Source organism: Pseudorasbora parva, chromosome 2, assembly GCF_024679245.1.
Source record: "Pseudorasbora parva isolate DD20220531a chromosome 2, ASM2467924v1, whole genome shotgun sequence".
Classification (NCBI taxonomy): domain Eukaryota; kingdom Metazoa; phylum Chordata; class Actinopteri; order Cypriniformes; family Gobionidae; genus Pseudorasbora; species Pseudorasbora parva.
Genome location: NC_090173.1, coordinates 2,380,313 through 2,445,227, shown reverse-complemented (window position 1 = coordinate 2,445,227; position 64,915 = coordinate 2,380,313). Strand labels below are relative to the sequence as shown.

The window sequence follows — 64,915 nt, the reverse complement described above, 5'->3', positions numbered from 1 at the left end:
ACATCTCTTCAGGGGTCAGTTCATTTTCTGGTCTTGTGTTAATTGTAGCTATAGGTAATTAAGGGATTTTTTTCTAAATAAAACTTTAGATATGTTAAACTTCATTATTAGAAAACTGTAATTACACGTGTTCAGTTATATAATAGTGTACATGTAAGTTAGGTTAAAGTGTATTTTAGTTCACATGATTGCATTGATAGGTGTATGCCGGAGTCAGAACCAATGAACTGTGATCAGACAGTCCCAGACGTGGACAGGTGGTGTCTTAAACCCATGCTGGACGTTTCTACAGACATGGTCAGGTGTGTTTTTTCTTGTCGTTTCCTGTAGTTTTGGCAGTCTTTAGACGGGCTCTGTTGAAATGGCTTCCATCCATCTGGGTGGGCCGCTGTGGTTTACTGATAGCAGTTAGCACTAGGCTGAATGGGCTATCCGAATCGGCGGGAGACGGGACTCCGGAGCGACGAGTAGAACATCCAAGACACACAGGAACAGGAACACCACGCAGACAGGACCCAGACGAACTGCAGTAATCTGACAGCAAAGGAGAGTGAGAACCTCGTATAAATAGCCCCAGTGATGAGTGCAGCATGTGTCCGTGATCAGAGTGAGAGTAATCAGAAACCACACCTCCAACAAACCCACACACACAGAAAAGGTGAGACGATGCATTCACCCAACGTGACAGTACCCCTCCCTCTAGGAGTGCCTCCTGGCGCTCCCAGAAGGACCTTCCTGTCGATTGTAATCATCGATGAGAGTGATCCAGTATGTCCCTGGCAGGAACCCAACTTCTCTCCTCCGGACCGTAACCTTCCCAGTCCACCAAGTACTGAAATCCGCGTCCCCTCCGTCTTGAGTCCAGAATCCGATTTACCGAATAAGTAGGTTTACCATCTACGAGACGCAGTGGTGGGGGAACCGGGACAGGCGGGTTAATGCGGGAATAAAAAACGGGCTTTAATTTGGAAACATGAAATGCGGGATGTATCCTCCTATACGCAGGAGGCAGTTTTAGGCAAACAGTCACCGCTGTGAATGGGCCAATAAATTTGGGGGCTAATTTATTACTCACGGACCGCAAAGGAATGCTCTTAGTAGAAAGCCACACTTTTTGACCCACGACGTAAACGGGAGGTTTAGACCGGTGGCGACCGGCTTGGGCTCTACTCCAGGTCTGGCGACACCTCTGGATAATGCGTAAGGAGAGGGGACCACGACCTCGGATTCCAGACAGGGAAAAATGGGTGGCTGGTACCCTAAACTACACTTAAATGGAGATGGGCCCGTGGCCGACACTGGTAACGAGTTATGTGCGTACTCAACCCAAGAAATCTGTTGACTCCAGGAGGGAGGGTTCTTGGAGACCAAACATCGCAACACTCTCTCAAGATCCTGGTTGGCGCGCTCGGTCTGACCATTGCTTTGGGGATGGAAACCCGAAGAGAGACTCACAGTGGCCCCCAGTAGTCTACAAAACTCCCGCCAAAATTTGGACACAAATTGGGGCCCCCTGTCAGAAACCACGTCTGTCGGAAGGCCATGTAAACGAAAGACGTGATCTACGACAGCCACCACTGTCTCCTTGGCTGAAGGTAATTTGGTCAAGGGAATGAAATGAACCATTTTTGAAAACCGGTCCACGACGGTTAAAATCACCGTCTTGCCCTGGGAGGGCGGTAATAAAATCTAGAGCGATATGGGACCAGGGTCTCGAAGGAACAGACAGCGGCTGGAGTAACCCATCTGGAGAGCGATTGGAAGTCTTAACCATGGCATACACCGAGCACGTCAAAACAAATTCCCGAATATCGCGAGCCATCCCCGGCCACCAGAACCATTGCTTGACTAGAAATCTAGTTCTATTAACCCCTGGGTGACAAGCTACATTGGAAAAATGACCCCACCGAATAGCATCGGACCGGACCCCCTCAGGCATAAGCAAACGACTCGGTGGGCCACTGGGCGGAGGCGTTACCCCTTCTAAGGCCTTCTTGACCTTCGACTGGATCTCCCATGTGAGTGTTGAGATGATAAGTTTCTCTGGAAAAATACACTCCGGAGTAGACGGGCGTTCGGAACGATCAAAAACGTGCGATAAAGTATCTGGTTTGGTGTTCTTAGAACCAGGACCTTACGAAAGAGAAAAATCAAAATGTCTGAAAATAAGTGCCCACCAAGCCTGCCTAGAGTTAAGTCTTTTGGCAGATCTGATGTACTCCAGATTCTTATGATCGGTCAGCTACACTAGACCACCTGAACGCCGTCTTGGAGGAGGTCAACGCGGTCAGAGGTGCGGCTAGTTGGCTGTAATTACGAATAAAACGTCGGTAGAAATAGGCGAACCCCAGAAACCTCTGCAGGGCCTTAAAAAAGTGTAATAAATTAACACATCCCTTTTGAGAGTGTATCTAAAGAGTCTAAGGTCTGAATTAAATCGAATGAATAAATTAGTACATTGTGTTACATTCAAACTCATAATTGTTTGTAGATGAATATTTCCCAATAGTGAAGCAGCTGCTGAGATTTATCTCTGAAAGGTTATTGCTCACTGTCAATAAAGCACTGATCGTCTGTGATTTTAACATTCACTCTGTGACACTGCTATATTAGGTATACTTTATTATTCAAATGTGAAGAGGAATGAAATACTGTAAAAAACAAAAAACATATAGGTATGTTATATAGGTATTCGGCCCCTAATTGAAGTTCTCTGTCTATGGCATTTGGGATTTTTATGTTTGGTGCAGAAACATCTTGGATTTGGCCAAATGGACTTTTATTTTGACAGGAGAGCACCTTGGAACAGGAAAGCCTTCTGTATCAATCAATCAATCAAAATTGTATTTATATAGCATAATAAATACAACAGTAGTTGGCCATTGTGCTGAACAAGAGGATAAATACATAAAAATAATGCAATAATAAAAATGAGTTTACATCAGAGACACTAATTTAAAATCTTTAAAATAAAAAATACAAAGAAAATTTAAAAAAACAGTCAAATACAGTTATAAGCCTGAGAAAAAATGTAGATTTTCAATTTAGATTTAAACTCAGACTCTGTGGATACCAATCTTAATGAAAGAGGAAGACTATTCCACAATTTTGAACCAATAATAGAAAAAGCACGGTCACCTCTTGTCTTAAGTCTAGATCTCGGAACCATCAGCAGTCTTTGATTAGATGACCGTAACGATCTAGCAGGGTTTTTTAGTTTCAGTAGATCAGAGAGATATTTTGGAGCTGATCCATTTAGGACTTTAAAAACAAAAAGCATAATTTTAAAATCAATTCTATAGCAAACCGGCAGCCAGTGCAACGCTTGTAATATTGGGGAAATATGATTAAATTTCCGTGTTCCAGTTAACAGCCTAGCTGCCGCATTTTGGACCATCTGGAGACGACTGATATTGGATTGGCTCATCCCAACATAAAGAGAATTACAATAGTCAAGTCTCGATGAAATAAACAAATGTATCACTCTCAAACTCTGCAAATGTTAAAAAACTCGTAGCCTTAGCTAATAATCTTAATTGGAAAAAACTAGATTTGATTACAGCATTAATCTGCTTGTCAAATTTAAGGGCAGAATCAATAATAACACCCAGATTTTTCACAGTGTGTTTTACATTAGGGACCAAATCTCCCAGGTCACCATCAGCACTTGCTAAAACATCAGTGGGCCCAAAAACAATAACCTCACTTTTGCTCTCGTTTAGATGTAAAAAATGTAAAGAAAAAAAACAAGACCTAATATCAGACAAGCATGCTGATAAAGAGCTTAACGCTTTGTCATTTTTCTTTAAGGGCATATAAATGTGGGTGTCATCAGCATAAAACTGAAATGACACCCCATGTTTAGAAAGAATAGTCCCCAGAGGAAGCATATACAGTATTGTTCAAAATAATAGCAGTACAATGTGACAAACCAGAATAATCAAGGTTTTTCGTATATTTTTTTTATTGCTACGTGGCAAACAAGTTACCAGTAGGTTCAGTAGATTCTCAGAAAACAAACGAGACCCAGCATTCATGATATGCACGCTCTTAAGGCTGTGCAATTGGGCAATTAGTTGAAAGGGGTGTGTTCAAAAAAATAGCAGTGTGGCATTCAATCACTGAGGTCATCAATTTTGTGAAGAAACAGGTGTGAATCAGGTGGCCCCTATTTAAGGATGAAGCCAACACTTGTTGAACATGCATTTGAAAGCTGAGGAAAATGGGTCGTTCAAGACATTGTTCAGAAGAACAGCGTACTTTGATTAAAAAGTTGATTAGAGAGGGGAAAACCTATAAAGAGGTGCAAAAAATGATAGGCTGTTCAGCTAAAATGATCTCCAATGCCTTAAAATGGAGAGCAAAACCAGAGAGACGTGGAAGAAAACGGAAGACAACCATCAAAATGGATAGAAGAATAACCAGAATGGCAAAGGCTCAGCCAATGATCACCTCCAGGATGATCAAAGACAGTCTGGAGTTACCTGTAAGTACTGTGACAGTTAGAAGACGTCTGTGTGAAGCTAATCTATTTTCAAGAATCCCCCGCAAAGTCCCTCTGTTAAAAAAAAGGCATGTGCAGAAGAGGTTACAATTTGCCAAAGAACACATCAACTGGCCTAAAGAGAAATGGAGGAACATTTTGTGGACTGATGAGAGTAAAATTGTTCTTTTTGGGTCCAAGGGCCACAGGCAGTTTGTGAGACGACCCCCAAACTCTGAATTCAAGCCACAGTACACAGTGAAGACAGTGAAGCATGGAGGTGCAAGCATCATGATATGGGCATGTTTCTCCTACTATGGTGTTGGGCCTATTTATCGCATACCAGGGATCATGGATCAGTTTGCATATGTTAAAATACTTGAAGAGGTCATGTTGCCCTATGCTGAAGAGGACATGCCCTTGAAACGGTTGTTTCAACAAGACAATGACCCAAAACACACTAGTAAACGGGCAAAGTCTTGGTTCCAAACCAACAAAATTAATGTTATGGAGTGGCCAGCCCAATCTCCAGAACTTAATCCAATTGAGAACTTGTGGGGTGATATCAAAAATGCCGTTTCTGAAGCAAAACCAAGAAATGTGAATGAATTGTGGAATGTTGTTAAAGAATCATGGAGTGGAATAACAGCTGAGAGGTGCCACAAGTTGGTTGACTCCATGCCACACAGATGTCAAGCAGTTTTAAAAAACTGTGGTCATACAACTAAATATTAGTTTAGTGATTCACAGGATTGCTAAATCCCAGAAAAAAAAAATGTTTGTACAAAATAGTTTTGAGTTTGTACAGTCAAAGGTAGACACTGCTATTTTTTTTTAACACACCCCTTTCAACTAATTGCCCAATTGCACAGCCTTAAGAGCGTGCATATCATGAATGCTGGGTCTTGTTTGTTTTCTGACAATCTACTGAACCTACTGGTAACTTGTTTGCCACGTAGCAATAAAAAATATACTAAAAACCTTGATTATTCTGGTTAGTCACATTGTACTGCTATTATTTTGAACAAGACTGTATAACGAGAACAAAGCAGGGACCAGAATGGAGCCCTGAGGGACTCCATAATCCAAAGACGATACAGATGAGGAGAACCCATCAAGACAGACAGAAAATGTTCTAGCATTCAAATAGGACTTAAACCAATTTAAAGCACAACCTTCAATTCCCACACATTGTTCAAGTCGTGAGATCAAAATTTTGTGGTCCACAGTGTCGAAGGCAGCACTTAAATCTAACTGTAAGAGTATTACCGAATCCCCTGAGTCAACAGACAACAACATATCATTGAAGACTTTTAGTAAAGCTGACTCAGTGCTGTGATGTTTTCTAAACCCAGATTGAAATTCTTCACAAACACCATTTAACTCCAAATGCTTCTGCAATCGCTCCAAAACAACTTTTTCTAAAAAATTTGAAATAAAGGATAAATTAGAAATAGGTCTATAATTTGAAAGAATTATTGGATCAAGGCTAGGTTTTTTAAGCAAGGGTTTAACAATTGCATGTTTTAAGTATTTAGGAACAACACCTGTAAGAAGAGACTTTATTATAGCTAAAATGCTAGTCCCAACAACTTCAAAAACCTGCAGCAAAAAATGGGTCAGAAAAATGTTGTGTATACATGTGGTAGGTTTACGCTGCTTAATAATATCCTTAAGTGAATTAAAAGAAAGTGTCTGAAATTCCTTTAAAGGTAAAACACAGAGAGTGAAAACAGATGGACCGTAGCTTGTTTGTACAATGTTTTGTCTTATAGCAACAATTTTACCTGTGAAAAACTTTAAAAGCTTTGACAAACAGAAGCTGATGCATTAAAACAGACAGTACTCACAGAGCTCACAACTGAATTTAAAATAGTAAAAAGCATTTTAGGTTTATGGGAGTTTTTAGCTATAAAATCAGAAAAGTACTGGGATTTTGCAGCTTTAACTGATTTTTGATATCGAATAAATGACTCGCGTAATATTTCATAGGATACTTGTAATTTGTCTTTTTTCCACTTTCGTTCAGCTCTACGACAATCCCGTCTAAGTTCAAGTATAGTACTAGTTACCCAGGGTTCAGCTTTAAAAAATTTCAGTTTTTCTCTTAGTGGAGCCACAGAATTTATTATGTCACTACTGATGGAATTGAAGAACATTAAATGATCATCAACATTAGACAGATTCGAAAGGGTATCAAGACTATAACTTTGACAAGCCTCCTTGAAAAGAACCGAAAAATCATCACTAGAGGATGGAGTAAAGGTGTGAATCTGCTGCGAAAGCCTTATATTTTTTGAGGCTCCATTTAAAACAGAACAAGTAAATATAACAGGCATATGATCAGAAAAACTTAAATCAAGGATTTCAAGATCACAAATAGAGATACCATGCAGCAACACAAGGTCTAATGTGTGGCCTTGTTTGTGAGTTGGACTGTTTATCATTTGAATGAAATCAAAAGAGTCCATCAAATTAGTAAAATCCTTGGCTAATGAATTTAATTCACAACAAACTCGAATATTAAAATCCCCCACAATCAAAAGACGATCATACTGAAGGACAATATCTCCTAAAAAGTTTGCAAACTCATTTAAAAAATCCTTATTTGGTTTTGGTGGGCGGTAAATCACAGCGATGGTTAGCTGATCTGTATTTAGTTCAAATAAGAGGACTTCAAAACTTAAAAACAATTCAGTCTTTTTAGGTCGGCAACAAAAGCTGCTTTTAAAGACAGACGCAAGCCCACCGCCTCTGCCAGAGAGTCTGGGGCAGTTCAAAAAAGAACAATCTGAGGGCACAAGTTCAGAAAAAGGGCTAGTATCCCACAGACTCAACCAAGTCTCAGTCACTAATAGAAAATCCAATTTGTTTTGGGTGAAAAAATCTTGCAGAATAAATGTCTTATTTACAAGTGATCGTGCATTTACCAGAGCCATCCTGACACACACTGGATCGCAGTCCGGCTGTGCTGCACGGCGCAGCGAACGGAGATTGCAGAGATTCACACCGCCGCGACGAAGACGCGGTGTTCCACAGCGGGAAGGGCTTGAAAACATATCCTCTTGGGTCACAGGTAAAATCCATAGATAAGCCACCTCGAGCGAGCGCCGCATAACAAAACGGCTAGACCCAAGCCCGAGTTGAGTACGATCCAAGCCATGACGCGATTTTAACATTAAACTTAACTTAAGTTTAGCCGCAAAACCCCCTTGCTTTCCTCTTCTCCTGCGGCGTTTCCTTCCAGTAAAGATCCATGGCAACCGGCTTCCATAGGCCGAGTCAGACGAGTCAAACCTCAACAGAGTCCCTTATGTTCAAAAGCATTTGACGGTCGTAGACAATTTAACTAAAAACATTTTGAGTTAAGAAATAAATAAACAAAAACCAAATAAAGAGACCAAGCAGCAGACAGCTAGCCATGTACACCGGCGCCATCTTACTTTATGTGTAAGTGTAGAAAAGAAAAGGCCTGTAATAAAAAAGGCCAAGCCAGGTTTATTTCAGGAGCATATAATGAGGAAACCGGGTTGTGTGACCAGTGCCAGACAGCTGAGACTGTAGAACATGGGCTTATTTGTTCAAAATATGAATTACAGAGAATAGACATAATAAAAGACATGGAAAAAAATAGGACATGAGGTAAAGAGTATAATGGACAGCAGTAGAAGTGAAGAATGAATCAAATATTTGATTTGCTTTCTGACTAAAACAGGACTAATGACAAGAAGATGATGACTAAAGTATATGGGAAATAATTAGAACCAGAAGATGGCAGTAATGCAACGTCAAGGATGCAAGCTGCCGTTAAAACCCAAAGAAGAAGAAGAAGATTTCAGGAGCATGGATCTGAGGTGATCCTGTTTGTATACTCCAGCATGGAGGCAGTGGAGCGGGAACACAGACAGCAGGAGAGAGTGACGCAGGGACTCGACATATCTCCATAAAGTTCGATGAAGACAGAAACTGCTCACCAGAACACTACTGTGTTTGAACGCATCAGCGAAGCGCACTCCAGTGTGATGTTCTTTTCAGCCTCCTGGGCTTTGGCATCATTTCCAAAAGCAAAATTTTTAAACCTTGGGTCCAGCAGTGTGGCAAGTGCCAAGGCTCTGAAGGACTCAAACCCCCACATCTGGAGTGCAGACCTTCTTGCAGATGTGATCCTGACACGAGCAAAACATATGAATTATATTATTGACAACAATATGACATTTATAGCCAATTACATAGAATGGTCATTGTGGCCTACCTAATTGTATAGTTGATTCATGTGTTGCAAGTCCTTTTTTCTGTGCAAGCTTGTGCTGCAACATCCTGTATAAGTTTCGAAGCTGACACCCTCTGTTCCTCTGACAACTCTGTTGTTGCTAGTTTAAAGGGTTGCAGTAATGACAATGATTCTTCAATAATGTCATACTCAAAACTTGTCAGAGGAGCAATATCACTCTTTAAATTTGAAAGTGCAGCGCCCACTGGCTCTCGTTGCTCATGCAATCGTTGCATCATGTCAAATGTGCTGTTGCATCTGGTGTCCACCTCCTGTACCATCTTCAGAGTTGGTCTGCCCATCGAGCCCTGCATCTCCACAAGCTTGTCCTTTGCTTTGCAGCTGGATCGAAACAACCCCACAATCTTTCAGGCTTTCTGCCGTATTTCATTGATGACATGGGTTTGATCTAGGGCCTTCTTCACAATCATGTTCAAAGTATGGGCAAAACATGGGACACGTCGAAGATTGAGTAGCTCGGCACTTAGGATCATGTTGGATGCATTGTCCGTCACCATACACAGAACTTTGGAGGTGATTCCCCACTCAGCCATTAGCAATGATTTAGCCTCCATGAGTTGCTGGGCTGTGTAGGCTTGGTAAAACCTCCTTACACCCAGTACAACAGTTGGCAGCTTTGCCTCTGGTGTTATGTAGTGGCAAGTTACACCAAGGTATCCATCCATATTAATGGAGGACCACATGTCAGCAGTAAGGCTAACAAGTTCTGCCTTTTTTAGGTCCTCCATGGTCTTCTTCTTGGTGTCATTGTACCTTTCGGTGACCATGGTTTCAAGCGCCTTCCAGGATGGGAGAACATAGCTTGGATCAAGCTTGTTCACAAACGTCATGTAACCCTCATCCTCCACAACGGTGAAGGGCTGCAAAACCTTCACCACCATGTTTACAAGAGCCTCATCCAATTCCCTCTGTCTGCCTTTTAAAAGAAGATAAATATAAAAGATGAAACATACTTCAAGACAGATAAGTTGGGAAAAAATATAGAAATAGTGCACAGATATTACAAGCTATTACATTATTTGGAAACCTTTCTAGACAAACAAGTTTGCTAAAGTTTATGATCTGACAGACACAGATCAAACTGAATATAGAACTACAACAATTAGGGCTGGTTGGCTGTCAAATTGTTAATCATATGTAGGCCTATACATGTTTTTCAATGAATACAGTAGCTATGTTTGTGAAGTGATATATTTCAATATTCACAGTAAAGCTGTGTTTAACACATTTGGGAGTTGTGATTAGTACATTACTTTGTAGGGGTGGTTGACACAGGAATAGCCTAAGCCTTTTTAAAACTATAGACCTTCTACAGTCTGCCAACAACACTTTGTGACTTTATCTGAATTATATTTCAAACAATGCATACATTGCTTAGATGGCCCAGCAGTGTCAGTAGCAGGCCTAGGTACAGGGGGAATATTACCATCCTCTGCACCCTCCAAAATGGCAGGATGACTGCTCCTCAAATGGCGCATCATTGATGATGTATTATTGCAGTAGGCTAGCTGCCTATCACAAATCATACCTCACTTTATTTGGGGTTTCCAAATGGAAATGTTTCCATACCACAGATGTATGACATCTCTTATGTGGAGCCTCCATATCTATATCAACTATGAATCTCTCTCTATATATAATAATCTATATCTATATAATTCTATATCTATATAATTCCATATATTTGTGCTATCTGTGCTATCTGTCACTATCTAACTTTGCCTATTAATGTGTCACTAGCCTATATCTATACTAACTATCTGTCACTGTCAATACCTATCAGTCAATATATCTCATTTAAATCTAGCCTAAACATAACTAACCAAAGCTTACTATAAATCTCACTACTATCACAAAATGTATCTCTTCTCACTAAACCCACGAGGTGAAGATGGATTACCTTCACTTTTAAACTGTGGGGAATTAGGTTCATTCAGATGTGTGACTGTGCGGTTTGTTCCCGCCCTTTGCAATCAAAGCAGTTTCGACAGGCGCACCTGATGAAACACTTCGGTGCTTCGGTTAGCTGTAGTCACGTGACATGGGTGTGTCGAATCACAGTCCGGAGCAGTTTTTCCAAACATCTGCGCTTCGGGATCTCGACACAGCTTCGAAACGTCAGTTTCGCGTCAGCCATCCCTAATCTTTGGTTATCCTGAGATGGGAAAAGAGGGGTGGGGGATAAACCCCAGAACATAAAAATGACAACACATGATAATCTCATGTCAGAAGTGCGAGTGGTAAATACGGTCTCATTTCTCAGGGTCAGATATTAAGTGGGCAGGTCTCATTTGATCTCCAGATTCTTCACTAACACTGTGATACGGAAGTGGAATTTAAATGTGGTCTGGATGAATTAAAGGAAAGGTAACAAAACGTCAGTATAACTAGTATATTTACCAGCAGTATGCATAAAAAAAAGCATAATTTGATCTTTCAATTAGAGAATGAGATTTACAGAAACAGATTTAAAATCTCTAGTTTAGCTTTTGAACTCATCTTCTGTGCATTTGATGAACAGGCCAAGTCTCACTCAATGATGCAGGTCTGACTGAGAATTGTTTCATTTATTGATTGAAATGCGTTCCAGATCTAACTCTTCAGATATATTTTTCATTGTCATTAGTCATATGTTGGAAACTAGGGGGCGCTCTCAGATTTCAGCAATGCTAAAGACTGGACATAATAAACATTATTATCACTCAACTGATGTGTGACCATAGCCATGCACATGTTTTATGCACCTTAAAGTGTTTACATACAGGAAGTTGACATGGCTGTACGCAGTAAACTTGTTCAACATAACTGAAAATAAATTATTATTTTCAGTTTTTTTTGTTGTTGTTGTTGTTGTGGTATTTATGGAGTCATTCGACCTTCTGATTTGGATCTCTGTGGTGTGTAAACCCTGTGGAGGTAATGCCTGAGGTTAACTAAACACACAGCTTTCATTACATGTCCAGTAAAATAACTTCCCCGATCAGATCCCATGCAATCTAACGCTCTCAGAGACGATTAAGGATCTGATATATTTCCTCAGGGCTGGAGAGAGTAAAGCAGCACATTATAATCCATGTGTTAAACTCTCCCTGAAGACAGTTCATATCTTCTTTAGAGACACTGGACACAGGAACTTCTGAAATAAAGAAGTGAAACTAACAGTAACGCTCTCGTGTCGAGCCTATACTCACAGTGTTGAGCCAGTGGGGTTAACAGTATGCACTTTATCACACTGAAGCTCATCTTTCACAACCGTTGTCCTGTCAAAGCCTGCTCTCTATTGGGTTATGGTTATGGTTAGGGTATGGCACATCACCATAAGATGGGACAGTTCCTATTACAGTATACATCTACTGTAATTTACATTTATTAATGAATGAAAAACACATCTACTGAATTTAAGCGAAGCAACACTTCTCTGTCAGGCACTGGTCTAGTGTCACTAATAACAGCTATAGCCGGATTTCAACACTCTTCACAACTTCAGAGGAAGTTAATAAACCACAGGAGGAGCTGAGGATGATAAAGGAAGAGATGTGACTATATAAAGAACAGAAAGACGGACAGAAACAGAAAATGGCTGATAAGTGTGATCTGTGTCTGCTGGGACTGATCGTTCTCTCTTCTCTTCTCTCAGGTAAACACATCTGTATTTTCTCTAAAGACATTTAGTGTGTTAGTCTGGAAAGAGTTCATCTGATCATGATCAGTTTATTCACGCTGTGATCTCAGAGTTGTGTATTGATACACACAGATCATACTGTATTATTCCTGATACTGGACATAGAGTCAGTCAAACATCTGAGGATGAGAAATGATCTTCATATGAAGAGTGTGTGAGTGATCTGAGCAGCTCTCGGATGAAGAACAATAGATCATTCTGGAGAGTGTGTTTGCATTAAGGGAAGAAAACTTGAATCTGCTTTTTATGCTTTCTTTTATTAATAATATGATGATCACTCAGATGTTCTGTGTTTCAGGTTCCAGTGGAGTGGATCATGTGTTCATCAGTTCTGGTGGAAATGTCCGTCTGTCCTGTAATAATGCTCTTTCTGACTGCACATCAACTACATGGCTCTACTATAACAAATTCAGACATTCAGCTTTAGTTGAACTGATTAATGGAGGGATGAAGAAGAAAGACACAGAGAGACATGAGAGTCTGAGTCTGGGGTCTGACTGCTCTCTGAACATCAACAACGTCACAATAGAAGATCGTGGATTATACACCTGCCAACAATATGAGAATGGACAACAACAAGGACCTGATGCTCATGTTTATCTGCATGTTCTTCATGGTGAGTTTATGATTATATGGTCAATTTAAAGGGGCAGATTCTCTCTTTAATCCCAGATGATTTGTGTTGTGTTTCAGTGTCTCCTTCATCATCATCATCATCATCATCATCATCATCATCATCCTCTCAGACTGAGATCAGTCCAGGCCGCTCTGTGTCTCTCTCCTGTCAGTTGTATTCATTTACTGGATCCTACTGTGATGATTGGGTCCGTTTGGAGGATATTGAGCTGCTGTGGGTGAATCAGGCTGGTGTTGATCTTCAGACAGACTCCAGATATCAGATATCAGCTCCAGATCGCTGTATCATCACTCTGACTACAACACTCCTGAATGAAGATCACAACAGAGAGTGGAGATGTGAAGTTACTCAGAGAAAACAACTCAAGACCTCAGTCACATACACTGTCAAGTATTCAGGTGAGAAAACACTCTTTGATGTGCCAAGTCTCTGTTAGATGTGCTGTATATAATGACAGATTATGCTGGAGTCGTCTTGTGTGTTAAATTATCCCATTCTACTAAATAAGTTTGCATTGGTTGTCTGGTGTTGTATATGCAGTGTTGTGCAAGTTACTTCCAAACTGTAATACATTATATATTACTTATTACTGTTATTTAAAAGTAATTCATTACCTTACAATATTACTGTCTCAGAATTGTAATGCGTTACATTACTCCTGTATTACTTTTGAGTTACTTTCACCAAAATAACTACAGAAATAGAACTTAATTCTAAAATGACAAAATGTAGGCTACTACGAAGCATTTTACATCCAGTATAAGGCAATATGATGTAGCATACTGACTATGGGCTATCCAGCCTACCAACAATATAGCATATAATTGGCAAAATAAAGGCTCAAGACAATGCAAGACATAATCACAAATGATCCAAGTCTGATAAAAGTATGGTAAAAATAAAATGTGATTGTGTGTCAACATATGGGAATAGCTTTGGTCTATTCATATTAGACACAACAGAACTGTATGTAAAATCCAATGCCACGACAAGATGCACATTTGTTCTTTTCGTATTGTTGCATTTTATTCTTTTTAAATTCAAGAGGTTCACAACACAAAACTCTCATGCACAAAGTGTGCATGATGAACATAGCTTATTCTTTCTCGGGAAGTATAAAGTGCAATTGGAGGGCCAACTCTCAGCCTCAGTCATTTTAAATTCATAGAAATTAACATATCGGCTAAACATCGCCTAATTACTTAAAGAAAACACAGAACAAATAGAGACCCTTAGGCCTATATGCCTCTAAAATGACTAAAACAAAACAGGCTACCAGAAAAAGGCAGGTTAAAATAAATTAAATTAGGCTACAATAAGACTTTTTACAAGATTGCAATTGCAAATTGTTGGAACTATAGAATTAGACACTTTTCGAGAATACAAAAATGAAATTAAAGTGCTTGCGCCTACCAGGAAACTACCAGGAAATACGGCTCAGTCATTTTAAGTCGAACTCAAAAAAAAAGTTCAGTTATAAGGGAAGTCTTATGAGAAAAAAAAAATGGAAATAAAATCTTTTAGAAATACAAAACTGAAATAAAGGTGTTTTGGCCCACAAGGCTTCACAGCAAATATGGTTACAAATCAGAAACTTCAGTAATGGTCAGACATTTCCAACAGGAAAATTAGATAAAAAAAAGTTCTGTTTCCTGCTAAATATAAAACAGAGGTAGCATGCAGCTGAACATGGAAAAATGAAAGTAAATGGAAATTGAAGCTTTGCTTGTGGCTATGGTGGGGGCTAGCCTATTTCATTATACCCACTTGACTAAGATATCTGTTGAAGCGCAACAGAATAAGGCGTTGAAAGCGTTCATCACCAAGACGGTTGCGTTTTGGGGTGAGTACCAGACTCCCAAGACTGAAAAGTCTTTCAACTGGTGCACTGGATGGTGTTGGTGCATTATAGCGTAGTGCAATTTGTTTAATTCTTGGAAACTGATGCAGGCTTTCCATCACTGGATCGGAATTGAAATAAGAGGTTACCTCTGTTTCCACTGACATAGATGCATCTGCCATGGCATTGGGCTTTTCATCAAATGAAAAGAAGTCATCCTCACGGGAGGTGACTGCGGCAGGTTGAGGAGCATTACTCATTGGGGTGGCAGGCTCTTCTACTGTTAGGGCACGGCACTCAGTGGTGAGAAGGTATTTGATGTGATCTCTTCTGGTTTCCTCTTTTACCCAGCGCAGTTTAAACTTTGGCAGTGAGACGGCAGCCAGTAGGGCATCCTTGGAGTCGATTGTTGTGGCAAAGCGAGTTTTAATTGCTCCAACAATTATTTCAGGCAACCCAGTGATCATTTGTGAAAGGCCAGTTTGCATTGCTAAAGTTTTAGCCATTAGAACTTCAAGTGTTGGTTGAAGTGTCCCATAAAAACAAGTTTCCTCACCCTGTAGGATGTCCAGTGCCACACTGAAAGGCTTCATAATGGAGCAATATTCCTTGAGAAACTGGTATTCCCTGTCATTCATACATTTGATCTGAATCTGTGTGCATAGATTGTTAATGTCAGTTAGTGGCATTTCTATGATCCGAACATAGGCATCATAAAAAGAGTTCCACCGGGTTACTGAGGGCACAATCAACTTCCTTTCACTGATCCCTTCTAGGCACTCAGATGCAACTGTGGACCGGCTAGCTTTGGTCCATAGTGCTGAACACTTAGCTGTGGAACTGCGGTAAACACCCCTGGATTCTGGGTTTGATGCCAACCATTTATGTATCTCATTGTTGGCAATGAGGTTGAGCGTGTGAGCTGCACATCTATAATGTGCAGGCAGCACACACAGACCTTGCTGTGCATCCTCGTCATCTCCTCCAGTGAGAACGCTGTGGAGGTCGATGAAGGCCACTTTCCCATCATCTTCCTCCACCTCCTCTTCTTCGTCCTCAGATTCAACTTGTTGGTATTCCTTAAAAGCTTTAACAAAGTTGCTGCCATTGTCTGTCACACATGCAGTCACTTTTTCAGTAGTTAATCCATACTGGGAAAAAATATCCTCAAGCTCAGATGCAATTGCATCATAAGTGTGTCTACCTCTGAACCTACGACAAGCGATTGCAGCCTTCTTCCGTTGCAACGTCTCTGAATCGATCCAATGGACCGTCACCCCCAAAAAACTCCTGTTGTAGGCAGTCCATATGTCTGCAGTTGTTGACACATACTGCTGCTCATCAATTGTTTTCTTTAGCTCTTTTTCCATGACACTGTAGGTCCTATCCAGTTCTTTGGCGAACGTTGTTCTGCATGGCAGTACATGCTGAAAAATAAGTAAAATACACAGATATTAAAACTCCAATTCATGGTAATGCTATATGCTAAATCAACCATTTGCAAATTCATTGTCTGTTCCACTCGGATGCACATTACATACATAACCCACATTCACATTATGCTCCTGTATAAAATAAAATAAAAGTTTCATTGAATTTACTTTTTTTTTAACGGTAAGTGGTTGCAATTAATTTATTTGAGCTACATTTAATTTTTACTATTCCCCCACCAAACACAGAATTGTATATTATTTGTGAGAATACACTTCTGCCAAAAACGGCATTTTCCGTGTTTTCACTGTTGGATGCATGCTCCGCAATTACGCATCTTCTGAATGAGCTCATAATCATGGACTCAATCTCTCCGTGTAAATGTTGCTTTTTTCCCCTTTTTTTCAAATTAAAAAACTTACCCATATTCAAATGTTGATAAGAAGGAAAGCATGAAGCTAAAATAAAATAAAAAAAAATTAAAGCAGAGGGTCTGCTCTTTGCATACTCAGATATTCACAAAATACTCTACACTGTAAAAAATTATTTAGAAAAAAAGTTACCTGGTTGCCTTAAAATTCTGAGTTCATTGAAATTAAAATTTTGAGTTAATACAATGAAAAATTTTAGAGATTCGACAACCTTTATTAAAATATTATTAAAAGATTTTGTAAGCATATTGGGTAATTGTGTGTGTTGTATTTCTGATGACGCTGTGAAACATGCCAAATAGTGCTATTTTCATGATTTATCAATTTTTTATGTGGTTCAGATACAATAATATTTTGAGTTTCTATTTAATAAACAAAGTTCCTTCATTGTATCAACTCAAATGTTTAATTTCAATTAACTCCAAATTTTAAGGCAACCAGGTTACTTACCTTTTTAAGTTAAACCAACAAAAACCAACACATTTTTTTTTTACAGTGTATGGGCCATAACAACCCTGGCAGGGGTTGGCAACTTTTTTTCTTCTTTCAGTTTAGGTCTGTTGATGGCTATAACATTTTGACTACATTTTGACCCAGTGACCTAGAATCTATATGAACTAGATCAGTGTTTCCCAACCTTTTTTTCAGTCATGGCACCCTTCGAAAATTTTTTAACATTTTGTGGCACCCCCTTGCATACGTTACGCTAGGGGTGTAACGGTACAGATTGCTCACAGGTCAGTTTGTATAACGTTTTAGGTTCATGGTTTCATGGTTTACGGTTCGGTATTAGCTATGTTCAGAGAATAAAGTACTAATAAAAATAAGAACAAATAACTTAAATACAAGCACAAATAAATACTATTGAGCAAAGATACTGATAAAATGAACAATGCATTTCATGTTTTTCAGGTAGGTCTAACATTAATTTTAGGTAGAGAAATTGAATAAATAATCAAATGTAAAATAACTGCATATTTAACTGTTTAAATTAAAGATTAATCCTTATTAAACTTACAAAAGCTATTCAATCAAGAGCAGTGAGTAATGTCTTCTTTGACATTAAAGGTTCCTGCCCCTTTAAGGCCTAATACAGGGATATGCTCGTCTTTCTCGACTGTATAAAGTTCACTTAAGGCATACAGACTATGTCTGCTTGGATACTCATCAAGGTGGACATGTATGGAGCTAGAAATATGACTAAATGATCTGAATTTGAATTGTATAAATCTGAATTATTGACAAGTGTAATCTAAAAAAATTGAATATTATGTTGCATTTTACATCGTTCTGAATTTGAATTTTTTAAAAATGTTGAATATAAAACCTTTGAAATTGAACACATCTGAAATGTTTTTATGTCGAAATTGTTTAGACATGTATTTTCCAACAGCAGATATTTTGTTCTGAATTAATCGACTGGAAATATTCAGTTTTTGAAAATACAGATTCAAGATTTCAGATGAAGAAGAAATTCAGATCATCAAATTCAATATTCTAAAATTCAGATCATCAAATTCAATATTCTAAAATTCAGATCATCAAATTCAATGTTCTAAAATTCAGATCATCAAATTCAATATTCTAAAATTCAGATCATCAAATTCAATATTCTAAAATTCAGATCATCAAATTCAATATTCTAAAATTCAGATCATCAAATTCAATGTTCTAAAATTCAGATCATCAAATTCAATGTTCTAAAATTCAGATTGCAGAAATTCAGATCTTACAGAAAGTAGGCCAGAGGTCATCAGGGAAGAGTAAAGGATGTCAGAAAAATCCAACGGAGCACCATCTGATCATTTCATTTCCTATTTGTAATGGAATAAAGAGAAAAGATCAAACAACCCCTTTATACTTTTTTGTTTATTTTAGATTAATGCACAGAAAAAGAGATTTCGGCTAGATTTCTCATTTTTCGTGCGTGATTTACAAATCGCTGATTAGTGAAGAAAATCTAAGCGTTTGACGTCATCTGTCGTTCTCCAGGGTTGAATCCAAAATCGCCCCCATAAACCCTCACTATTCCCTACTTTAGTCCACTAATACAGTTAACTCGAAGGAGTGAATGAATGTAGATGAATGAGTTTTCTTTTGGGGGTGGGGGGTGAAGTTGTTAACAATAATAATGGGAAATGCTCTAATGATGCGTGACCTATTTTTAACAGTTTATGGACTTGACATTCACAGATCACTGTAGCCCTCAGTTCAAGCAAAAGGCAGAGCTCACAACATGAACCAATCACCTCCGCTTTACAGCACGAGAGAAATCATGAATGAACACACAGGGCTGACTGTAAGGGCTCCACCTTATCTTTGTCTGGGACAAATCAAAGAGGGTTTTACTTTCCCGACAGGACAAATAAAACATTAAAATAACCAGATAATAATTTTTTTATTATTATTATATTCAATGTAAACAGCGACTGATAATGGAGTGTATCTCTGGTAACAAAGTCGCGTTGAGGCTGGCGCTGCCTGTCTCTTTGTGAGACATTCGTGGAGAAATCAAAACAAGTGAGCAGCAATCTAAACGATTTCAAATACATTGCAATCGTGAATTGTGTGGCATAATTCATTATTAGGTACTTACATTTTAGACTCAAAAAACTTATTTTGTTCTATTTCAACTATGATTTCACTGACGAATATAGTTCCAAAGGAACAACACTCAGCGCGGTGTTTTGAACTGAATGAATCAGCGTTTTGAATGAATCATTTGAATGAACGACTCAATGACTCACTCATTAAGACGATCACTTGCTGCCACCTATTGGCGGTTTAGTTTCATGTTTAAAAGTATCATTGCATTTTTTTATTTGTATATTCAAACATTTAGAACATCAATCTCATAACATTATTCATTGCTGTTTTATTTTTGCAGTTTAAATTAATTAATTTGATTGGTAAAAGCCCTAGTGTCTTACTAATATAACTGCATTTATTAATCAAATGTAAGAATTGAACATGAAATGCATACATTTAATAAGATTTAAAAAATGGCCTTTATAAAATGACATAACGCCCTGGGGTAAATATCACAAATATGCAGATTTAAGCAGGCCTATGTAAAAGCTGATAGAACACTGATGAGAATATTATTTCAAAATCAATATATGTATACCACCAAAAATCCCCCCAATACACTGTACAGTACATAAAATTTACTCTGTACTCTACCTGATAGGCCGGATTTTAAAACTTGTTTGCAGGTATGTATTTGAGGGTATAGGGGACGATTTCAGATTCAGCCCAGGTTTGTTCAACAAAATAGTAGTCTTATGGCAGTAGAAGACTACCGCTTCTTAAACTGTACTGGGCAGGTCCTAGATCAGGCAACTTTTCTGTGCAACTTAATGTGTTTCACAAAAAAAAATGTTTATCTGATATATAAAATATTAATCAGTACCCAACCTTATTTAATTGTGCGGTAAACCCAACCCGATCACACGAAAAATGAGAAATCTAGCCGAAATCTCTTTTTCTGTGCATTAATCTAAAATAAACAAAAAAGTATAAAGGGGTGTTTTGATCTTTTCTCTTTATTCCATTACAAATAGGAAATGAAATGATCAGATGGTGCTCCGTTGGATTTTTCTGACATCCTTTACTCTTCCCTGATGACCTCTGGCCTACTTTCTGTAAGATCTGAATTTCTGCGATCTGAATTTTAGAATATTGAATTTGATGATCTGAATTTTAGAATATTGAATTTGATGATCTGAATTTTAGAATATTGAATTTGATGATCTGAATTTTAGAATATTGAATTTGATGATCTGAATTTCTTCTTCATCTGAAATCTTGAATCTGTATTTTCAAAAACTGAATATTTCAGGTCGATTAATTCAGAACAAAATATCTGCTGTTTGAAAATACATGTCTAAACAATTTCGACATAAAAACATTTCAGATGTGTTCAATTTCTAATGTTCTATATTCAACATTTAAAAAAATTCAAATTCAGAACGATGTAAAATGCAACATAATATTCAGTTTTGTTAGATTACACTTGTCAATAATTCAGATTTATACAATTCAAATTCAGATCATTTTGTCATATTTCTAGCTCCATAGACATGTTACATACTTTTTGTGTGAGTTTGTCCGTTCAAGCAAGACTTGAAAGAGAACTCAATATTTGCGCGCTGTGAGTGAGACGTGTGCGCGCTCTCGGATGAGTGCAGACATCTTCACACGCGCGCGCTCTCATTCGCGTCTTCTGGCCAATATACTGGGTGATGATGGCGAAAATGACTGGTCATACTGCAGCACTCGCATGCATTGAACACAGTTTACAAAGAGAAACCGTTTTGCCAGTTTTTCTTTTATTATCGCTGTTGTAGTGTAGCCTATCACTGAGGAGCCTGCACGTGTATCCATCGACAGAAACATACATAAAAGCATTATTTTCATGGCACCTTTTACACGGCACCCCCGCTCACGTCAGACGGCACCCTGGTTGGGAAACGCTGTACTAGATTATATAAAATTCTAACTAGTCATCATGGAAACATTAGCTTACCTTGTCATTGTTGGTCACAGGGATCTTGCCAACTAGCTTGTTGAAAGCAGGAGATTCCACCGTTGACAATGGCAACATTTCTTCGACGACATACTCTGCCACAAGTCTTCTGACTTCTCGAGGTTCAAGTGGCATGATGGCAGATCGAGAGAAACATAATTTCTGCTGCTTTGATTTATCACTCTCGTCCTCTGTTTTTTTCTCTTCTCAGTAAGTGGAGTGGTTGCATGGCAACGTTCGAGATGTTTTTTTAAATTACTAGTGCTATTTCGTGACGTTGAGAGTTCTCTCGGGTTAAGACAAAGGTTGCATTTAACAATTACGTTCTTTTTGTCCTTTTCTTTAACAAAATCGAAGTAATGCGCATACGCCCATCTCGCAAATGTGCAGTCGACTTCTGCCGCCATCTTCAAGCCTCGCGGGTCGCAGCTCTCCTGTAAAACACGCCCTAAACACGCCTTCACTGGAGTGTCACATAATAAAAAAATGGAACACAAGCAAGAGGGAGATCAATGAATTAAATCGCTTATATGCAATTGATCAGAAGCTGTAATTAGACAAAATGACAACCTAGACTAAAGTCTAGAGTTTAGACACCCATTTAGTGTTGTAACGCATGCGTTACTGAACATGTACCGAGTAAAATATTACTGAAAATTGATTAGTAATGCCTTACACTACTGCGTTACAACAAAAAGTAATATGTTACTGTAATGCATTACTTTTGTAACGCGTTACTCCCAACACTGTGTATATGTGCCTCAGCAGTTTCGTTACACTGTTTCTTGTGCTGGATTACTCTCTTTTGTTTTGTAAAGTTTAAACTGCTAAAAGATCTGATTCACCTCACCTCTTCTTCCTCCTCATCCTGATGGGCAATACAATGATGAATCTGAATGATCATTAATCCTTTACAGCTCAAGATGATACACAAGTTACTAAAGGTACACCATCGCATTCCCATGAGCAATGGTTTCTGCTTTCGGCTTTATAGTTGGCCCGTCTCTGACTCTGAGCTCGATCTCTTCTTCAGTCGCAGTGATTTCTGTCGCTTCAGTCGCTGTTTTCCTTCTGGCTGTTCTCTGGATGATCTGCAGAAGAAGAGCTGGTGAGTTCCAGATTTACTCCTTCAGAACAATTAAAACCCGATCTCAGCAAACAACCACATCATGCTCAGACTGAATACGTGCCAGAAACATGTGGATTATCTCACACTCTCAAACGGTTTATTCCTCTATTCTCAGAGTTATCAAGTCAACATTCATTTCTACTGGTTCAACAGCATCTTATTGTTAACATTGTGTTCTTCATGTGTGTTTTATCATAAATCATAAATTTCACGAGGCACTTGTTTTCAGATAATACCAGAGGGACTGTCGACTCGGCGGTGAGTTCAGTAATGCAGTGATTTAGATCTGATTACGGTCTCTAAAGCTCAATAATGTGTCCGTTTGAACTGTGTGTGTCTGAAGGTCAAAGATGAGAATGACCATAAAGGGACGAATGAGACGATCAACATGTCCATTCCTCCTGCTGCACGAGCCAATGTGAGTCAACCATCACACATTACATTCACTGTCTGCTCTATAATGGGATTTACTCAAAGCTTTTGTGTTCTTCTCATCTTATAGTGAGAGAGATGTGTCTGATCTGTGTGAGTTAAACTTCATTCTCTGATGTTTAGGAGCAGACAGATGATCATGTGACTTATTCTGAGGTCACTTCCGTCAATATAAAGCCAGTAAAATCCCTCGATGTGAGTAGATAGCAGCAGCACATTCCCTTGTTCTTCATCACTGTCCACTTCTCTCATCTATATGAGTTTGACTCTCAGATAAATGAGGCTCATGCTCTGATAATAATCATCAGCACATTGATGGGCAGAATCTGTGCTGTTATTTCAGGATCATGATGATACGGTGACTTACGCTGCCATCAGAGGAACAGAAGATCAACCACAGGATGAACTTTACACCTCTGTGAAGAAGAACAAGAGCTTCACTAATCAACATTAATGACAGAACATGAGCTCATCATATCAGGAGCAGACGGGAAGCTCTCATCTCTCTGGTGTTTGGAGGAATTACGTGATGAACAGAACTGTCATATTTGATGAACATCAAACCATTCAAAAGCAATATACAGTAATGTTTCCTACATTTCCAACCCAATGAAACAGAAACTACTCTTGATTTCGGCGTGTACGTATATATTTCCTCTACAAAAAGACTGTAGAATTACTGTTCACATATTGTCATAAAATATTCTCTATTCTATTTGTTGCTAAACTAAATGTCAGCTCTTCATTTTTTCATAAGTGTTAACCTCAATCTCCAGGTTTAAGTGATGCGATGTAATTTACCCAACAGGACTTCTTTAGTCTGCTAGATATAATACACTGAGTAACAGACTAGACGGCAGACATCACACTTTATACTAAAATAAATGTCCTTAAGTAACAACTTGTTTATTGTAGTTTGTTAGTCTGTGCAAACATTAAATGCATTTTTCTGGATTCAGGATCTTGGGTTAGTATTTTTTGTTGGCTCAAGCAGGTTTGTATATTTGTGTGGAACCACATGACGGCTTTTTTGAAGAACATCTCACTTTTTTTAAGTCCTAGTCAGGATGGAACATTTACATGTTTTTTTTCTTCTTTTTAAACCGTCTGTGTCAATGCAAAATCACTTGGATTTTAGATAGTGCTTGATTTGTGGAAACTTTTACAATGATATTGTCACGTTTCATTGTTTCTCACTGCTCTGTCCTCTGACTTTCAGGCTGCCGATGAATAAACAGTCCAAGCTATTAGATAAATCAGCTTTATAAGAGCAAAAACAGCCATCTGACGGGACATGTTAGGCTCCAAACACTGTTCTGGGGAGCGTTTCCCAAAGGCATCGTTAGCCAAATATGGTCTCACGTTCTGTTGAACTCTGTTACGCTACGTTCACACCAAACGCAAATTGAGCGTCAAAATCGCGTCTACGGCGTCTAGTTTGATGTTTTGAATCCATTCGCTCGTCCGCAGCTAATTGGACGCGAGTAGAAATCGAGCATTTGAACCAAAATATACGCGTGTTAAAGGCGCTCCAGGTGAAATATATTAAGCATTAACAGCCACACATGTGGTTCAGCCAACACACTACCTTGATTATCTTCACTGCATGTATATTTAAATAAAATATAAAGTTATGAAACTTTACTTTGCCCTCAGTCAAAATGATTTGGTAGGCAACAACAGATTAATTGGACCAAAGATCGCCCATTAGATGTACACAAGACGAAGTATATGTCATGTTAACCTCTACAGAGACATCCGAGCCAGCGGCAAATGCCAGAAGGACTGGCCGAGGAAAGGCTGCTCTCGCTGGGGTTAACGAGCGCTGAGCGCCCGGAGATCGCCTGGAGCTCACAACTCCAAAAACGCAAGGGTGTTCTTTTTAAATAAGCTCTGTCTATGAGTAAAACATCCTAGGTAAACCACATATTTTAGCTTTAAACAACTACATTATCAACTGAAAAGCATTAAAACTACATTTAGTGACAAAATATCAGTATTTTTTTTTAATTATATGCAGGGTTTCTCATCACGTGGCAGCAGCAAGCAGGCTCCTCATTGGTTAACGCGGCGCGAATTGACGGCAAAGTTCAAATTTTTCAACTCGGGCGTAGACGCGAATTCGCTTTAAACGCGTGAATGCACAAAAAGCACCACACGCGCAAGACGCTCAATTCGCTTCAAATTCGCGTTATTCGTGTGAAAGAGGCGGAATCGCGTCCATGGCACAGCACGAAACGTGTCTATCGTGCCTCAGGACCTCCAGACGCGCGTCAACGCGCCTTTCCATTGACTTAACATGGAAATCAATCGCTCCAGACGCTCTATTCACGTTTGGTGTGAACGTACCTTTAGTACATGAACGTACGAGCATAGCTGAGAAATGCACGTACGAGAAATGTAAATAACGATTTCTAAAATATTTTACAGTACGTTTTTTTGCGTTTAAAGGCACAGTATGTAGGTTTTCGCCATATTAACGCATTACATATTAAAGGTAGGGGAGGTAGGAATTGGTTAAAAAACTTTTTTTTCCAAACTTGTTTAAACTTTCTTTATATATCAATACATAATTAAAAAGTAAGTACTCTGAAAAAGAAAGTATAAAAATTGAGTGTCTGTAGACCTCTCAGGACTGTTTTAAAGACAGCTCATTATTTCCATTCACTCCACCTTCTCCCTTCTGGGCTCTTTCCAAAGCCACGCCCCCAAAAAATACATGAGCGCGCCTCACCGACCAATCAGCTGGAAGACGCATTATTGACCTCAGAGTGCATGTCATGACATCATGTCAGAATCACATGTAATAAAACATCTAACTTTATCAGTATGAATATAAACAGATAAGATGTCTTTTAATACTCACTATCAAGCTAGAATGGTAAAGTTTAAAATATATCTGTGTTTGATTTGGTAACGAGCTAGTTATATTTACAAGGCAAAGAAAACGGGTAGCATCATGTTTTTCCAATAACATCAGTTATACTGTAATGAAGATGAATTTCGTGTAAGATTCATAACATATACTGTGTTCTGCATGTAAGAGTTTCCATGATGAAAGCATTGTTGATTAGTAGCAGCTAAAGCTAACTTAGCTCTAAAAAAAGTTCCTGGATGCGGTGTACTGGCTTTTACACATGCATTTTGTTATCTAAAGTTGAATTTTGCAAAATCAACAGCGATCAACTTGAGCTAAGCATATTGAATATTTACTCTACCTTTAAAGCATCTTTGGTGTTTCCATGGTTTCTACTGAAATCAAGGGTAGCGCGGTTATGACATCACTGACAGGTGACGCAATGAAGCGCTCGGTGTCCTGAAATTAAAATAGCTGATCAAATCTTACATATTGTGCCTTTAACTCTTCATTGAGTCTTTAAATTAGCACCTTTACAGAAAAGAAAGGGGAAAAAATCACTTAAAGTCAAACAGTAATAAGTGCAGCTGTTTTTGCTGTGATGCTATTTTAGGAGCTGGACTTTCTATAGAATCACGATCACAAGTACCAATTTTATTCATGATACACAAGGATAATTATGCTATTAAATGTGCCATTGGATATTTTATATGTAGGTGTTTTTTATATATTAGGTTAAAGATCCATGTCCAATTGTTTTTTTTGTGTGTGTGTGTGTGTGTGTGTGTGTGTGTGTGTGTGTGTGTGTGTGTTTTGTTTTTAGCTTTACATGTTTTAAAAAGCTTAATAGTGTATTTAATTGCATAATAAATATTCACCCACCACACATGACTGACATTAAATGAGATTGCTCTGTCTTCCATATACACATTTTGTTTAGTCACCATTCACAATAGAGGCTTAATGGAGAACAACAATTACAATGAACTCTAAACAACAGTTTTTACAACAACAACAATAACAACAAAAATATCTACTGTTGTCGGTCGATGACGTCGCCGCTCGCTCGCGCTCGCGCGCCCCTCCCCCATTGAGTTTCAGCGGCGAGTCTCTGAGGTGAGTCGACAAGTTCGCGGTATTTCTCCTCATATTTACACACCATCACACACACTTTATACAGTTTTATAAAGCAACAGACTCATTTCTGTATTGTTCTCATCGGGCTGAGCGCTACTTGAGCGTTTTTTCTGGCGTCTTCCTCCTGAAATAAACATTTAGTGCAGCAGCAGCAAGCTTGAGAGGAACGCGACCTGAGTGAGTGAGTGAGTGAGTGTGTGTGTGTGTGTGTGTGTGTGTGTGTGTGTGTGTGTGTGTGTGTGTGTGTGTGAGATTGTTTCGATGTTTGAGTAAAAACTGTTACTGAAGGTCAAGTCAAAAGGCAAAGTTTGAGATCTGTGATGGGAATGTGTGTTTTAGGTAAATTTTCACTTGAGGAAATCAGAAAAGAAGCAGGCAGTTTGTAATCGCAGTTTTCACTTCTTGATTCCAAGAATTCCTCACAGTTTTTAGTCAGAAATGGTCATACTCTTGTGCCAAAGTTTTTTAAGTTGCCAAACTGTCTGAACATTTGTCATCATCTGCTAAATAAACTGACTGTTCATTAAATTGGTAATGTACGTGTTTATTTATGTAATGCTGCTGCGTGACTTTGACGGGCGTGCGCGTTGAACGGTCAAACACTGGAAGTTACCATGGAAACGGGCCGGACACGCGCCTGTTATTTTCGCTGCTTTCAGGTAAGTTTAGTCCCTAAACATTACACAAATAATATAAAACTGTTCCGTACACGTTTCTTACTTGTAATTGGCACGCTTCTGTCGAATATTTACTTAATTAAAAATGTTCAGTGTCTTTGAAAAAGTCCGTTAGCATCTCAACCGTTTTCAGAACAGTTTGCTAATATACTTTAGCTCTAATGAAAGTGAGTTTTTAATCACGTCTTTATGTGCAGAAGAGAGGCTTTGATCGTTTTTTTTTAGGTTTGCTGGTAGTCTGTCAATGGGTTATTGGAAGTGAGCTAATTTATTTAACCTAACTATAAGTTACTGTTAATGTTATTACAGGAAACGCCAAAATCAAATGAAATGATCTTTCACGGTAAACAAATTACATAAATTACATTTAATGTTTAATTATTTAATACCAATTACGTTCAATTTTTCCCTCCTGTGATTTCAGTAAAAAAAAAAAAAAATACAACAACGGAGGCAAAGGATGGTCCCATGGGCTGCTGACAGAGAAGGGTAAATCTCATTAAATCTTTCGTATTTTTTCTACAAAAGGTAACACTTTAGTAAAGTGAACAATTCTTAGCTTGCACATTTGCTGTTTATTAGTATTATTAAGCACATATTAATGCATGACCTTATACTACAACATCCCTAAATTCTTCCTGGTATCTAACTAAACTTAAACGCTACAACAACTACCTTACTATCTATTAAGCAGTAAATTATGTATTTGAGGCAAAAGTTAAGTGAATGTTTCCCATACCAAAGTGTTACCATACAAAATATTTTACCTATATCACCATGCATGTTATTTTCTTTTACAAAATTATTTTTTATTACAGTTTGCAAGGTTCTGACAACCACACGTAAGTAACACTGAGCAATGTAAAATGAAGTAAGCCTAAAACAAATTATGTTAAGAAATTATTGTATATATATACTCTGTATATTCTACTTCTCTTATCTGCGTTTCACCTCTGCTCTAGCTTGTCTCCTTCTAATAAGCCTGACATTATATCTCTGTGATAAACTGTTTATGTTCCTAGATTCTTCCATGCTGATGGCCTGCACTCCTGTTGAAGAAAATCTCAGGCTAAAAACTAGATGACTGGTAAGCAAAACCTCAAAAATTATACTACTGTTCAAAAGTTGGGGGTCTGTACATTTTAAAAACATTAACTCCATGTTCTTACAGTGAGACCGTCTGAAAAGCCTTTAGGGTAAAATAATCAGCAAAATTAGACAAGGTGACAAATGTAATGTGTTATAGTTTGTATTTATGATCAACTATTATGATAACAGGATGTTATGGTCATTAATATTAATATATTTTCTCTAGGTCTGTTTTGAGTTACATTTCTGAGACACCATACTACAGTGCCCCACTATTTGTATGTATATTTTACTGATAAATTCTTAAATACTTTTACTAAATACTTAAATACTTTAAATGCTGACTGTGGTTCAGGCGGTCAACAACTTTAGGCATTTAAGTTATTTTTCAGCGTACTCACTGCTCACTCTATTAGCCTCTAAAATGTTTGAATTATATCACAATACAGTGTCAGAGGGTAAAGATATCATTAGAGTTCTTACAGTTATTGCTGTGCTCTTATTACCAGATCAGATATAAAGCCCAGCGTTTGGTGCTGAGATTCTTCAGGACAAGGCCTTGATGACATCTACAATTAGTACATGAAGATGGTGAGATCCCCAATAGCTGCCACTATCCCACATCAAAAGACTGAAAACAACAGGCTTCAATCTGTATTAAAGGTATAGTTCACTCAAAAATTAGACTGTGCTGTTTATCTGCTGGGCTTCCGAGATGTAGGTGTGTTTATTTCTTCAGGAGAACACAAATGAAGATTTTTAACTCAGCCGTTGGTCATATAATGCATGTCATGGGGTGTATTTCTATGAGAGTAAAAAACACACAGACATACGAATCCATATTAAACACAGCGGCTCGTGGCGACACATTGATGTCTTAAAACACAAAACGATCACTTTCTGCGAGAAGCACAACAGTATTTGTGTTATTTTTTACCTCATATCAGACGAATCTCATCTAGTATTCCCAACGCCATTAGTTCCATCTAAGAAGGTCAAAACCCGGTGCGATCATAGATATATGCTTTATTAGTGCCTGCATGGATCGGTCGAATGAGGCATCTACGTTTGCGCCGGGATTTTGACCTACTCATCCTAAATGAGATTCGTCTTATATGAGGTAAAAAAATAACAAATACAGTTGTGTTTATCACAGAAACCGATCGTTTCGATGTGTAGCCACAAACCACAGGGTTTAATATGGATTAATATCGCTCATATAATGCATGTCAATACACCCTATTGACATGCATCATACGAGCAGCGGTTGAGTTAAAAATCTTCATTTGAGTTCTACTGAAAAAACAAACACACCTACATCTCAGATGCCCTGCGGGTCAGCAGATAAACATCACATTTTCATTTTTGGGTGAACTATCCCTTTAATTTATTTTGATAGGTTTAATGTTACATTGTTAGTCTGGAAAATACACTCAAAAACAAAGCTATTGAACGAACTTAAATTAAGGAAAACTTTTCCACAAAATTGAATTACATTTTTCAAAATCTAAGGGAATTATCGGTTATAATCTTGTTATATGAATTTAATGGGTTAGTTCACCCAAAAATGAAAAATCTCACTACAGTTATTCTACAATCATTTTATGAAGTGATGAGAATAGTTTTTGTCCGCAAAAAAAGCAAAATAACGACTTATATAGTGATGGCTGATTTCAAAACACCGCTTCCTGAAGCTTCGAACCGTTATGAATCACTATCGAATCATGATTCGGATCGTCAAAGTCACGTGATTTCAGCAGTTTGGCGGTTTGACACGCAATCCGAATCATGAATCGATATGCTCCGATGCTTCAGGAAGAAGTGTTTTAAAATCACCCATCACTATAGAAGTCATTATTTAGTAGGGATGCACCAAATTTTCGGCCACCGAAAGACTTTCACCGTAACAATAGGGCCGAACTATATAATATGGGTTATAACTTGAAAATGATGCTTTGTTTCTGTTTCTGTCGATGGATACACGCACTGGCTCCTCAGTTATACACTACAACAACAGCGATAATAAAAGAAAAACGGGCAAAGCGGTCTCTCTTTGTGAATTTTGTTCAATGCATGCGAGTGCTGCCGTATGTTCGAATATGACCATCGTCATTTTCACCGTCATCACCCGCGTGTACAGCCAGAAGACGCGAATAAAAACTCACGTGCGCTTTGAGAAGATCTGTCTCTGTGCAGACTGATCTCATGAAATGGCGTATGTATGACACGCCAATTCATATGCCATTTTGGCGTGCTATAAAGACGCATAATCGCTTTTTAGCGTGTTTATCAATGCCGTTTCTTTCTACCCCCCTACACTGCCCCTACCCCTAAACCTACCTATCACACACACACAGCCCCTAAACCTACCCATCACACACTCACAGCCCCTTAACCTACCCATCACACACACAGCCCCTAAACCTACCCATCACACACTCACAGCCCCTAAACCTACCCATCACACACACACAGCCCCTTAACCTACCCATCACACACACACAGCCCCTTAACCTACCCATCACACACACAGCCCCTTAACCTACACATCACACACACACAGCCCCTAAACCTACCCATCACACACACACAGCCCCTTAACCTACCCATCACACACACAGCCCCTAAACCTACCCATCACACACACAGCCCCTAAACCTACCCATCACACACACACAGCCCCTAAACCTACCCATCACACACACACAGCCCCTAAACCTACCCATCACACACACAGCCCCTAAACCTACCCATCACACACACACAGCCCCTAAACCTACCCATCACACACACAGCCCCTAACCTACCCATCACACACACACAGCCCCTAAACCTACCCATCACACACACACACACAGCCCCTAAACCTACCCATCACACACAAACACAGCCCCTAAACCTACCCATCACACACACACAGCCCCTAAACCTACCCATCACACACACACAGCCCCTAAACCTACCCATCACACACACACAGCCCCTAAACCTAACCATCACACACACAGCCCCTTAACCTACCCATCACACACACAGCCCCTAAACCTACCCATCACACACACACAGCCCCTAAACCTACCCATCACACACACACACAGCCCCTAAACCTACCCATCACACACACAGCCCCTAACCTACCCATCTCACACACACAGCCCCTAAACCTACCCATCACACACACACAGCCCCTAAACCTACCCATCACACACACACACAGCCCCTTAACCTACCCATCTCACACACACAGCCCCTAAACCTACCCATCTCACACACACAGCCCCTAAACCTACCCATCACACACACAGCCCCTAAACCTACCCATCACACACACACACAGCCCCTAAACCTACCCATCACACACACACACAGCCCCTAAACCTACCCATCACACACACACAGCCCCTAAACCTACCCATCACACACACACAGCCCCTAAACCTACCCATCACACACACACAGCCCCTAAACCTACCCATCACACACACACAGCCCCTTAACCTACCCATCACACACACAGTCCCTAAACCTACCCATCACACACACACAGTCCCTAAACCTACCCATCACACACACACAGCCCCTAAACCTACCCATCACACACACACAGTCCCTAAACCTACCCATCACACACACACAGCCCCTTAACCTACCCATCACACACACACACAGTCCCTAAACCTACCCATCACACACACACAGTCCCTAAACCTACCCATCACAAAAAAACATTCTGCATTTTTACATTTTCAAAAAAACATAATTTAGTATGTTTATTAATCCATTTACTTTGTGGACACACACACATATTCAGACACATTTTGAAGGCGTAACTCAAACTCTTCTCTAAACCTACCCATCACACACACACAGCCCCTAAACCTACCCATCACACACACACAGCCCCTTAACCTACCCATCACACACACACAGCCCCTAAACCTACCCATCACACACACACAGTCCCTAAACCTACCCATCACACACACACAGCCCCTTAACCTACCCATCACACACACACAGCCCCTTAACCTACCCATCACACACACAGTCCCTAAACCTACCCATCACACACACACAGTCCCTAAACCTACCCATCACACACACACACAGCCCCTAAACCTACCCATCACACACACACAGTCCCTAAACCTACCCATCACACACACACAGTCCCTAAACCTACCCATCACACACACACAGTCCCTAAACCTACCCATCACAAGAAACATTCTGCATTTTTACATTTTCAAAAAAACATAATTTAGTATGTTTATTAATCCATTTACCTTGTGGACACACACATATTCAGACACATTTTGAAGATGTAACTCAAACTCTTCTCTAAACCTGCCCATTTGTGTATTATAAAAACAGGATAACAGGCAGATACGACTGCAGGCACAATTTATTCAGAAAGTACAAATACTCCAAGTGTTCTGAGGCCAAACGATTGATTTGTGTGAAGAAAATCCCCAAAAGCGATCAGAACGTCGACTCCATCCGCAAAAGATTAATACATTTTAAATATTGCCACCGGAAGAAACGTCACGTCAGCTTTGACAGCATTGGCTGTCGTATGTCTCGTGACCAATTGCGTTATTACGTCAGCTTTGATTGTAAAATGCCATTGGCTCTCGTGTGTCTCGTGACCGATCGCATCATTCTCATCATTGTCGTCTCGTGTATCATTTGAATCAGAAATATTAACGAGTGCGTGTGTGTTCTGTTCACGAAGGGGCCCGATGATCATTTCAACGACTAAAACATTAAGATCAACTCTGTTCTTCACATGGAGATATCGTCTGACTTCAGAAGACTTGGAATGAAACATGAGTTTATACTTTTATACTGTTTTTGGTCCGTTTTTGCAGTAAATACCTGTGACTGTACATTTATTTGCCTGTTACGTGTTTTATATTGTTGAGAGTGGGTAGGTTTATGGTAGGAGTGGAGTTAGTTGCTCCAAAATATAAAATTAGGCTATAAATATTAATTCTGTCAGATCAGGTTGGCAGAATCACACAGCGTACACATACACGCGGAGATGATGGTTCATTTAGGCGTAGACATACACGCGGAGATGATGGTTCGTTTAGGCGTAGACATACACGCGGAGATGATGGTTCGTTTAGGCGTAGACATACACGCGGAGATGATGGTTCGTTTAGGCGTAGACATACACGCGGAGATGATGGTTCGTTTAGGCGTAGACATACACGCGGAGATGATGGTTCGTTTAGGCGTAGACATACACGCGGAGATGATGGTTCGTTTAGGTGTAGACATACACGCGGAGATGATGGTTCGTTTAGGCGTAGACATACACGCGAAGATGATGGTTCTTTTAGGCGTAGACATACACGTGGAGATGATGGTTCGTTTAGGCGTAGACATACACGCGGAGATGATGGTTCGTTTAGGTGTAGACATACACGCGGAGATGATGGTTCGTTTAGGCGTAGACATACACGCGAAGATGATGGTTCGTTTAGGTGTAGACATACACGCGAAGATGATGGTTCGTTTAGGTGTAGACATACACGCGGAGATGATGGTTCGTTTAGGTGTAGACATACACGTGGAGATGATGGTTCGTTTAGGCGTAGACATACACGTGGAGATGATGGTTCGTTTAGGTGTAGACATACACGTGGAGATGATGGTTCGTTTAGGTGTAGACATGCACGCGGAGATGATGGTTCGTTTAGGCGTAGACATACACGCGGAGATGATGGTTCGTTTAGGTGTAGACATACACGTGGAGATGATGGTTTGTTTAGGTGTAGACATACACGTGGAGATGATGGTTCGTTTAGGTGTAGACATACACGTGGAGATGATGGTTCGTTTAGGCGTAGACATACACGCGGAGATGATGGTTCGTTTAGGCGTAGACATACACGCGGAGATGATGGTTTGTTTAGGTGTAGACATACATGCGGAGATGATGGTTCGTTTAGGCGTAGACATACACGCGGAGATGATGGTTCGTTTAGGCGTAGACATACACGCGGAGATGATGGTTTGTTTAGGTGTAGACATACATGCGGAGATGATGGTTCGTTTAGGCGTAGACATACATGCGGAGATGATACAATACAGTATTTTAATGTGCTACCTTACATTTTAATGAATTACTTACTGACTTACTTTCCCAATGTTGAATGCATTTGTTTTCAAGGACATTACAATAAATGAATCAAATCTAACACACATAACTAATGAAGAGACATTTCATTAAACAAGCCCAACGATTTTTATAAATGGTTTCACATGGTTTCAGCAAAGCTAAACAAAATGAACTTACTATGTTTTTCATTAAATTAACACTGGACGATGTTGGAAAACCTATCATTGAACTAATTCCACTGACCATCTCTATACATATAAATTACACATTATATTCAATTTTCTGGTGAGCTGCTCATTACACTTGCGTCTGATAGCCGCTTACACAGGGACAGTTGACAGCAAACACTCGTGAAGAACGCTATCTGTTAACAGAATATACGAGATAAGGTCAAGTGCATGTTCATTCAACTTTTTATTCACGTTTAGTGACATAACATATTACTTACCTCCAAACAGAAGGACTTTTTCCGGTGCTTTTCGGGATCGCGTAACGTTTGGCCATTTTATTCCAAAACAGTTTATCGTCACCATCAAGGTCAGGCAGTGATGTGACGTAGTTGAACTGGTCAGAAGAATGAGCAATGTACTTTCCGCTCTCAGTGTTTTATTAAATAATTAATGTAACGCAACATTGTACTTCACCTGCAAGGCTGCAAACCTCCCGCGAGTGAGCGTCATAAGGACGAGTACCGTCAGCAGCTCTACCTCTGATTGGCTGCAGGCATTGAGCAACACAATCTGATTGGTCACAGATCAATGAAGAGACATTTGAATTACGATAAGAAAACTATTTAACTCATATTTTCTTGCGTTGTATTTTTAAGTGTGCTGTTGGATTCTTCTTTGCCAGTGTAAACTTATTAAACATATTTACACTTAAATCACAACTAAAGAAGGGCTTATAGCATACACTGCATATATTTAAAAATGGGCTTTTAGTCCATATAATAATTTATTTATATAATAATAATTTATTATCACTTATTTATTAATGCTTAAGCTTGAACAGTTAAGCATGAATAAATAACCTTAAACAGTATTTATAACTTTTTATACAGCTTAATGATATTAATTATGTATTTTTAAAATATGCTTTTAGTGCATTGTTAACAATGACAATTTTGAGCATAAGTTTAAAATATATACAAAATATATTTTAAAGTAATGTTCAAATAAGTACACTTTACAAAAGTACACTGAACTTTCATTTAAAGTATATTTTTCCAAAATATATTTTTAGAAAATATACTAAAATACAATTATTTTAAAGTGTGTTAAAAGTTGTATTTTGAAATATGATGCTAATATATTTTTTATATATTTAGAAATGGTACATTTTTTGTAAGTATATTTCTACTATACTATCGGAAAAGAGAATATATTTGAAATACAACAAAGTATACTTTTTTTTCACTAGGGAACACTGGCTGTGCACTCGACACGAGCAGACGCGCTGTGACACGGGGCAGAGGGGCTATTATGCATAATATATAATATATATGTGCCCCATATATGCAATCAGAGTGCTTACTGTATGTAGGAAATGGGAAATCTCTACAGCAAAAGGCAAACCGCTACATGCATTCGGTTTGTTTCTACCATTTATTTGTAATGATTTACACAGTTTGTTTACTATTTACTATTTACCTGAACATTCAGTATTGTGCAATATAGCACACAGAAGGTGAGGGACATTTTGGGGGTAAAGAAGGGCTGCATTTCATCATTTAATCATGTGGCTTTTCATGAAAATTCTATAATCCAAGATGGCCCCCACGTTATGACGTCATAATATGCAAATTAGATGGGAAAATGTAATCTCTACATAAACTTAGGGTCCTCCTTAATATTTCTCTAATTTACAGAAAGTTTCTATCTTTTATCACTTTTAAGATATAGTCTTTTGAAATTAAGATGTCAAAATCGAACGTTTTAGGAAAAAACATCTGATTACTTTATTCAATTGCTGTACCTTTCTGCAGGCCTGTACATTAGCTATTATTTAAAGGGTTACTTCACCGCTTTTTCATATTAAACCATGTTATTCCCTTAACTTAAACAAGTTGATACATACCTCTCTCGTCTCAGTGCGTGCACTTAATCTCTCTGACACGCAGTAATGATCTGATAGCATTTAGCTTAAGCCGGGCATACACTGTGCGATTTTCGTCCGATTTCGAGCCGAATTCTGACTCGTGCGACTCTTTTTTTGGTCGCGCCGATTTTGAGGTTTATCGTGCGTCATTTGTCGCGATGTACAGGGGGAAACGAGAGGCGACAAACCTCTCACGATCGGGAATCGGATGGTCGGATTAACTTCTGGCGTGTCAGATATTCTGCTCGCCCCTCGTGAGGTTATCGCACAGCTGAAGCAAAGCCACGAACTGATGACCTATTTCCCCTCACTGCGTCTGCGCCAAAGCAGAAGTTCAACCATTTAATTTTTAAAAGCATTAAGGAAGAAAACGAAAAGAGGGAGATCTTTAATTATGTAGGCAGCTATCAAACAGCAGAAATTAAGTAAACTGTTGTGCCTCCAGTTTGTGTTGTATATATCCAGTGCATATTATTCATTTAGCTAGTTGATCATTAATTTACTTGTTTTACTTTCACATTTTATTTTTATTTTTTTATTTTTTAATATTAATTAATATTTAACCATGTCCATCTTGACACAATGTCATGTTGCAATGTATTCTTTTTCTTCATGAACGCGAGTCAGTGGATATCACGCAATGCGCAGTTTAAACGCAGTCTCAAACCCAGTCCATTATTCACTACAGAAAGTGAAAGTAAAATCTGACAAGCTTTCGGCGCATATTCTCAGACAACGAGTGATAAATGTAATTCAACATACTGATAACGCATAGCCTATTGCCTTATTTTCTTTCTTATTTATTTTCTTAATATTTCTATTTTGGTCCATATTGTGAGAAAAAAAAATAGAAGAGAAGTAGGGCCATTTTGTGTTAAACAAGTTGTGTTTAGATAAATCTGCTCTTACTTTTCATTTAGACGGACATTATTATTGCAGTGTTCTGACATTAATCATATAATTATAGACCTATAATTCCTTGTTTAATCGGGCTATGTTTTTAAATAGTGAGGAGTAATCTATCTATTATTTTATTATGCAGTGTGTCGATTATGCATTATTGTTGGGGGGAGGGGGCAAATTAATGTAATTTCAATTTAATAATAAAAGTAGGCCTACTCTAATAATAATAATAATTTTATACATACATTCTAAATCCTCTTGATATCAATAGCTGATGCATTTACCTCTCTATAATACACCATGGTCTTTCGTCGCCACGGGGGTTTTATTGCGCATTTTTCACCCGTACAGTGTGAGCAGTCAAGACGCGCTCGACGGTCGGACCGCACAGTGTGAGCACATCAATCGTGAGCTTTGGCTTTACATCGCATGCGATCTACTCGTACAGTGTGAGAAGGTAACCTTGCTGAAAACCCATAGAAATCACACAGTGTATGCCCAGCTTTAGCCCACTAAGCCCAGTTCATTCACTATGGAACCAAACAGAGATCAAGTTAGAAGTACCAAACACCTCCACGTTTCCCCTATTTAAATACAGTTACACGAGTAGTTGAACGATCAAGTATGGTGACAAAATAAAACGTGGTACTTCTCTAATCGGATTAAAAAGGAGAACTATAATGTATGGCGGATTAGCACTTCTGAGAGTACTTCGGCTCGGCGCAGTAAAAAGTCCCGGCCGAAACATCTTTCCTCACACCTCCCCCTCACTCTCTCATTTCTGTCAATAGGAAGATGCTTAACGCCGTTGTAGAGACTTTTTGTTTGTTCCGGTCAGATCACGAAACAAAATGCACAAAAACTTTCCCTGCTCTAGATGTACAACCACTGATGGTATTCGGTTTTGATGAGAGAAAAAATAGGCTACGAGGGCAGATTAGAAACGAGAACTTCTGACAAGTTTAACAGACTAGACCAGGGATTATAAACAAAGTGTGCAAATCTATTTGCCTTTATTCACGTGAAAAATCTTGGCACAACACTATTGTGTTTAGATGCAATAATTAAATGAGATCTATATCAATAAATGAACTATTTAATTGATTTCCGGACATCTTAATACACATTTTTCTGCAATTGTTATTGTACATATTTTAAATCTGATATAACATTGTATCAGCAATGCTACCCCCTCTTAATTCGCCTTATAGTGCATATCATATGTACGTGAAAAACTGCGTACCATATGCACGCCAAAGCTCATTTTGGCAAACCAACATAAAATATCTGAATATAGCATTGTTTTTACTCAAGAAAATTTAATTATAAACTCAGTATGTCTCATTTAGTTGGTAACATTTCAATTGGCCACCGTGTGAAATGACTCCTTGTCAAATGAACTTGAACAAACAATTGACTAGGCCTATAACCTTGTCTCGTGTCATTTGGCTACTTTTTACGCTTTTTTGCAGTGCTGAATTGTGCAGTTGCCGACTTAAAATCAAAAGTTCCCAGTGTCTCTCCACAACTTGCAATGCGCATAAGCCGCGTAACCTTGTTCTCCACAAGGCGACTTCGCTGCTTCGTCTTTATCCGATTCTGCGGCGAGAACCCCCTCTCTGCAGGAACCTTTGAGACAGGGATTACACAGGCTATCTTGGCGAGTTGGTCCACTCTGGATACATTTCGCTGAAATCACATATGAGGACTTCGCAAGCTGTGGAGAATTGCAATCCTCCATAGCCATGGAGCACTGTCATGACAGCGAGGACATCACGTCGCAGGCTTACGGTATCGATAAGAGGCAGTTTTAATCTGACAATTTGACCGAAAAGATTTCATTTTGTCGGACATTTAATTTTTTTCCTGGCCAATGTCCGGTAATTACCGGACAACGGAAACCCTGGTATGTACAATGGATTTTGAACTGTCCTATTTTTGTTACAGGTTCTCTGGAAATCCCCAGTTGAAGGCATGAAGACATCAAATGTTGGCCTGGACAGATGTACCAACAGTCCACCACACTGACCTCTGCTTTTGCATGGATGGCTGATTGCTACCCTGTTCTGTGAGGGTATTATTATAGAAAAACTGAACATCTGTGACAGTGGGATTTGTAGTTGTAAAGAATAGTCACACATCAGTGCACTTACTTGAGTAAGTGCTTTCACATCTCTAGTTCAGTTAATTTTGTCTGAACCAAGGCCAAACAATTAAATAATACATTGTTGCATTTTACAGCTTTTTTGGTTCCTTTTCACACCACACTGATTGCTTTGGTCCGAACCAGTTGAAACACGTGACAACATCCACATCACTCATTGGCCATGGTGTATTACCAAAACTGCTTTTCGATTGGTCAGAATTTACTTTGTGGGAAAATTCCAACAGAAGAGGAAAAGCCAGCAAACTATAACACTATGGAGAGACGACTGCGGGCTGGTTTTGTCCCTGTCCATAATCTACTACATATTGTGTATTAACCACAGTATGCAAACAATACCGCGAATGCGACTTGAAAACAACGCCCTAATGCACTGTAAGTTAGCGCAGCTAACTACGGCAGCTGGTTTAGTCAAAATATTATCAGTACTTTTGCAGTTGGTTCTGTTCGAGGCCGGATCACGTTCTCACCATCAGCTAACCACTCCAGAGTTCGTTTGAAAGTGCACAGAGACCAGCTCTTCAAGGAGGGCTCGGTACGCTTGTTTGGTCCGCTTTTGGTGCGCACCTGAGTGCGATTGCTGCTTTCACACCTGACCAAACGAACCACACCAAAGAGGAAAACGAACTCTAGTACGATTCAACTGAGCTAAATGAGGCAGGTGTGAAAGCACCCTTAAAGTTAGAGAAAAGGTTTTTTTTAGAAGTTGCAAACTACTTTTCTTTCTCTTACAAAGAACACAACAGTTAAACCTTTTCAAATTATTTTCTAGTGGTGCACAAGTCCTATTCTACAAATTAACAAATAATAAAAACATGAAAAAACATGATATGACTTCATGCTCTGCAGTCTTTATATAAACATGAATTCAACATTTAAAAACAGTATATTCAAAATATAAAAAAATATCTACTTGACTTTAATACAAATATTTCTCGTCAATGTAATGTAAAGTGTAGTGTAGGGATGGGTACCGAAACGTTATCGGTTCTGCTGTCGGTACTTTTGAAAATGCACGTGACGTGACGAGAGAGAGAGAGAGAGAGAGAGAGAGAGCGCGAGCGCAAAACGACAGCCCACGGAGGACAGAACTAAACATTCAAATATAGCCTAGTTTCACTTTACACTAGATTGTGATAATGTGATTTTATTTTAGATTTTGGCTTCTTTGGCAAAGATTATAATTTTGATATTTATGTCTAGCGCAATTTAGTTCCCTTTGCAGCGGTAGCCTACGCTGTCATTTCTCCATATAACTCAAACGTAATGACAGAATCAGCACGATCAGTGATTGTTGTAAAATACAGTCTAGCTACTGTTGGTAACTTGTGGGATGCATTTAATAATAAAAAGAGCGATTAAAAGCACAAAAATGTGTGCGAGATTGTTCCCAAGTCAGCGCGAGCTCCGAAACAGCCCACAACGAGACGAGCAAATTACACTTTCGGTTTCACACTCGCGTCTAAACGATCAAATGAACACAAACATCTATGTCAAAATGACCGGCTTGGAGAGTCTCTTAAACACAGTTTGTGTCTAAAATGGACGTAGTTATTATGGATAGTCGGGAGAAAATGTAGTGCATCTGCCTATTATCAGTCGCCTATAGATCTGCACATCTGTCTTAAAGAGGCAGCGGTGTAAATAAACATGCTGACGAATTACTGCGAATTAAACAACCAAATGCAAAGAGAAAATCACTCGCAGCTCTTGAATGAATAACTTCAGCTTTAATAAACATTAATTTATCCTATCTATGATAAACTATGCAGTGTTATTTTACATTTGATTAGCCTACTAGAATTCTTCCTGAAATTAAAGCACTGTGCAGGCCTATATAATGTGTATCTTTGTTAATTGTGTGTGTGTGTGTATATATATATATATCTCAAAAAGTACCGATAAGAATACCGTTAAAGTACCGGACCGATAAGCAGTATCGTTAAGAGTAGTAATACCATTAAAACCTTAACGATACCCATCCCTAGTGTAGTGTGACCGTACCTTTATTCTGCGTTTGGTGCACACATGTATCAAAAGTGTGAAGCCATGGACAAATTTTACTTGTTAGATGATGTGAGATCTCGCATATGATATAATATGACACATCACTGTGACGTTCCCCTCACACACATGCTCATAAACATGTTCTTGTCATTATTAATCAATCAGTACTCAACAGCACCACCCTGAAATTGCCTTGCACTGTAGAATTACAGTCTTGGCAAGAAATGAAAAGTAGCTAATTTATCATAAATGCTACAGTTACTTTTACAATTATTGTGTTAGAGAGGGATACAAGTCAATTTAATGAGTATGATTTTTTCCCCCTTAAACTTTACTTAATTTGACTGATAAAAAAAAAAAAAATGAGCATACGATTTTATAAATTTTCTGATTTGTAGAATAGGATTAGTACAAATTTAACTGTTGTGTTTGTGAGAGAAAAGAAAACTAAAAGTTTATAAATCCTAATACATTTTCTCAGTGACTTGACTGAAATTTTCTCCACTGTCAGCAGTGCTTAGTTTTGCTAAAATAATACTCGATATTATACAGCACATGCACAGTTTGAGTCGATGTTCTGGTTATATTTTTTCCAGTCTCAATTTACCAATGCCAAACCTATTTCATTAAAGGGGGGGTGAAACATTCAGTTTCAGTCAATCTCATGTCAATCTTGAGTATCTATAGAGTAGTATTGCATCTTTCATATCTCCGAAAAGTCTTTAGTTTTATTATATTTGTAAAAGAAATATGGGCTATACCGAGTCTTTCCGGAAAATACTGAGTGCCTGGAGGTGTATCGTGTGGGCGGAGCTAAAGAATGACGAATGCGCAAAGCGGTGACGCCCTCAAGCGTGGAGAAACCCTTGCTATCGATCTCAGCTAATAGATATGATCCAGAATCTAATTCGGAGGCTGAAATAGAAACAGCAACAGCAGGACGTCCGTCTCTGTGGTATGTACTGTATTTACTCTCAGTTTATGAGGACATGATTCGGTTTATGGACTATTGTATGCGACCAAACCTTAGTAGCAAGCAGAACGGTTTTGCACGTCAGACTAGTGTAACGTTATACAGAGAACAGCAATGGAGTCCGTTAGCGCATTTGAATGACGAAGCACGCGATCGTGCCGTTTACTGATGTTTACATACGAGACGATAGCCGACACCACAGACATTTGAAGCAGGCTTACTTACCGGCTGCTTCCAAAGCAGGACCGATCCTTTATCGCTGGGACGGCTCCGTCAAAAACACACTTCTTGGAGTGTGGAGATCCACTTTGCGATGCGACTGAAGCATTTCTGCGTTCAAATCGGTTCAAATGCAGCGCTGCCTTCCCGGAATGCTGTGCTGTAGCGTTGAAGTCGCTTAATGTCAAAGTGGATGAATGAAGTGGAGCGCGGCGCGGTCTATAAACCGACATAAGTGTTCACGGACGACTGGATCTCCACCTGAGCGAGTGTTTATGGGCGTGCATTTCCTCTCGCTCTAGTCACGCGCGTGCGCACCCTACCGGGAGAAGAGCCCGTACGGCCCATACAAGGACCTTCCGCTCTATTAACGTCAAGCCGACCCATACTCGAAAAAAACTCTCCGAAACTTGTGAGAAACCGGAAGGAGTATTTTTGACACAGAAATACTCCATCAAACGTCCAACATTAGTTTTTGAAACTTTGTCTATGTTTAGGATGGGAATCCAATTCTTTAACAGTGTAAAAAGCTCAGTATGCATGAAACAGCATTTCACCGCCCCTTTAACAACTATTAATTCTGTTTGTAGTCAATATATAAACAATTGATATTTAATTCAAGAGATTGGCTGGACTTTGCAGACTCGATCAGTATTTCTCATCCAATGGTCAAACTTTAATTTTCCAGTTTCTCTAGTATTGCATCCTTCTCATCGGTATTTAATAATGACTTTTCAGTGTGGTTTAAACCTCTTTTTTGGCCCATAATATGCATTTTATTTTTTAAAGTAATTAAAAATATTTTCTCTATGCTATTGAAAATGTGGGTTACATCTTTGTCACCTTTTTCACCAAGGAGTTTACACTTGCTGATAGTAGGCTGCAATAGTTGCAAAAGAAAACCAATTCATCTGCAATATTCTTCTGCCCTACATTTTCAAGGGTACGCTTTCTTTATAAACCATCTACTCACCCATATGCATTTATTTTGTGTAACACAAAAAGAGTCCCATAGTCTCAGTCACCATTAGAAAAGAACCTGTCATTTGAGTCTCATGTTCTGACTGACATATCCTTTTGTGCTCCAATAAAAATAATGTGTCTGGTACATGATCAGTTGTTCTTGAGTAAATATTGCTTTTAATTTATGTACCTGTATAGCCTACCTCTTTGTGTATTTGAATGTAAATGCCTTTTCTATTATATATTTTTCTATTATATTGTCATAATGAATATTTATATAGATTGTTTGCTCTAAACATGTAGGCTATCTGTAACTGCTCTGTAAATATTAAAACAATGTTAACTGAATGTTATGTGTGATTATTACATAAACAGGCCAATGTATCTTATTAGTATTAAGTATTTGCTATTTTTAAAACAGAAAATGTGTTAACGTTAACTGTACCAAACTGAAATCAACATCGTGTTTCACTCAACTGACATCAACGTGATTCAGCGTAGGGTAAGTAAAGTATCTGCGTAGATTGATGTTTTGAATGGAGTGTCTGACGTTGGTCTTTAATGCCGTGAGTGTAACGTTGATTCTATGCCAGTGTGCTATCTGGCTGTAACCCAAAAGGTTCGACCTAAATAAATAAAGGTCCTAGAAAGCCCATGAATAGTGGCCAGGATTTGCTGTTTTGCATCGTCCACATGTCGGCCGGACAGCATTCGCGATCAAATGCCGATGTCTCGGCGACATTGTCACAATTAGCAAACGCTCTGATTGAGGTCTTGCCGATGGAACTTTGTGCATCGCGCCGACATCGGCCCGACGTATGTGTGCTATCTGGGATATATATGTGTGTATATATATATATTAAGTTGTTACCTGGACGTTTGAGGAAAGTGCCTGATTAGAGTTTCGGTGGCAGATACACATTCGTGGAGGGACAGGTTGTGTGCTTTAAACTTTACATACACCTGTACAGATTTTGCATGTTTTTCTATGCTATAACAATCATAATCCTTTTTAGCTTGAGTAATGACAGTTAGTTGACTCTGTTAGAGTAAAATAACTGCTGTATTGAGTTATACAGAGCGGCCTACGAATCCATGAGTATTGAAGCTGACTTCTGATCAAACTGCACACTATTTTCTAAAGTTTACTTGACTATATCTTCATCACATCTGGACCTTGGGTCCTACCTGTAAATGACCCAAAGTGTAAAGATTTAAAAAACTATTAATAGTATTTTGGCTGTGATCCTTAAAGGGTAACTTAACCCTGAACCAACTTTTTTTAGTTAATGATCTGCAAGACTGGGGCTTTATTAATGCTGTTTATTAATTCGAGTAAATGTTTTGACATTTGGGTATAAAGTGTTTTAATTCTATAATATATGGTGTAAAAATGTCTTAGTGCTGCCTCTTAAGGTTGAACAGTGGCTACTGCAGTTGAATTTTTCCTATTGGACGTTGTGGTGCTTTGTGAGGTAAGATGGTACTTCCAACGGCTCACTATCCACGCCCTAAGAAATGTTTTCCCGTGATCACATGATGAGAACGGCTTCAGTCCAGTATAAGCGCTCGTGTTACATGAAGTAGAAACATTATGAATGAAACTTTCTCATCACTTGCTTTCAACATCCTAATGAAGAAAATACAGATAAATAATGCAGTTGTAAGTACATGTAAAGCTTTTCTTGTGATATTTTGCCGGCCGTCATGTCTACAGATAATTTTCATACTTCAGACGCTTTCAGACAAACCCTGACACGCAAATGGTTGCCGTGGTAATGAACAACAACACCATAACGTGCTGGCCTATAACGTTAAAGTCTAACTTTTATTTGAGGAAATCTGTTGAAATAGGCTATTAGGTTTGAACTTATTGGTCCTGCGCTTTTTTAGTGGCATTCAGTATAAGGATATGGCTGTTCAGTGTTCATAGATTAGTTAGTGGTCTTATTTTCTCTTGCACTGTGTAACGGTCACTTAGAAGCATTTACAATAATTTGAGGTAGAATGTGAACTGCACGTGCATAGTGTGCGCGCGTCTCTGTGAGGGAATGAAAACAATGGAGGAGAGGAGATAACCGCTCTATCGACTTTGTACACTTTTCCCTTTTAGTTTCCTTTTTCTATTTGTGACCTCAGTTGAATGTTTATTTGTATCCTTTTCTCAATTCAATTCACTTTTTTGTATAATTCTAGCATTATTCTGTTTCTTAATGAAAATAATTGAAGATATCTAGAAAATTAGTAAATAACTGTAAGAAAAAACATTTGAAGGCATAAAAACAATAATGTAAAATGTGTACCTTGAATGCAATGTAAGTCGCTTTGGATAAAAGCATCTGCCAAATGCATAAAGGTAAATGTAAATGACAAATAAACATACATCATACATTTTGTGACCATCAATTCACCTCCGTTTGTTGACACCAATGAAATGAGCTTTAAAGGTGCACTATGGAACTTTCCGTCCACTGGAGGGCGCCTATTCAAAACAAATGCGTAGTTTAATGACGCAAAGTGTGAGCGCAGCATCTTGGGAGATGTGGTCTTCTCATCACAGCCGGTGGAAAATAGGACTCGGGCAGAAATCATGTTCATGCATGCGGTTATTAACGTTACTGTAGTCTAAAGCAGAGCAGGACCGAGTGTTATGGACCTGATCACAGCTGCTGGAGCGATTGTTAAACAAATACCCGCCTCGCGAATACCGGGACTTTTATTATGAAGGGACGGGACACAGTCGCGGGGCACCTGCACAGATCCGCTCTTCCGGTTATGATTTTGAGGTAATGCTGCTCTGTTTATCATATTAGATACATTTAAGTGTGTTTAAAACGATGTTATGACGTTACTCCGTGCGTTCACTTGTTCACACTGCTAAGAGTAAAGCGCTCCTGCCAAATAAAAGCCGAAACCCAGGGTAGCGCAGATATGATGCAATTGAGAGGCGACTCCCTCAAATGCAATGCTGAAACGTCCTTGTCCTTAGTTAAAATAGCAATTTTTTCACAATTTACAAATAGTTGGAAACATCTGGGATATTGTAGGTACTCAACTGAACAAAATATATAACACTGGCCTAGTGGTTTTTGGATATTTTACTGCAAAAATACTACATAGTGCACCTTTAATTGTCAATTTACTAGTGATGCAAAGTCCGATTCATTTCCACGAACCGGTTCTTCTCGGACAGTTCGGCTCAATGACCCGGTTCAGAAAGCCGATTCATAGGTTCCAGACGTCATCATGCAATGATGTCACTATGCATTTATTTTATGCTTTTTAATACATTTCTCTGGGTCATGTCATATCAAGGGCACATTCAAATAAAGTATTAATCTGTATCAATGCATATTGAGATACAGATGTTTGAACCACCTCAATCGGTTCTTTTTCAGTCGGACGTGCTACTTCAGCTTTTGCGTCTTGCGTCATCCACACGGAACTAAAGATCGATTCAGTTCGATTAGTGAGCCGGCTCGACTGGTTACTTGCTGAGAACCGGCTTAAAAGAACGATTCGTTCAAGAACCTAACATCACTACAGGAGATTTGAAAAAATGAACTGTTTGTCTTTCAATAGATCAGTTTAATAATTTTTTGCCATATCCTGAGTGGAATAATGTGTTTGTAAGAGCAAACAGTCAGAATAAAGTGAGAATAAAAATGAATAAAGTAAACTTTCAACTGTTTTACTTACGATTATTTATAATTGAAAGAATTCACATTGTTATTTTTTTATTTTTTATTTCTGTATGTTGTATAATATTTTTAATTAAACTGAATTGAGAGTAATCTATGAGAATATTCCCAAATAAGTTATACTATTATATGTGGCTCAGGGCAGAATCCTGAGAGATATTAAAGCAAGCGACTGGAATGGATCTTCCTGCTTATGGCTCCCTGTTTCAGGCCGGGGTGGAAATGCTCAAATATGGAGAAGCCTTTGTCTCGTAATGTATTGATTTCCTTTTAGGTGTGTGTATGTTAGAGACTGGACCCTGGTGTTGCTTTTGCTGAAGTGCTCTGCTTTGTTAGATAATAAAGTTTACTGGATATTAAAACCCCAATACGAAAAGAGTAATTTAAAGAAGTGACAGACTCCACAACATTTACCTATAGACTATTTGAGAATAATGTTAGTGTTATGGGTTGAATGAGCATCAGTTACTTTAAGACAGAAACACAGACATGCTTAGCTGTGTCATTTAATATAAAAACAAACTCTAAATAAATGTATATATTTTTTATTTTGGTAGATCAGCTCCTCCCACAGCAGTCACATCACCAGTGAAGCTCCTCCCATCTCAGGCACATCATCAGTGAAGCTCCTCCCATCTCAGTCACATCACCAGTGAAGCTCCTCCCATCTCAGGCACATCATCAGTGAAGCTCCTCCCACAGGAGGCACATCATTAGTGAAGCTCCTCCCATGTCAGGCACATCATCAGTGAAGCTCCTCCCACAGCAGGCACATCATCAGTGAAGCTCCTCCCATGTCAGGCTCATCATCAGTGAAGCTCCTCCCACATCAGGCACTTCATCAGTGAAGCTCCTCCCACATCAGCTCATCAATAAATGCTGGAATATTCCCATCAGGCTACAAGTGAAGACGAGCATCAACGCATCAGGAAGAGCTGAAATCTGCTAAGACTGAGTTTATTAAAGAGGACGGTGAGAACACGAGTGATCCAGAACCTGCAGAATGAAACACACTGAAGATCCTGAAGAACAAAGAGGTTGGTGTTTATTCTTCATTCATTCATGATGCTGGAGAACAATCATGATAGGAAGACTCAACACTTCAGCACATTTAGAGAAACAGTTATACTATCAAATATGTACTGAATTTAGCAAATGGTCAGTAGAGGGAGGTTTGAGAAACATCAGGTCAAATTAGCATCCTAATTACATTTTCACGCCCCTAAACATGATGTGGAACAAAATGAACTGTGGTTTGTTGCGGTACATGTCAGTCAAATGTCCTCTTAATTCTGCTTCGCATGCTGTGACATTTGGGTTTGATATTGATGAAAAATGATATCTCTATTTTTGGGAATTACATCGATTATGATAATTCCATGATATTTTGCTGATAGTGTTTTTGTGCTGGTCTTGGCTGGTTTAGGCCTGTCATGGATAAATAAATATGACACTAAAACCACCAGCGGCAAGTCCCTGTCTTAATGAGTGAAGCGTCGAATCATTCATTCAACTGGTTTGTTTCTAAATGGCTGGTTCATTGTGATTGACAGTTTTTACTAGTTAAAGAATGGATGGATCATTGAATCACTGAAACATTTAACTCAAAACTGCCGAGTCATTTAGAAACTGAGCAATGCCAGACTAGCCTGGATGCCAGCCTAACTTAGCCCTGCCCACAATTTTTTTAGGTCGGGCAGTTCGGTCTGGCCGAGCTCCATAGAGGAGTAATTATCCCCGAACAGAAACTGTTCGGACCAATGAGATCATCAGGGCGGGCTTTAGACAATGATGGACAGATGATAAACAGAAACTGACCAATGAGATCATCAGGGCGGGCTTTAGATGATGACGGACAGATGATCAACAGAAACTGACCAATGAGATCATCAGGGCGTTACATTTCTGATGACGCTCACATGCTGCTATTCAGAATACACTGGGGGGAAAAAATGTCTTACTTAGTATTTTTGTCTTGTTTCTAGTCCAAACATCTAAAAATTCTTAAAACAAGAAGTATTTACTAGACAAGCAAAAGTAATTGTCTTGTTTTGGGGGGAAAAATACTCAAAATTAAGAGTTTTTGCTTAAAATAAGATAAATAATCTGCCAATGGGGTGAGAAAAATAATCTTAATTCAAACAGAAAACAAGATTATTTGGGTTACCCCATTGGCAGATTATTTATCTTATTTTAAGCAAAAACTCTCTTAACTCATTTTGAGTTATATTTCCCAAAACAAGACAATAATTTTTACTTGTCTAGTAAATGCTTCTTAATGTAAGAATTGTTAGATATTTTGACTAGAAACAAGACAAAAATACTAAGTAAGACGAGCATGTTTTGCAGTCCGAACATCTAAAAATTAGATTGAACTAATTGGAGATAAGATTGGAGAGGTATGGTAAATATTGCACACCTTGTATGTGAAGTAACCTCTATTGGTCACACGTCTGAACTTGATTTAAATGTGCAGGTTAACCTTCCGATGTCTTGCATTCGCATGAGTTTGAATGGGAATCAATTGAAAGGGAAACGCAGTGTGACCGGCCCTTAGTAATGACAGTATTCAGTCAAATGAATTAAATATTAATCTAAAATTTTGTGCCAAAATTATGGCAGTGCTGCATAATTTGTAATGTTAAATATTCAAATATAAACTTTGATTTCAGACGTGATGGAAGAGAGTGAAGAACATCATGTCAAACCTGGAGAAAAACCTTTGAGTCGCTCAAAGACTAAAAAGATATTTATGAAGAAAACAGGAGCCAAGAAATCTACAACCTGCACTCAGTGTGGAAAGAGTTTCCCAACTAAACAACATCTTAATATCCATATGAGAGTTCACACTGGAGAGAAGCCGTTCGAATGTGATCAATGTGGAAAAAGTTTCAGTCAATCAGTACACCTTAAACATCACATGATGATCCACACCGGAGAGAAGCCGTTCTCATGTGATCACTGTGGGAAAACATTTATTGTGTCATCAAACCTGAAGAAACATCTAAGAGTTCATACGAAGGAGAAGCCACATTCATGCTCTGTGTGTGGAAAGAGTTTCTCACTGCTGCAAAATTTACACACACATCAGAAAATACACACTGGTGTGAGAGAGTACATGTGCTTTGAGTGTGAGAAGACTTTTACTACAGCAGACAGTTTAAAACTGCACGAGAGGATCCACCGCAGAGAGAAACCTTACAAGTGTTCACACTGTGACGAGAGATTCAGTCAGTCAGGACATCTGAAAACACACGAGAGGATCCACACTGGAGAAAAACCTTACAAGTGTTCACCCTGTGACAAGAGATTCAGTCAGTCATCATATCCGAAAACACACGAGAGGATTCACACTGGAGAAAAACCTTACAAGTGTTCACCCTGTGACAAGAGATTCAGTCAGTCATCATATCCGAAAACACACGAGAGGATCCACACTGGAGAAAAACCTTACAAGTGTTCACACTGTGACAAGAGATTCAGTCAGTCATCATATCCGAAAACACACGAGAGGATCCACAGCAGAGAGAAACCTTACAAGTGTTCACACTGTGACGAGAGATTCAGTCAGTCATCAGATCTGAAAACACACGAGAGGATCCACAGCAGAGAGAAACCTTACAAGTGTTCACACTGTGACAAGAGATTCAGTCAGTCATCAGATCTGAAAACACACGAGAGGATCCACAGCAGAGAGAAACCTTACAAGTGTTCACACTGGAGAGAGAAGCCACTTAAAAAAAACCTAAAGTGACACATGAGGATCCATGCAGATGAGAAACCACATCACCAAAGTCTGAAATAAGCAGTTCATCTTTATATGCTGAGCAACAAAGTTAGTTTGTGACAGTACAATTTTTTGACTTCTTGGAAAGTTTCTCATCATAGCAAGAACGTGTCTCATTATTAGGAGACATGGAGCTGTTATTATAAGAGTCTCATTATGAGATGGTCATAGTCATCAGTGGCTTTCACACCACATACTGCACACAAATATTACCATGACCTTTTATATCTCAAAGGCTTAAGGGAACGTTGATTTCTTCATTCATCACCCCTTTAAGGGTGGGGGTGTTACATTCCTGACGTAATAATGTGACACGTTTTGTTTTTTTCCTCCTGCTGTTTCTCTCTCTCTCTCTCTCTCTCTCTCTCTCTCTCTCTCTCTCTCTCTCTCTCTCTCTCTCTCTCTCTCTCTCTCTCTCTCCCAGGATTGATTCTGGTTCTGGGTTTCTCCTGTTCTACTGGTTAGATAAGTAGATAGGGAATGTTATTGTATGTTTGGTTGTATATTGATTTGTAGGGAATGTTTTTTTGTTTTTGTTTTTCAGGGAAAGTTGGTTCTGGTTTGTTAATTGTTTTGGCATTAGCTCACCCCTGAAGAGATAACTTCTGACATTTTGTTTCTTTTAAGATATTTTTCCTAAGCTAAAAACACCCTTAGGTTTAAAACAACAAGAAATAAAAAACAACATCCCAAAGCAGAAGATTGTACTTTTTTCTGCACTGTTTCATATTGAATATAATTTAATTACATTAAAAATGTAGTAGTTTCTCAGTTTTACTCAAGTAAATGTAATTCAGCGTTGGCTTGAACAATCACACATGTTGCTGTTTAACTGGATCTTCTGTGGTTAATATGATAATAAGTTAAATATGATGATTTTTAATGTGTTTTTAAACGCAAAAGACCAGCTATATGAGTTGAACTGAAAGACGTTCTTTAAATCTGGAAAAAGTATCCTTCTAATATAAATAAATGAGTAATGAAATGCATTGTGAAGTCACTGTGCGTTTACATCTGCATGTGCAAATCAGGTATTGTAGAGCAGATCCGATGCTCCAGTCATTGATGTTGCTGTGGTGATATTTCAGTAGTTGATCTTTGTTTTTGTGTCAGACATAAATCAGAGGTTAAATATTTTACTGTCATATGTGACTGTTGGTTTGGATCAGTCAGTTCTCTGATCGAGTGACTTCAGCTCAGCTGGAATCACAATGAGCCGAAAGTGAAACTAGATCACAGTCACGTGACACACGGAGCTTCTCGCTCATTGGCTGTCAGCTCAGCTGCAATATCTCTTGTGTGTTTGGGTCAAGTATAAAGGTGCAGATCCACTTGTCCGTGATTGCTAGCGCGCTGTGCTCCACTTTATTTCTATAGGTGGAGATCCACTTGTCCGTGCAACACTTCTGTCGCGCCGGCTCCACTTTATTCCTAATGTACACCCAGCCGGTTGTTATCGCAGAATAAACCCTGACAGAGTGATCAGGACCCCGAGGCGAAGCGGAGCATCACTCTGAAGGGGTTTATTCTGCGATAACAACCGGCTGGGTAGACATTATCCCGCTTATTACACGGCTACTAGTCTCAAATAAATTAGACACAAAATATTGTCTTGAGATTAAATATTTTATTAGCTCTTACACAAAGCTTCCGCGAAGAAAAACAGTTCCAAACTGCTTTAAGCCTTTATCTATTGCTGCTAAATGTTGAAATGAATGCTGAAAGGGTTAGTTCACCCAAAAATAAAACCAAGCCTATGATTTACTCACCCTCAAGTCATTATAGGTGTATATGACATTCTTCTGTCAGACGAATACAATCAGAGTTATATTTAAAAAGTCCAGGCTAACGTTAATCCCTGCAGTAGTTGTGTTTGAAGTCCATAAAAAATGCAGCTGTCTGTCAAATAACGTGCTCCACACGACTCCGATGGGTTAATAGAGCCTTCTGATTCGAATCAATGCGTTTGTGTAAGAAAAATATCCATATTTAAAGCTTTATAAAGGAAACTTGCCTTGAAGTCTTCCGTTGTAGCCATGGCTGTTTAAGTATTTAACAGCCACAAGATGGTGCCAGCGTTAAGCACAGAAGTAGTACCGGTCAAGATAACTCGTAGTACCCGGATGAGCGGTTGTTATCTGGAAATAACATACCGCTGGAATGCGCGATTGACCAATCAGAATCAAGTATTTCACAGAGCCGTGTAATAAGCGACTTTAACCCGCCTGCATAGCATTCCGGGAAGGCAGCACTGCATTTGAACCGATTTGAACGCACAAATGACGGGAAGCGTCACAACATCACGCTTCAGTCGTGTCGCAAAAGTGGATCTCCACGGTGTGCGCGTTAGCATGGTGTAAGCAGCGTGTGTTTTTCTGCGCCCATGTTAACAGATTAGATCATTCACACCGCACAGAGGCGGCACAGGAGCAGAGCAGAAGCGACAGTGCCCCGATCTTTTCGGCGTCGAGTCTATTTGGACTGCATTTATATAGCGCTTTTATTTTGTATTTTTGCCGCGCTGCTCATGCTGAATTAAAGCCACGTGCATAGTTTTTGATAAAATTGACCTTGATAACAAATTTCACCATAAAATCATTAAATGAAGTGTTCCGTGAGTTTCATTATCACCACATGACATGAAATGCATCACTGCCGAAAGTTTCTGCCCAAACTTCAACGGGCCGTTTAAATGATTGAACCCAGAGAGGCATATCTTAACTTTAAGGTTACTTTTACCACTACCATATACAGCATGTTATATGCATGTGCTTTTAACGGTCGCATTTGCAGCATATATATGCATCCCCATCATAAATCAAAGCACAAATCAATAAATGTGACAGAATGGATGATATTCGTCTGTATTTGCAATACACGAGCCGCAGGGGCGTGTCTACGTGGTGGCCAGGGGGGGCACCGGCCCCCCCCGAAATTCAATTGGCCACCCCGGGTGCCCCCCCTACAAGATGTCTTGCGATTGGTTCATTTTACAGCCAATCAGTTTATAGACTCTACTGAAGTTCGCGATTCAAAGAAGTGTAGTGCCAGAGAAACAACGGTCGTCAACGTCGCGGACTTGGACTTTTGCTTATTTAAGTGTGAGGAAGTCAAGACACCAAACAAAGAGCTGGTAGGTAACCTTTATGTATGGTTTAATATGTTTGTATGGTTTTCTCAGACTCAGATCAATGTTTTTACCCCGTTAGGCTCTGCTCGCGTTGGTTGTGGTTGATGTGGTCAATGTTCAGTCAACGTTTAATAAAATACAATAAAAGTAAAATACGCTGGGCGCTATGTAAGGTATAATGTATAGCGAGGCGGTTGTTATAGCGAATACAACACCGACAGGCTGTTTAGGAGCCCGACGCGAAGCGGAGGGATCTTAATCAGCCTGAAGGGGTTGTATTCGCTATAACAACCGCCTCGCTATACATTATACCGCATATTACATGGCAACCTACCAAATAAATCAATAATTTGACACAAAATATTGATTTAAAATGGAGTTTATTCATTTAAAAACGATTTGTATTGCTTCCGCTAAAGAAAATAGTCCGTTTCGTCTCTGCGGTTAGAATCCTGCGTCCATAGCAACGCGCTGTTTTTTTTTGATTTTTTGATTTTTTTTTTTTTTTGCCAACGGTCTGTTATACTAAGCAGCGCATTCTACATTCGAATTCAACCAAGCCATGTAATAACAAACAATAAACACTGTCATGGTGATTTGCATATTTTGTATCAGTTTATTTTATGACAGTGACCACATAGCAAGATTGCACCAAATGACAATATGCACAGAATGTTCCAAAAAAAAAAAATAATAATAATAATAACAATTGTCTGGTGACACGTTACTTGTTAATGCATGAGAGTAAGTCAGTTAGATAGATAGTCAGTTAAATTGTCAGGCCTAACTTAGTAATTTACACGTGAAATGACATGGATGCATTCTGTGCATTTCATTCACAATTTGAGAATTGTTTTGTTGAGATTGAGAATAACACATAAGTGTTTCTTTTGAAGGCAGGGAAGAGAGCAGTGCCAAGCCATGAAAAGAAGTAAAGATATAGTGAGTTTCTTTCAAAGAAAAAAAAACAAAACAAGTGTAGTAGAGGCAGAAGCAACTGAAGAAAATGTTACTCATCACCAAGAAGGAAATGTCAGGCAGCAAGAAACAGTCACTGTAACAGAATCAGCCAGCAAGGAATCAACAGGCCAGACAGGCAGTGATGCCAGTGGACCCAGCCGACAGCAGTGGCCTTCATTTTCCTCTGTGCTTCCTGCAACTTCAAGTATGTGAAGTGTAGAGGGAATTGTAGGGATATTTGAGAAATATTACATTTCATTTGTATGAAACAAACTAAAATGGTAGTAATCATTGAATGTACATGAATATGCCCTAAAAATACCATGAGTGTATTTATTCTGCTATAGTACTCACAGAGCTTGTTTTTTTTTTCTCATTGATGCAATATTTACTTGTGACATTTCATCATTTCTCAGGATCAACGTTTGGTGGGGATAAACAAGCACCTTCATCCCCAATAGAATGCAAAGGTATGTACAGTTGTAGTTAAGACCTGAAAGTTCTTTTGTTTGCACATGTTCAGAAAGTGATGTTTGATGTCTACTCTGTTGATTATTATTTTACTGTATCTGCAGATAATTTAGCTGTAAGTGACCTGTCTGAATTTGAAGACCATGAAGACAATTTTTGTCAGCATAGGTCAGGGGGTGATGGTGACAGACCTCAGGCACTACATGGCAACATCTCCACAGATCGCATTCTGCCAGGACCACATGGTATGCTCCAGTTTTTTTTTTTACGTTCATATTTCTAGAAGGTATTGTCTAAATGGGTGTTAATGATGAGCTTGTGTATTTTAATTAAATTCCTAAAACCTTAAAAATTACTGATTTCCTTCATATTATTGGAGGGTCTATGGTTATGTAACTAACTTTCATTTAAACTTAATTTGCAGAATCAATTGTATGTATTATAGGTTTATTTTATTTGACAAACTACACCTTCTGCACTGATAATTATTTTTATTATTACTCATTGTTTAAATTGATTGAGGACCCCTGGTAGGCTAGTCATCCCTATAAGAAGACCATTCTCTTTATTTGCAGACATTTCACAGTCTCGGGCAGCAGGACCAACACAGCCGCACTTGAAGGTGTTCCCTCGAACCATGATGGGCGACCGGAAAAGAGCTTTCAACAAAATGTGGTACACACAACACCAATGGCTGGAGTATTCTGTAAGCCGAGACTCTGCATATTGTTTTCCGTGTCGACACTTTTCTCTCCCTGGTATCCAAGAGACTTCATTCACATCATCACTGGGCTATTCTAACTGGAAGAAGGCAATGTATAAAGATGGAGGTTTCAGGGGACATGAAAAATCTGAAAACCATGTTAATGCCATGATAGCATGGAATGAACACAAAAAAAGAATCTTGACAGACACTTCAATGTTAAATGCCCTCGATAAGAAACACCAAGGAGTAGTCGAACAAAATCGTACCTACATTAAAACAGTTGCTGAGGTACTTTTGTTTACTGCAACGCAAAACATTTCACAAAGGGGACACCTTGAGACTGATGCATCTACAAAAAAAGGAAACTTTTTAGGCATTATGGATTTGATTGCTAAACATAGTCCACTAATTGACAAGAAATTAAAAGCTGTGGGGAATGCAAAATACACAAGTAACACTATCCAAAATGAAATTCTTGAATGTCTGTCAGATATGGTAAGGGAAAGCATCATCAGTGAAGTCAAGGAAAACAAATATTTTTCCATCATTGCTGATGAAACAAAGGATTTAAAAAAGAAAGAGCAACTGTCATTAGTACTTAGGTACTATTATAATAGTGCAGTCCATGAAAGCTTCCTTGATTTCAAGCAAGCTACTGAACTTGATGCAGAGGGACTCACTCAAAAAATAACACAATGCCTGGAGACGTATGGACTTGAGTACAGGTCAAATCTAGTGGGGCAAGGTTACGATGGGGCCTCAGTCATGTCAGGGAGACACTCTGGAGTTGCAGCAAGGATTAAAGCTAAAACAAATCACGCTTTTTATGTGCACTGCAACGCACATTGTCTTAACCTTGTTCTCGTTGACTCAACAAAATCAGTACCTGAGTCTGAAACCTTCTTTTCTTTGCTACAGAAATTGTATGTGTACATGTCAGGCTCCTATGTGCACCAGAAATGGCTCTCTGTACAAAAGGAAATGTATCAAGGTGCCCCAAGAGAGCTACAAAGGCTCAGTGACACCAGGTGGGCATGTCGGTACCAGGCTTGCAAAAACATTAAGGACAGACTGCCTGCTGTATTGCGTGTGCTACATGATATTGATGTGGAGAACAGAGGAGAACGCTCTGTGGAGGCACGGGGTTTACTTGCCCAACTTGATCTTACCTTTATCGGAACACTTGTCATCTTTTCAAAAGTCCTTGGAGAGGCAAAATTCCTTGCAGACATGCTTCAGTCAACGTCTCTTGATTTAGCGAAGGCCGTGGACTTAGTTGAAGCATTTCAAGAGACCCTCCAAGACCTAAGAAGTGATTCATCTTTTGATGAAATCTGGAAAGACACTGTAGACACTGGAAAGCAGTGCAATGTTGCTGTAGAAACTGTGGTGAAAAGACCACAAAAAATGAGTTCTAGATTGAGCGGGTCAATTGTTGAATCCACTGTTGGACAGCGGAGGTGTAAGGAAGGAGACATGGAACTGTTCAGAAGTGGTATATTCTTCCCCATTCTGGACTGTCTGAGTGGGGAGATGCAGAGGCGTTTCAGTAAGTCAAACTGCAGTATAATGCAAGGTATACAAGCACTGAACCCTAAAAGCAGAAACTTTTTGGATGAAGAGACCATTTTTAGCTTTGCTGGGATTTATGAATGTGATACTAATGACATAAAACATGAACTGCATCAAGTGAGGAGGGTGTTAGAAAGGAAATTCCAGACTGGAATTGAATTGTCTAGTCTCCTAGAGTTTACCATCTTCCTTGAGCCATTCAAAGAAGTGTTTTATCAGCTTTTTCGTTTGTGCTGCATAGCTGTGGCCTTACCAGTCAGCAGTGCAAGTTGTGAGCGCAGCTTCTCTGCACTTAAGCTCATAAAAACACACTTACGCACTACCATGACTGATGACAGACTCAGTAATCTTGGAGTCTTAAGCATTGAGGTGAGGAGAGCCAAATGTCTTGACTTAGATGATTTTGTTAGACGGTTTGCCAGTCACCACCGAAACAGAAGAATCCAGCTTTTCTAGTTGAGGTCTGCCTTCTTTCTTCTTCGACTGTTTTCCTCTCTTTCTGCTACTGTATTTATTGTTTCTAAACTAAAGACTGCTCTTTAATGTATTAGCAGAGCACAATGTAATGGTTCCATATTTTATTTTTAAACTGTGGTGTTTTCATTTGAACTGTTACAGTGCTAAAACTTTAACTGTTTTATTCAGCTTTGTAAATGAATCTGAAAGAAATGTTAAATGATGTTTTGGCCAAACCATTTGAATTATTACAGTGGGGGGAATTGTTTATTTATGTATTATTATTATTTGAGAGAGATTGTGAATAAAACTGCTACTGTATATTGTAATGGCCAAACTAATTAAAAGAAAAAGTTAACATCGTTTCTGCCTCTGGGTTTTTTAAATTGCTCATTATTAAAATTGCTTTTATTTTATAAACTTGTTAGTTTTATGAAAACACAAAAAAATAAAATAAACACTGGCTCTCAAATTTAACTTAATGGATACAGGGATGACAAAAAACTAAATTAATCAAAAATGTGCTTTATGACTACATTTGTTTAACTTTATTCAAGTTAAAAAAATTATAAAATCAATAGGATTTACATAATATACTGTAGAATTTAGCCTTTTTTTTTTTGGTCACTGGCGGCCACCCCGTTTGGAGGCAGTGCCCCAGCATGGCCCCCCCACTGAAAATGCTCTAGACACGCCCCTGACGAGCCGCAGTTAAAGGGTTACTTCAGCGATGAGCATATGGCTTTGTATCAGTAGAAACCCTGGAGTATAATCAAATGATTGTGCTTTTCCCCCCTCATACCCCCCTGAGACAAGAGATTTATGCCTTTTATTTCTGGAAAAATTCCTCCCGTGACGCAAATTGACGATATTTGCGCCATCTTTGGAATGTTTGGCCAGAGGCTAAAGACTACAGCCAGCAGAGGGAGCCATATGTTTTACACCCGCACATGGGGGATGGAGATCTCACTCACAGCACTCGGCACGGGCAGCTGCAGGCACTCATTTAAAAGGATGCTAAGCAACGTAAGTGTTTTAACTTCTCAAATTAATTTCTATGAAAAAAAAGAAGAAGGAAAAATAAGGACAACATGATTGTGTCAAGATGGACAACGGTTCCCACTTCCCGTCATAAAAAGATTAAGTAGGCTAAATATTAACGGTACAGATTGTTCACGGTTCGGTTTGTATCACGGCTTTAGGTTCACAGTTTCGGTACGGTTCAGTATTTGCTATGTTCAGGGGGAAAAGGACTACTATCAAATAAAAATAAAGAAAATAGGAACAAATAACTTAAATACAAGCAGCAGCACAAATAAATACTATCGAGCAAAGATACTAAAATAATGCTTTTTGGGTTTTTCAGGTAGGTCTAACATTATAGGTACATAAATTGAATAAAGTAATCAAATTTAACTGCATATTTAAATGTTTAAATAAAAGATTCATCCTTATTGAACTTACAAAAGCTATTCAAATCAAAAGCAGTGAGCGATGTCCTTATATTTTGACATTAAACAGAGCAGTAAAGGCTACCACCCCTTTAAGACCTAATGCAGGGATATGCGTCGTCTTCCTCGACTGTATAAAGTTCACTTAAGGCATATTCAGACTATATCTGCTTGGATACTTATCAAGATGGACATGTTAACATACTTTTTCTGTGAGTTTGTCCATTTATGTGCAAGACTTGAAAGAGAACTCAATATTTGCGCGCTGTTAGACATGTGCGCGCTTTCGGATGAGTGCACAGAGATTCATATTCGAAGGTACGGCAGCACTCGCATGCATTGAACAAAGTTTACTAAGAGAGACTGTTTGCCCACATTTTTCTTTTATCATAGCCGTTGTTGTAGTGTATCACTGAGGAGCCAGCACGTGTATCCATCGACAGAAACATAAAGCATTATTTTCAAGTAAGAACCCATATTAAAGATGCGTCATCAGATGAACCGCAGCACCTTTTACACGGCACCCCTGCTGGGCGTCACCCCGGTTGAGAAACACATGGTTTACAATACTAATCATCCATTTTACAACACAAACTGGAGGCACAACAGTTTATCTAATTTCTGTTATTTGAAATGCCAAATAGAACTGAAATGTTTATTGATCATCTTTTAGTGGAGCGACACACGAGAGAGCACAACAGACAACTCCGCATAGAAGAGGAGAAGAGAAGATTAAAAACAGTGAGCAGTCAAGGCCAAAGACTGCTTTCGTGTCACACTGTGGCCTATTTCAATTCAAAGTTCTCCCTTTTGGTCTCTGTAACGCCCCAGGGAATACACAGCTGTGGATTTTGTGGGTCCACTTCCTCGTACTCAGAGGGGCAATGAGTATCTAATCTTCTTCGTTGACTACTTTTCAAAGTGGGTAGAAGTGAGTGCAGTACGGTCAGCGGCTGCTCAAGTGGCAGCGAGTAAGTTTCTTAATGAGAGATTTGCCCAACATGGTGCACCAACCTACCTCATATCAGATCGAGGAACCCCGTTTGTGAGCAATCTTTTTGAGCATGTGGTGGGTGCCCTCGGTACCGAACACCAGCTGACAACAGCGTACCACCCACAAACAAACGCAACTGAGAGAGTAAACTGCAAGCTTAAAACTGCCATACGTGCATATGTGGGGGACAAGCACACTTCGTGGGACAAGTATCTTCCGCAAATCTGTTTTGCTCTTCATACTGCACCCCATGAGAGCACAGGTAACTCTCCTGCGATGTTGATAATGGCCGTGAGTTGGAGACACAACTTGATTTGATAACACAACCAAGTACGGATGGAGTGGATGATCCTGACAGGACTCTGTTAATGCTGACTAGAGGGTTGACAGCTCAACTGAAAATTTGAATCGGAGCTCAGGTGGACCTTCTAAAAAACAGTGTACTGAACTCTCACTTGACTTTGCTCACTTGACTTTGTTTTTTTATGTTAATCGCCTCCGTGTTTGCATCCACTTCAGTTACATTAAGTGAGCTATCCGCATTGTTCACCCGGACACAAGCGTAACATGTGCTTGTGTATAGTTGTTAACAGTTAAAGTAGTCAGAAGGGACAGACTTTGTGGGTTGTGTGTTATGGGTCCTGCACACTGTGCGATTTTTCAAAATCCTCTGCGAATGTTGCTTGTCAGACTGTACGAACATGATCCCCATGTCACACTGTATGATCTCAGTTGTCATTAATGTCAGACTGTACGATAGTCTAGGCGCGCTAAAAGCAGACACGCACAAGAAAACTCATCCGGTGTTTTATATCATCAATGAATGACGCGCTTGGTGACAGTGAGCTGCATTACACCCAGGACTGAAATGCTGGCTACAAAGAAATCTCTAGCTCTCGTTTTGGTCATAGTTTGTCTTGGTCATCTCTTTGTCGTCGTAGGAGAAGTCACACTGAAGGAGAGCGCCAAATCTTCTGACACTGTCAGAATTTCGTCTGAGGTAAAATTTGATCACAGCGGTCATTAATCGGCTGCCTGTGAACATGTCAAACTAACGATCAAAGACGTCAGATTTTAGCCTAGGATCAGAGGAATCTTTTAGGATTTGCAAAATTTGTCTCAGACGGCCAAGTCGTGGGCAAAATCGCACAGTGTGCGCCCGGCTTAAGTAGTTCATTAGTGATTACTATATTGCTAAGAGACATTAAGGAGCGCTCCCACGGCATTCCGTCTGAATGTTTACATTAATAATTCGGTTTGCACGTTATCTCGTTGCCTAAATACATTGTCTTGATGCCATTTAATCTTCATGTGTTCTTTATCGGTGAAATATTTGATGTGCAATTATATTGTGTGGATTTAAAACTGTGTCTCAGGGAATGTTAGTCACACAAGCGAGATTGAGTTTGTATTTATAAATTCGGGGTTATCTATTTCTTTAACATGCTTGATAAGTTTTATTTCTGTGCCCTGCCCAGTTCAGTGTATTTGGGAGTTAAAGGAATAATTAAAGGAGGATATCAAATCTTCATCTATTGCAGAAAATCAGAAAGAGTAAAAGAGGCGGATTATGCATCTAACTGTTTGGCTTTTGCCACTGTTGCATTGCCTCTTATGGTAAGCTAATTATTTTATTATTTAAAACAGAATTTGCATAGGTTGTGCTGATTTGTTTTTAAGAATTTAAAAAAAAATCTGAAAACATGGTTCTCTAAGCTTTTATTTTAGTGCAATTTTATCAATTAACAAAATCTCCAGTCTTTCACATGCATCTCAAAGATCATCTTTAATTGTGAATGCAGGATGGTGTTTTGCCTAGAGTTTTGCAGTTGAGCTTGTGCCGGCCCTCATTTATGAGCAATTTTTTCAATAATTAAAAAAATATATATATCTATTTGATTTCTTTATTCAGTAGGAATTAGGGATGGGTATCGTTAAGGTTTTAACGGTATTACTACTCTTACCGATACTGCTTATCGGTCCGGTACTTTAACGGTATTCTTATCGGTACTTTTTGAGATTTACTATATATATATATATATATATATATATATATATATATATATATATATATATATATATATATATATATATATATACCCCATACACACACACACACACACACACACACACACACACACACACAATTAACAAAGATACACATTATATAGGCCTACACAGTGCTTTAATTTCAGGAAGAATTCTAGTAATCAAATGTAAAATAACACTGCATAGTTTATCATAGTTAGGATAAATTAATGCTTATTAAAGCTGAAGTTATTCATTCAAGAGCTGTGAGGGATTTTCTCTTTGCATTTGGTTGTTTAATTCGCAGTAATCCGTCAGCTTGTTTATTTACACCGCTGCCTCTTTAAGACAGATGTGCAGATCTATAGGCGACTGATAATAGGCAGATGCACTACATTTTCTCCCGACTATCCATAATAACAACGTCCATTTTAGACACAAATTGTGTTTAAGAGACTCCAAGACGTTCATTTTGACACAGATGTTTGTGTACATTTGATCGTTTAGACGCGAGTGTGAAACCGAAAGTGTAATTTGCTCGTCTCGTTGCGGCTGTTTCGGAGCGCGCGCCGACTTGGGAACAATCTCTTTCGGACATTTTTGTGCTTTTAATCGCTCTTTTTATTATTAAACGCATCCCACAATTTACCAGCAGTTGCTAGACTGTATTTTACAACAATCACCGATCGTGCTGATTCTGTCATTACGTTTGAGTTATAGGGAGAAATGACAGCGTAGCCTACTGCTGCAAAGGGAATTAAGTTGCGCTAGACATAAATATTAAAATTATATTCTTTGCCAAAATCTAAAGCCAAAATCTTTGCCAAAGAAGCCAAAATCTAAAATAAAATCACATTATCACAATCTAGTGTAAAGTATAAACAGGCTATGTTTGAATGTTTAGTTCTGTCCTCCGTCATCACTCATTTGGGCTGTCGTTTTGCTCTCTCTCTCTCTCTCTCTCTCTCTCTCTCTCTCTCTCTCTCTCTCTCTCTCTCTCTCTCTCTCTCTCTCTCGTCGTCACGTGTATTTTCAAAAGTACCGAAAGCAGAACCGATAACGGCCGAGCTTATCGATACAACGGTCTTTCAAAATTCAGCCCCGGGGCCCGTTTTATACCGGGTTTCGGTACCCATCCCTAGTAGGAATAGGCTACTCAATGTTTAGGTTCGTAAAGAACCTATTAAAGTACTAAGACATGGGAACAGTATAGCTAACATTCACATTTGAATATTTATCGCAAGATATATCGTCATTGCAATATTAAACATTGCAACTTTTCCTCATATCGTGCAGCCTATATATATATATATATATATATATATATATATATATATATATATTGTCAAAGGCAGTATTTTTCTCTGGTCCCCTCCCTGTTAAAAGGAGTGATGAAATAGTTAGCAGATTATCATCACTCAATGGCTGGTTGTCTAAGTGGTGTCTGCAAAATAACATAGGGTTCATAGACAATTGGAAAAGTTTTTGGGGCAGACCTGTTGAAGATAGACTGCATTCATCCCTCCTGGGCTGGTGCTGCTCTTCTCTCTAGTAATTTG

The 64,915-nt window shown here is 38.9% G+C and overlaps 2 protein-coding genes and 1 long non-coding RNA gene across 4 annotated transcripts; all 3 read left to right on the top strand.

Moving 5' to 3' along the window:
- The first annotated feature begins 12,342 nt into the window (after positions 1–12,342).
- On the top strand, positions 12,343–23,822 carry LOC137090364 (uncharacterized). Its single transcript, XM_067454324.1, has 9 exons — positions 12,343–12,411; positions 12,755–13,072; positions 13,150–13,491; positions 22,241–22,267; positions 22,357–22,431; positions 22,682–22,710; positions 22,796–22,870; positions 23,008–23,079; positions 23,228–23,822. Exons 1-9 carry the CDS (start codon positions 12,351–12,353, stop codon positions 23,336–23,338), a joined length of 1,110 nt encoding a protein of 369 aa, XP_067310425.1. The 5' UTR covers positions 12,343–12,350; the 3' UTR covers positions 23,339–23,822.
- A 3,581-nt stretch (positions 23,823–27,403) lies between these two features.
- On the top strand, positions 27,404–39,862 carry LOC137090541 (uncharacterized). Of its 2 annotated transcripts, none has more exons than XR_010907889.1 (6): positions 27,404–27,537; positions 27,980–28,044; positions 28,374–28,397; positions 28,578–28,642; positions 29,154–29,235; positions 39,722–39,862. It is a non-coding gene; the product is annotated as an uncharacterized lncRNA (long non-coding RNA). The 2 variants fall into 2 exon arrangements; XR_010907888.1 differs by having other exon boundaries at positions 29,154–29,307.
- Positions 39,863–47,001: 7,139 nt separating this feature from the next.
- Positions 47,002–51,555, top strand: LOC137089862 (zinc finger protein 235-like; the record flags this gene model as incomplete). The annotated part of the gene is made up of 3 exons (XM_067453430.1): positions 47,002–47,020; positions 50,087–50,128; positions 50,474–51,555. Coding segments are annotated over 3 exons (1,143 nt in total), but the record flags the coding sequence as incomplete, so codon positions are not given.
- Positions 51,556–64,915: the final 13,360 nt, after the last annotated feature.

What these genes read in the sequence shown, in the direction of transcription:
- LOC137090364 (XM_067454324.1), top strand. Translation starts at nt 12,351, where the DNA reads ATGGCTGATAAGTGTGATCTGTGTCTGCTGGGACTGATCGTTCTCTCT. An exon ending in ATACACTGTCAAGTATTCAG is followed by an intron (nt 13,492 to 22,240) that starts GTGAGAAAACAC and finishes AATCCTTTACAG; the next exon opens with CTCAAGATGATACACAAGTT. An exon ending in TGATACACAAGTTACTAAAG is followed by an intron (nt 22,268 to 22,356) that starts GTACACCATCGC and finishes TCTCTTCTTCAG; the next exon opens with TCGCAGTGATTTCTGTCGCT.